The sequence below is a fragment of the Calliphora vicina genome, chromosome 1, assembly GCF_958450345.1.
Source record: "Calliphora vicina chromosome 1, idCalVici1.1, whole genome shotgun sequence".
Lineage (NCBI taxonomy): Eukaryota > Metazoa > Arthropoda > Insecta > Diptera > Calliphoridae > Calliphora > Calliphora vicina.
This window is the reverse complement of record NC_088780.1, coordinates 92,213,733-92,285,821: the sequence shown is the minus strand read 5'-3', so window position 1 is coordinate 92,285,821 and position 72,089 is coordinate 92,213,733.

The window sequence follows — 72,089 nt, the reverse complement described above, 5'->3', positions numbered from 1 at the left end:
AAAATTCATGCACAACTAAATCCCAAATTTTATACTTTCCAAATTTTTTTTAACGAAATTTCAAAAAATTAAAAGGTTCTAATAAATACTAAATGAGGATTAAACATGAACATTTTAATGTTTGTACATGATGTGGGTTAGCAAGGGTGCCGATTTGAAATTGGCGGACTTCGAAGAAATTAAAATGTTGGTCACAAATTTGTTAAATTCATTTCTTAAAAATCAATTTCGTAGTCTATTTTCCAATATTTATTTTTAGGTGTTTTCTTTTGGTTGCTAATCTACGACTTTGTAATTTTAAATTTCTAGCCAATTGTTAACCGTTTTATGTCTCTGTTCAATAGTAATAGCAATTTTAATTAAATAAGTATTTCTGTAAAGGAAACGAAAATATCAAGTTTTAAGTGGACACGTTTATTTCCTTAAATTGTAAAACAATATTTGATTTTAGTTCTATAAAATTTCTATCCATATCATTGTTATATGGATCAAGTACTTATGTCCGATTATATATACAGTTGCAGTTTATTATAGGGTATAAAAACTATATTAAAAGGTTTCTCAAAAAAAAAAAAAAAGGGCGAAAGAGCATAAGAAAAAAAAAACCATTCTGTGGTAAAGTAAACATTTCCGTTAGTACCCATAAATTGCATACATGTAACACTCACTCACTCACCCAATCACTGGTTCACTCACTAACTGCTCGCAGTTGTTAAGTGGAGGTTTTTAACAAGCAGCCAAGTGTTCCCCATACATGACGAGTACGAGAGCAAGTACCTACATAGAAAAGAATCGACATTCTGAACATATTCATTTATTCTATAAAATTACATTGTGAAAAAGGTAAAAATGCACGTGTTGTGCAATTTTAATACCACCAAGTAAAAAGAATCACACTCACACACATCAAAAAGACTGAACAAAAAAAAAAAAGGATGAGAACAGCACAAAAATCCGGGTGCAACACTAAAGGAATAAAAGAAAACAAAAATAGATGAAATGGTAATGAAAAAAATTGAATCAAATGTAATTTAAGAGCTGCCATCATACAGTAACAATCAAAGTTATATTGCACCATATTGCCAAATGACTCAGTGACTGAATGACTGACTGACACACACAGCCAAACATACACACACTAAAATGAATGAAAGACTGTGAGAGCACAGCTCTTGTCAGTATTACACCGTTTGTGTATGATTGCAATACATACTACATTGACATGTGTTGGGTGTGCACGAACAAAGTGTAACAATTTCCGTTTCCGTTGATGCTGATTAAGTGATTCGTTTGTTGTGATGTATGAACGTTATAATAAATATACAAAAAATAAAACACAAATAAAATGAAACGAAATAAAATAAAATGAAACAAAATGAAACGAAAGTAATATAAAGTAAAACCGTGTAATATTTGATTGGAATGCTATTGAATGAACTCTCATTGTCAGTGATTATTTACCATGTTGTCTGAATATTTTATAACATTTATTCGTTTTTTTTTTTGTTTCAATAATTTTTATTGCAACATATTTTATAGATTACACTCCAACACACACACTTATTTTCGTAAATAAAAGTAAACATTAAAACTAATTTTGTTGTTATTTTGTGGGGTAGAACAATACAAAGTGGGATGAAAGTTTTACTTTGTTCAATATGCCATTTATAGCGATTCAATTGGGATATAAAGAAGGTTTTTTTGTATATGTATTTTAAAAAAATTTAAATATGTATATATTTTGTTAAATGAATGCAAAAATTCAAGCGAAAATTGTTTTCTTAATTGTTGTACAATATAATAGATCACCGATTGTTATGTAGTTGCATAAAAACATTTATCTGGTTCTTCGGATTTGGTAAGTTTTCGTCAAGGTAAATTGCAATTCCGTAGTCCATCCCTCTAATTAAGTGATACACGGACATATATAGCTACATTATTAGAATTTTGCAAGAAACCAGGTGTTAAATTTTTTACCAGTATCTATATCTATGTGCATTAGGTTCGATTATATTATTTTTTTGATATATCGTAGTTAGAGTTTTTCACGGGAATTCCCGGGATGGCAAATTGTGAGATAATTCCCGGGAATAATTTTCCTTAGTTTCATGTGATGTTTTTATACCCTACAACCTAACACCCACCTTAAAGTATACCGATCGACTTAGAATCACTTTCTGAGTCGATTAAACAATGTCCGCCCGTCCATGTAAACCTTGGGCGCAAAGTACAGGTCGCAATTTTGGAGATATTTCGATCAATTTGGTATATACAATTATTTTGGCCTAAGGACAAAACGTATTGAAACTTGCTGAAATCGGCCCATTATTTCACCTAGCCCCCATACAAATGTCCTCCCGAAATTGGACTTTATCGGTCATAAATGTTTAATTTATATATGTATCGATATAAATTTCGATATACACGAAAGTCATGTCACCAAATTTTGTTACGATCGGTCCATAATTAGTCATAACTCCCATATAGAGCCGCTTCCGACAATCACTTTAACGAGCATTAATCTCTTAAAAATGTTGGTATACACACAAAATTCAACATAAATAACTACGTAGACCTAAATCACACGACTTAATTTCAAGGTGATCCGTGCATAATTGGTCATAGCTCCCATATAAGGCCCACTTCCGAAAATCACTCTCGAATATAAATTATTGATATTTAAAAATAAAAATGTTTTTGCTGTAGGATATTATATGGTCGGGCTTGACCGACCATACTTTCTCAATTGTTTGAACTTGACTTTCTCTAAAAGAAGCTTAAAGTTCCAAAACAAATGCAGAAGACACATACAACAAAAAAGTTTTAACCCAAATAGACCAATGACATGTTCATTATTCAAGTTATTCCAAAAACTGCCATAGAATTCTATACAGAGCGAATGTTGAATTATTTTAGTATTTTGCTTTTTCATTGATTTGGTGGAATTGAATTTTGTTTAATATTATTGGGTTCTCTTCAAGTTTTAATTAAAATCGTTAGTTATTTTTTGATTTAATAAGCAACACATTGCCAATTCAAATTTAAAAAGAATAAAATATTTATTTTTTTGCGAATTAACATGAATCTAACGAAGCACAGTGGGGCAGAATCAATTTTTTCAATTTAAAAATTAAAAAATAGTAGATTTTTTCTGTTTTTGGGCGAAAAGGTGACATAACTATTTTTTATTAAAAAACAAGTAAGGAAGTATGGTCGGTCAAGCCCGACCATATAATACCCTACACTAAGTAAAAGAGCAAAAACATTTTACTTTTAAAATTTCAATAATTTATATTTTTGAGTGATTTTCGGAAGTGGGCCTTATATGGGGGCTATGACCAATTATGGACCGATCACCATGAAATTAGGTCGTGTGATTTATGTCTATATTGAAGTTTACTATGTTGAATTTTGTGTGTATACCAACATTTTTAAGCGATTTATGCACGTTAAAGCGATTTTCGGAAGCGGGTCTATCTATATGGGAGCTATGACTAATTATGGACCGATCGTAACAAAATTTGGTGACATGAATTTTGTGTATATAAAACATATTTGGAGCGGAATTTGTGGAGATACATATATAAATTAAACATTTATGACCGACAAAGTCCAATTTCGGGAGGACATTTGTATGGGGGCTAGGTGAAATAATGGACCGATTTCAGCCAGTTTCAATAGCCTTGGTCCTTGAGTCGAAAAAATAATATGTACCAAATTTCATCGAAATATCTTCAAAATTGCGACCTGTACTCTGCGCACAAGGTTTACATGGACAGCCAGCCAGCCGACCAGACGGACGGACGGACATCGTTTAATCGACTCAGAAAGTGATTCTAAGTCGATCGGTATACTTTAAGGTGGGTGTTAGACTAATATTTTTGGACGTTACAAACATCTGCACAAACGCATTTTACCCTCCCCACTATGGTGGTGTAGGGTATAAAAACTTTCTTTAAGAACATATAACAATTTTATATTTTTCTGTAAGGTATCTTTACGAAAAATACTTTGGTATGAAAAACATGCACTATTTTTCGAATATGTCACCATATGCCCTTCGGAATTTGACCTATTGTTTATAAAAATTTCAAATTTGGGCCACATGTTCCTAATCCCCAAAGGAATCAAAAAACGGAAACTAGCTGTGGAAACCATGATGTGTTTTCTATTTATCCCCAAAGTATTTTCCCAGCTCTGAATGACATGTGGGCACTATGGGCAAAATTTTAAAAAATACCATTTTAGAGATTTTCGGTGCAATTTTTAGGAATTGCAAGATTCCCTTTGACTTTGTTAATTATAACGACAAATTTAAAAAACATTGAAAATTTTATTGAGTTTTGTTAATAAATAAAGATTGTATTACATATTAATTGAGTTTCCAAAACTAAATGTGTATCAAAATTTTAATATGATTGCAAATATTAGGAACATTTACTCCAAAATTTTTGTTTAAATAACTTCATTTTTGGTAGTTAAAAAAAAAAATTTCAAGTCAGGCTTATTGTTTATTCTATAAAGGAAATCTATCGCCGCCTTAATATTTCATCTACAAGAACATTTATCGCTTATGAAAAGAAAGGCTCCTCAAGCTATCCCTTAATAGGAAATCTAGTTATGGCTTTAGCATTCCCTTCAAAAAGAAATCTATTTTCATTTAAAAGAAGTGTAAATAAACAAATACAATTCTTAAAGAACTCATACCTAAAATGTTTGATTTATTTTTCAATTTAATTACAACACTTTAAATATTTACATATATAAATATTTATACATGTAACTAAAGAAACAGACATGTGTTACATACTCACATATTATACAAATGATATAAATACAAATCGAACATTTCCATACGCCATGAAATTAGTGGCTGTTCATCTTTTGCAAACAGGAACAGGAAATTAATTCAATTCAAAAAATCAAATTCAAAATGTCACTTATTTCTTAACTTCTGGGAGAACTTTCTTCAATTCTAAAAAGTGAAAAGCAGAAAAGTCAAGACAAGACAAGAGATAAAAAGTGGGAGAACCATGTGTTGTAAATACTGAAACCTAAATGTTAAAAAGAAAATTAATTTCATAATTGTTGAAGCGAAAAATTAATTCAAATATCGTTTGCTGATTTTGTATTTCGTTTAATTTCCATTTCTTAAATAGGCTGTTTAACAAACAAATCTAAATGAGATTGAGTGGGTGTGTGTAATTGTATGTATGTATGTTTGAATTCAAATACAACAATATTTAAATGTTGTAAGCTTTTTTGAACATTTGCGTGTGTGTGTATGGATGTCTATTAGGGTGGCCTTTAATAAAGAAAAGTTTGATTTTTTCCAGTCTCACATCGCAGTTTGGTGAATATTGGTAAGTGAGTAAATGAGCAAAAAGTTTTTTAAAATTTCAATAACTTATATTCGTGAGTGATTTTCGGTTGTGGGCCTTATATGGGTGCAATGAACAATTATGGACCAATCACCATGAAATTAGGTCGTGTGTTTTACGTCTATATGAAAGTTATTTATTTTATAGGAGCTATGACTAATTATGGACCGATCATAATAAAATTTGTTCACATGAATTCCGTATATATAAAACATATTTCATGCAAAATTTATGTAGATACCTATATAAATTAAACATTTATGACCGATAAAGTCCAATTTCGGGAGGAAATTTTAATGCAGGCTAGGTGAAATAATGTACCGATTTCAGTCAGTTTCAATAGGATTCGTCGTTGTGCCGATCAAATGATATGTACAAAACTTTATCGAAATATTTTCAAAATTGCGAACTGTACTTTGCGCACAAGGTTTATATGGACAGACAGACGGACATCGTTTAATCGAGTCAGAATCGATCGGTAAACTTCGAGGTGGGTGTTAGACCAATATTTTTGGGCGTTACAAACACCTGCACTAACCCAATATATTGCGATACCTCCAACGTTAAATTTTTAAGAGCTTTCAAATCCAAACAATTAATTTTTGTACATGCGGGAATATGAAAAATAAAAACTAATTTTTCTTAAAATTGTGACGTATACACGCTGAAAAAAAATATAGTTGGGCATGGTTACTGTAACCGGTACCGTGAAATAACTCCCAAAGAAATAGCTCCCATCAAAAATGAAATAATTCCCAAACTTGAAAAATTAAATAACTACCACATTGTAAAATGAAATTACTCCCAATAATCGGCGGTTTCATAAATTTAAAAATATTAATCCCAAAAAAAGCGAAATAATTCCCAATAGAAATGAAATAATTCCCAATCCGAAGCAAATTTATTTATGTAATCTAACTCTCAATGAAATAAAGAACTACAAAAGTGAAATTATTCTTCGCTTGCCAAACATTTTTTGCATTTGCATGGCTTAGCCAAAGTTTTCCTCCTCTGGGGTGTATAAAAACTGGCTTCGCTCAGAAAATTTGTTTTGCATTGCCGGCCTTTGGCCGGACGCCAAGGTTTTCACCTCTGGGGTGTATCAAAAACTGGCTTCGCTCGGAAAATTTGTTTTGAATTGCCGGCCTATGGCCGTGCGCTAATGTTTTCTTCTCTGGGGTGTATCAAAATCAAAAAAATTTTCTGACCGAAGCTAGTTTTTGATACACCCCAGATGAGAAAACTTTAGCGCCCATCCAAAGGACGGCAATGCAAAACTAATTTTCTGAGCGAAGCCAGTTTTTGATATTTTGCTTCTGCAATGTAGAACCCATCAAAAATTAAATAACTCCCAATACAGTGAAATAACTCCTAATTCTCAAAATAAAATGAAATAAATCCCAACAAAAATTTCTTTGGGAGTTGTTTGGAAAAAATATAGGGACTTTTTTGGGAAAAAACGTAAAAAATATGGAAATTTTTTCATGTTCCAACTTTGGAAGCATGTAACTATTTATAGGGATGAGAAAACTGTTGGCATGTTATTTTTATTGTTTTCGAAATTTTATAGCAAATACAGATAATATTTAAAAAAAAATTCGAACCTTCGTAGGCCCGCCATATCTAAAAAACCAAAAAAATATCGAGCAGAATTAAAAACAAATAAATAAATAAACCTAAATATCTCTTGAACTAAAAGAGATAATTTACATATATTTACATATATTTTGTAGATCTCCTTATGGACTATTTACGTTTTAAATTTCAGCCCCTTCGGATCATACTTGGATTTTTGTAGATATTTTTAAAAAATATGAGACCCGATATGGCGTGTAATATTGCTAATTAAGCGTAAAGGGCTTTATTTACAACTTTTGTGTCTTTGGTGACCAACAATGAAATTTTACGGCTAAAAATTTCGTGCAACATTTTAATCCTTAAATGTCCTTTTGGAAAGGACTTTTTTCGATTTTCTCAAAAAAGGGGTCAAATTGACCCCTAAATAGAGGAGACAGGGTGTTAAGATCTTCCAGAAAAATGATCCCCATTAAATTCCACAATATAACTCTGACAATAAGAATTCTCCCAGATATTATCTTACATTTTTTTCAGTTAGTATAATTATCAAAAAATTACCCACTGTAAAAAAAAATTTAGACCAGCTGGACTATAAGTTTATTCCACCAAAATGATCTACTCAACATGCCCTTTCAGAAATATAGGGTCGCAAGTCTGTTCCAAAAATGCTGTTGACAGTGTTATTAACAAATTGAAATGTTTGCAAAAAAATAACAAAAAATTAAAGGCTATTTCAAAGACATTTCACGTGATACCAATATTTCATATGTTTCATTTGAAAGACCAAATCACAATAAACCCTCAAAAGGGACCTTTTTACACGGTACCGTGAAATAACTCCCAAATGAAATAACTCCCCACGAAAAGATGAAATAACACCCAACAAATTTTTCATACAACTTAGGACTTATTTCATTATGAAACAACTCCTAACGCATAGGGAGTTATTTCATAATTTTTTGTTGGGAGTTATTTCATAGGGATTTCTTTCATTGGGGGTTATTTCATTCGGGAGCTATTTCACGGTACCCTTTTTACACCATTAACAACCGTAGTAGAAAGGGCATATTGAGTTAGTGCTGATGTTGAAACATTTTGTGACAATCGGTTTGATTTTTGTTGGGAACATCCGCAACTTTCTTTTGTGTCCACCCTAATATAAATATGTACATATGTAGAAATTTGTTCATAGAACTATAAATATGTGTTAGTGACAAGTAAGCCTACTTTGAAGTTTACACTTGAATACAGTTTTCACGTGAATTTGAATAATACAAAGTCGAATATAAATTAACTTAATATAATAATATGTACTAAATCTTAAATAGCAAATAAGTATTCGCTTAGAAAATAGTATAAAATAGTGATAAATATGTACATAATTACAGTAGAATTAATGCACAATTTTATACATTATAACTAAAATAAATCAATTGAACCAATAGCGTAGAAACCCGCTCATTAAGTTTGACTTCTTACTCGATAGAACTGAGTTAAAAACTCCCGCCTTTAAAATCAAAAAAAATTTACTTTAAACTTCAAAATTCATAAACTTATTACAACTTTTGTATCATTATTTTGCCATTGAGACAAAGTTAGTTTCAAATATTTTCTTCACAAAAATAATTTGCATAGTACCGACTGAGTTTGTACTTGATTGGTATGCATGATGAAATAATTCCGCATTTTCTTGTGCTTTCGCAACAATAATGCCCATTTCAACACGCGACTGATATTAATTCCTTGTAAAAAATTAACAATTTTATTATGCAAAGAATAAGAATACAAAACATACAAAAAAAAAACGAAATAAAGAATGTGTTCTTTTACGTTGTACTTTGTAAATTTTTAATACATTTGAGTACATTTTCAAATAAACATGTAAACTAAGTACGACTGAGTACATTTACGAAAAACCAACCGGTGGCATGGCTCCTACAATAACAACATGAAGTTCACAGAATTGTTGTAACATAAAATAAAAAAGAAAATGCTACCTTAGTGTCACATCCAAAAGCACTTTTTAGCGGAGAGTTGTTACTCCTCTTTTTTCTTACCAGTTTTTGCATTTAAAATACCACATTTTGAATTATTTTTGGTGGAATGAAATAAAAAGAAGTAAAAACAACAAAAACAACAACGAAATTCTATCAAAATGTAAAGTTCTTGTTAGTTTTAGTGTAGAGAGTCCTTTGCACAGGATGTTGTGTTTAATATGGAAGGCATTAAACAAACATGCTACATGTATGGAATAGTAATCATCCAAATGGTAACAATTTCTTCGTTTTGTGTTTGTTCAGAGCGAATTCTATCTCCAATATGATGAATATTTAAATTCAGCCAAATATAATGTAAGAACAAGAAGCTGAAACAAATTTCTTGGCGATAAACTGAAACAATCAAGATCTTCTGTTTAAATTATTTTAACAAACGTGAGACAAGGTATGAAATGTTAAACGAAAGACAAATTTAAGTTCAAGTTTTATTAAAGTTTGAATGGTTCTATTTATATACACAGAGAAAAGTAAAAATAAGTTTCAATTACGAAATTTCAAATAACACTGGTCAAAAGCAAAAAAAAAGCCTTAGTACAATTTTTTTAAACAAAATTTAAGTAAAATTGTAACTTTTGTTAAAAGTTTCTCCACATAATTAATTACAACTCCAAAAGCGTTAGTCCGATATCATAAAAGTAAACTTAGAAAAGCTGAAATTTACATAACATTTAATCCGTTTATATCAAAAAAAATCAGCGAAATCGGTACAAGGGAACCAAAGTTATGAATCAAAATGTGGGACAACCTCAAAAAAAAATTGATAATACCATAAAATTTTGCACTCATTGCTTTTATGACAAAAGGAGTAACTGTGGTGAAAATTATAAGAATCGGTCCATGATTTCTCTTAGCCTACAGAATAGCAGTATCCATAGAAAATACAGCAAAAATAAGTTTCGTGGTAAAAAAAATTACATTAATATATTCTAAAAAAAATGGATCGGTCTATATTTTACCATAGCCCCCATATAAAGTACACTTCCAAAAATCTCTTAAATAGGCATAAATATCTTATAAATGTCGCTATCTCCATGTATACCAAAATCGCAGTACCAAATTCTATAAAGATCGGCCCATAATTTTTTATAGCTCCCATGTAAGGACCATTTCCGAAAAACACATTAATCGGCATAAATATCTAAAAAAATTCAATATTAAACCAAAATTTTACACAGATCCGTAATTTAAATATGAAAATCATACTATAGGATTTTGTGAATATCGGTCCATATTTGACCATTGCTCCCATATAAGGTCCACTTCTGAAAATCAGTTAAGTACTCATAAATCTCTTACAAATATCTTTGGCATTCTAAAATTCAACACTAATAATACTCATATACATAGAAATCACTGTACCGAATTTTATGAAGATTGGCCCATAATTGGTCACAGCTCTCATATAAGGTCCACTACCGAAAATCTCTAAAATCCTCATCAATTTCTTAAAAATAGAGTTGTCAATTTGAAATTAGCAACAAAATTTTAATAAAAACTGCTGTACCAAATTTTATGATGATCGGCCCATAATTGGTCATAGGAAAACACATTAACCTACACAATTATAAAAAAAACTACTGTACTGAACCAAAATTTTACAACCATCAGCATTTTTTTAAATATCGGTCCATAATTCGCCATAGCTCCCAAATAAGGTCCACTCCAATACTAAGAAATTACAATATTATATGGCAATAGACCCATAATAGGTCATAGCTCCCATATATTGAACCAAAATAATACACAGATCAGTAATTTGTATACAAAAATCAATTTTTAATTTTGTGTATGTCGGTCCATAATTGGCCACAACACCCATATAAATTCCACTTGCGATAATAACAATACAAAATACTCATAAAACTATTGTAAAGATGAAATTCAATTAAAATACGTAGAAATCACTTGAACTTTGTCTAAATATATTTGTATGCACTTTTTATACCCTCCACCACCATAAGTGGTGAACTCCACTCAGTTGAACAAGAGTTATGAACCAAAATGTGAGACAACCTAAAAAAAACTAGATAATTTTAACATGGTTTTCGTTATTTGTGCAAATATATTGCAGATAATACCATAAAATATTACACACGTTATATTTAAGTTAAAGGGACTAACTCTGGCGAAAACTATAATAATCGGTCCATTATTTCTCCTAGCCCCCAAACAAATTTCTTCCCGAAATATGGTTATATGGTCTGTAAATGCCTACAAAATTGCAGTATCCACACAAAATTCAGGAAAAATACGTTTCGTGCTTAAAAAAAATACAACCGTTTTACACCGATCAGTAATTTGTATCCAAGAATCGTACTATAAGCTTTTTTAATTATTGGTCCATAATTCGGCATAGCTCCCATATAAGGTACATTCTTATTAATAGCGTTGTTTATATGAAATTCTACAAAAATAGCCCTCAAATACCTAGGACCATAATAGGTCATAGCATCCATATATTAAACCAAAATAGTACACAGATCAGTAATTTGTATTCAAAAATCATAATACTGAATTTTGTGAATAGTGGTCCATAATTGGCCACAGCTCTCATATAAATACATAAAAAGCACGTTAAAATATTTTATGATAATCGAATCATAATAGGTTATAGCTCCCACATAAGTCACACAACCAAATATTTTGAAATTTGACTAATTATATTTGTATACCCTTTTTATACTCTGTTTCTTCACTTGAGGTTAAAAGGGAAAAATGTTGATCCGAACGTATTACTAATTATTAAGTATATAAACAGTTAAATTTCATACGTTCTAATAGGAATTTCAGTTATAAATTGCTGAATTAGATACAATTTTTTGTACATTTGAAATAAAATATATTCTGCGTAAACTAGTCTTTCTAACAATTGTTATATTATTTCAGTTGTTATACCATCATATTTAGGTGGAGGGTATTTAAGATTCGGCACGGTCGAATATAGTACTCTTACTTGTTTATACTCTGTTTATTCTCTCGAGGTTAATAAGGAAAATTGTTGAGCCAAATACGCAACGTTAACCAATTATTAAGTATATAAATTGTTAAATTTCATACTTTATAATAGGAAAAAATTACAAACTCTGTTGAAAATGGTAAGAATCTGAATTTATTTCAATTATAAATTACTGAATTAGATACAATTTTTCTACATTTGAAATAAAATATCTTCTGCCTAAACTAGTTTTTCTATTGTCATATTATTTTAATTGTTATATCATCATATTTAGGTGGAGGGTGTTTAAGATTCGACACGGCCGAATATAGTATTCTTACTTGTTTTCATTTAGAATTTTTCTTATTATAAATATTTAAGATGTCTGGTCAAAAGAGTTTTATGTCAAATTTCTTATGAAAACTACAAAGTTTACTAAAGATTCGTAAGATTTGTTTAACCTAACAGCAGGCTTAAGAAAAATTCGTTTAAGCTAATAAATATTACAACATTTTAGTAATAACTAAAGATTCAACATAATAAAGTTTCACATTATTAAAAATTACACTGCCTAATTTTAAAGAATAACAAATAGCCTGTTTATAGAACAAAACCTAGCAAGCCGAACGAATGTTTTACATGTGTTTTGTTATTGTAACAAAGACAAAACAAACGTAAAATGTTCTCTCAGCTTAATCGATCTTGTTCTTCAAGCTGGCAGTAAATTAAATCATGATCAATCGTTTTTGTAGCTATTTTTAATTTTGCCCTTTTTGGTTGTTGTAAAAATTTGGGAAAATGTGTTAATACTAGATGGTTAAATTTTTAAATTTCATTTGTCATCCCCGGGTAAAATTTTTTGCGACAAAGGCGTATCGCGGTTTGTGTTCATTCCAAGAAAATTTTCCGAAGAAACCATAGCTCAAAAATGAATTTCGAGAATCGAGGAAACGAAAATTTGATTTCCTCTAGGCAAATGTGTATGTCGGGGTCCTTTGGGTCGAGGAATCCATTTTATTTTTGAGTGCCACCAGGGGGTGCTTTCGTTAATTTTTTTATTGTGAAAAATTACTAATATTTGACCTTCTCATAATGGCTCGACATAATTTTTTGAGCTATGACTTCTTCGGCAAAGTTTCTTGACATGGCCCATAGAACAAGAATCGCGATGCGCCTTTGTACACATTTTCGGCATCTTACAATTCGACCCATCCTTTGGAATATATTCAAATCATACCTTGGCCATCTTGGTACAGCAGCTTAGGCTCACAGATCACTAAATGTCACATGAACATTTAAAAACTGTACTGTTTAAATGTACTTCATTGTACAGCTCAAACAGTGCAGTCGACGTAAATTTCGATTAAAAATAAACTTACCTCTATTATATTGTTATTATGAAACATTTCGCCTTCGTTGCCATGTTATTATTTATTTTTGTTCAATTTCCGCTGCATGTTTCATTTCCAGAGCACAGTATGATGCATCGGTAGATGAACAGAGTATTTAAAGTAATAGAGAAATTATATTCATGCCATGGTTTAAATAGAAGAGAAAGAAAAATTAAATTCACCTGCAGCCTGAAGTGATGTACTGGTTTTTGCTATCAACTGCTAAAACATTCAACATATACACACACTCACATCTACATGTATACATACATATATAAATATTTTAATACAAGCACAAGAAAAAATACACATCCATAAATATGTTCGTGTTGTAAATGTTTGGGAACAAGCTGATCTAAATGCAAACTGAATGAATTCCAATGCAGCCCCGTGAAGATTCTTAGTGAAAGAGTTTCGTTTTTTTCCCATCGAGCAAAATACAAGAGATTTTGAAATAAATAGAACCCCATAAAAGAAAAATTAAAAAAGAAGATGCAGAAAAAATGTATAACATACATACATATTTACAAATTTCATGATATTGTGCAATATTCTTGAATGATTACATACACCTGTATATTAATGTACAAACATACATATGGGGGATTTCATTTCAAGTGAACCAACTTTTGAAATCGATGTCTTTCGATCGCGACACAATTTTTCAACAAGATCAGTCAAGAACTCTCAGAGTTAGAGGGGGTCAAAATTTGACATTTTAGGCAAACATGTGTTTGTTCTCATTCATGTAACTTATTACCTATCGTTCTTAACTAAATGTCTTTGAAATAATTATGATAGCAATTTCTTCCATCTTTCGAAAAAAAATCAAATTTTTTTGACATTAATTTAAATCAATTATAATGTGACAAATTCAATTTATAAGAAAAATTAGAGGAAATATCCCAGTAAAATTTTTTTGGATTTTTGGAAGCTAAAACAGGTCGTAAGCGCTGTTGATACGCTTACTAAGAAGCCTTACGAAGAAAGCAACAAATAAGCCAATACTATCGAAAGCATTTTTGTATTAATGTAAGCTAAAACAAATAAAAAGCTTACTGTTATCCGTTATAGAGAAGCAGGTTGTAAGTGAAATATTTAAATAATTAATGGACTTACTTATGTCGCTTACAAGAAAGCAGGTTGTATTGCAGAGTAATGCTTCCAAGTGGGATATCGCCATATAAATATCATGTTCTGTAAGCAGGTCTGTAAGGGGTAATATAGCTTCTCTTCCTTACAAACCTACTTAAATGAAGCTCCAATTTTTGCTGGGATAGTAAAGCTAATTCATCAAACTTTGTCGCGTAACGTCAAATGGTAAATTTTATCCTTAGTGCAACAAACAGACGCTTTGTGAATGTTTAATACCACAAATATACGATTTACTAAATTTAGTAATCATTTCTATAACCCTGATCAAAACATGGAGGGAGTAGTTATAAAAAATATTTGATCCATTAGGACCACTAACTGTAGAAAAAGTTCTACTTAAAAACATGAATTAAGTATTTCCAAATTTAGTGTCTCTCTGAAGTGTGGGACTGTCAGGTTATGACCATGGAAATGCCCATATATGATTATATGTATGTATGTATATCGTGAATCACCATTTTATATAAAAACGGATTATTGCATTACACTCAGGAAAAAAGTGCAACTTAAAAACAAGAACGCGTCATATTAATTCAATAATGTTCATTATAATTGATTAAAATATTAAAATTATTTTGAAATACAATAAATCAATAGATTTCAACTTTAAATTAATATTGTTCATTACTAGACTTTTGTTAATGTTTCGTTATTGATTCAATATGGTTTTTTTTATCGATTTTAAGTTGTTTTTTCTCTGGGTGCAGTTTTATTAAATATTTTACTTGTATTTATGTTCGTACATACAAACACACCTTAATAATATGTGTGCGTTTTAATGTACTCATACCTTCAAGTAAATATAAATACAGTGGAAGTCAAAAATTCTCTATAAATTGGAATAAAAAAAATTTTTAAAATTACTAAACCGTTGGTGAAAATAGGAAAATGTTAATATAAAAATTAACATGCTTTAATTATCTTTTTAAGATAAATTTGGACATATATTTAGTCAATTCACAAGGTCTCTTATCAGTCATATTGTCATAATGTCCTAACATATCTCGTCTCGGCGGCTCGGCTTAACCGACTCTTAGGCATTCGGCGCAGGTCTCTTCTGGCTGGTTACGATAATACAATAAACATAGCATACATAGTAGTATTATTTTAGGTTTAGCTTAAAAAGCAATAAAAACCACTGTGAAATATTAGGACATTATGAGACCTTGTGAATTGACCAATTATATTTATTTTGAAAAGCAATACAAACCACTGCACAGTGGTTCCTCCCATAGGCCAAAAATAAATAAAACTATCACAAAATATTTAGACAAAATGCAAAAAAAATTTCTCTGAAATATCCAATCTTTTTAATGGCAAACCGGTTTTTACTGGAAATCTAACGGGACTTTTTAAAAATAAAATTGAAAGCATGAGCAAATATTCATTTGCAAAGCGCAGCTGAACGCTGGAAAAATAATTCAAAGCAAAAGTGCACTTCAATTCGGTCTTGCAATTGCTGTAGTCTACAAAATTAAATGATTTTCAATGGATTTTGAAGTTAAAGGTATTTATTTTATATTTAGAAAATAATAAAAACTAACTTGTGTTGTAATTCTTGTAAACTTAATGTTTTAGTTAACCTATATGTTTGTTACTTTTTTGTAAAACTTCATTATGTTTACTTAAAGTTTTAGTTGTGTTCCCCCAAGATTCCCCCATAGGTTTCTTTTTCATTGTATTAATCTGATTCTTAAGATAATAAAAGTGCTGAAGTTAGTTGCGGAAATTTGCGGATGGGCGTGTAATCTGTAATATACTAACCCGCCCCACAGAGGGATGGCTTCATACATTTTTTTGTAAAAATTGTAAGGATTGGTTGTAGAGCGCTGACATTTGGCACAGATAATTATATGGACCAAACTAAGAAACAAATAAAATTTTATCAAAATCAACCACGCCCAACGCCCACTGCCCATACAATCCAAATAGATTTGTTCGCATAAAATTTTTCCTATTCAAGTAAAAGTCTAGAAATTTGGTACATATATTTTCTGAAACAAAAGAAGAACGTATGCTAAGTTTTATTAAAACCGGCCATGCCAAATGCAATACATTTTTGAGCAAAAATTATAGAGCATTGAAATTTGGCACCGATAATTATATGGACTAAATTAAACAAAAAAATTAAATTTTATCAAAAAAGTCCACGCCCACTGCCCATACAATCCAAATTGATTTTTTCGCATAAAATTGTTTATATCCAAGCAAAAGTCTAGAAATTTGGTACATACATTTACACGAAACCCATACATAGATAAGAATTTTTTGGATATTTCGTTTATTATTCGACAAGAAATGTTAAGTTTTCATCCTGTTCCGAAAACTATTCATTTTTTAATCGAAACAAGACACTCCCACCTTTCATTTTATTAAAAAAAGAGCTTGGGGGAAAGTGGGGCTACATTTTTTTCTCCATGGAAAATCAAAAAAACAATAATAATTAGAGTCTTATAGATTTGGGCATATCTTCTTAACGGTTTATGGTTTCCCCATAATTTTTTTTTATTGATCTTGAAATGTTATATTTTTCAAATATGTTAAAGGTAAATGGTATTATTAGGAAAATTATACCACTGAATTGCGTGAAAATATAAGTAAATTTTTGCTTAACACCCTTGCATGGACTTTTTTCAATTTTCTAAAAATAAAATAAATTTTTTCTTAACTATAAGTGTACATTTCATCTATAAACATTTCTCTACAAAATTGCATCATTTGATTGTTGAAATTAAGTGTTTGAAAAAGCTTCTAATTTACACTGGCTAATCCACCATCAATCGAAATTGAGCCTTAACTGCAAAGTCAACCTGTATAAGACGGTCTTAAAACCAATTTGGACATACGGAATCCAATTATGGGGAACAGCAAGTAATACCAATATAGATCTCATACAGAGGGCACAATCCAAAATTCTTAGAACCATGACGGGAGCTCCATGGTACATAAGAAATGAAAACATCCACAGAGACTTGGTACATTTGGTCAAGGACGAATTTAGAAAAACTCGTGAAGCTTATTTGTCAAAATTGCATCATCATCAGAACCCGCTCGCAAGGCTACTTACATTAACACAAGACGGATCAAGGCTACGTAGAGCTGATTTACCACTCATCTAATATACCAAATATGATTCTCCTCTGAGAGAACAATAATTGTTTATTTATAAGATTTAATTACTTATTGTAAGGCCTAGACATTAAAGGCAGGAACAATATTATAATAAATGTATTAAAAAAAAAAGTGTTTGAAAAATTGACACCAAAATCCCTCTGTGCACCGTCTTTTTTTTGCATCGGTATATAAAAATCTGATCCATGGAGCTGAGGTAAGTAAGCATGTAGTAGTGTCAATAGGTGAATTATCGGAGGAAGCAGCGGAAGCGAAAAATAAGCATATAAAACAGTTTAGATTGCAACATACCCGAAAAATTTCGTACAATGCTACAAATGCAGAACTTTTAAATAGCCTTTTTTAAGTTCAGATCCATTTATTTCTGGAGGACAAACTTACCAACAAAGAAAACAAGTAGTTTAAGTCAAGGAGTTTTAAATTTGATTAATATTTGATATATTAATGTCTTATTTTACCTTACTGCCTTATATTACTTAGTAATACCTCATATTGCATTATATAACTTTGTATAACTTTTTAATTTTCTTTTTTTTCAGTGTATAATTCAAATGAATTAAAATGGAATAAGAATTTACTTAAATTGTTTAAAACAAACGAATTTTCATACTGAAATATTTTATTTAAAAAATTCATAAAACAAATCTAAAAGCCAATTAACCCTTGAAAAATCAAAAGGCTACTGTGGTTACAGTTGTTAATATTTTTTCTTAAAAATTTGCAAACTTTAAGTTCTTCGGGCATGCTATGAGGTGACAAATTTTGAAGACCCTAGCTTTTTTAGTTTTGGAGATATTGATTATTGACCGCTTGTTCATATAAGGGAAACCACTGTGCACTGTGAAATATTAGGACAATATGACATTATAAGATACGTTCTGAATTGACCAATTATATTAATTTTAGAAAATAATATTCTAATTTTAAGAGCAACTTTTATTTGGGGCATAATATCCATAATTAACACATTTCTGGAGTGTATAGTGTTTATCTGGAGTGTATAGTGTTTATATTCAATTTCCATTTTTGGCGATGTGATACGATTATAAACTTATATAAAAGTTATTAAATAGTTTTTAAGACAGTATTCTAAGAAGGAAATTCATCTGAATTTGTCGACTGACCTTATAACAACACATATCTAAATTCTGAATTAATGATCACTTGTGGTTGCATAGACATATGTATTACACTGGGTTACTTTTATTTTTAGAAAAAAAGTCTTGTTATTTTGTTTTCAGTAGGTTTCGCGAACATATTTGGGTAAGCTGATGCTTGATTTTTATATATCAATGCGATTATTTATTCACACGACTACGAATTTATCTGCAAACACGAAAAAATAGTAAATATTTTTATGATTTTTTAATTTTAAAAATATTTACATTTATATTTTTAACTATATTCGTCGTTAAAATTTATTACCGAGAGATATCGTTAATTTTCGTTACTTAACGACATCGGTAGGAAAGTATAAAAAGTTACAGAATTGCGGTACAGTAGTTTAAAAATTGTAACAACTCTTTATTTAAATTAGCACTACAATTTAAATAAGCACTCTCTTTTAATACACACACTTATATTACACAATTTATAATGTACAAGTTGACTTTTAATTCGGTTGATGTTAACTCCCAGCTGTAACCTGCAGCTACTATTTATATGCAGTGCCATCTTCTAGTGGTTTCATGAATTATCTTCACGGAAGCAACTCGAATGTTCTATTTCCACAATTAGTGTTGATATACTTGTAAACAATAACAGCGTGTTATAAACATTGTATATAAGTACAGTAGTTTGTATATTTATTTACCAAACTCCATATAAATTCGTTAATTTAAGTGCATTGTTCATACCTGCACATTTAAGATAAGTGCATAATACTTTTGGAAGCTATAACTGGTTTTCATGAAAAAAATTTCATTTAGCTGCCTAATACAAAATTAAATCAAAACAAAATAAGGAAAATACGATTTAGAAAAAATTAGAAGTTTGAAACTTCTTAATAATTTGAAACGTTGCTAAAATAACAAATTTGTCGTTATGTTTAGACGGAAAAATCACAAAGCTTTATGCAAATTATTTGCCGTTAGCTGTTTTTTGGGCAGTAAACTTAAATGCACTTACCAGCATCAATGAGTACGTAAGTGTATTAAGGTTAACTGCATTTTTATCTTACCTGCACAAAATATCGCGCAAAGTTGGTTGTGCAGGTAACTCAAAATTACTGTAGAAGTATCCAGCAAAGGTCCGACCAATAAATTTTGATAGAGGAGACAAGTATCGGTGTTTTGAAAGTTTACATCTAAATTTCATTTGAGGGGGGGTTAAAGTTTCCCAACTCTGGCACATTCTTATTGTTAATCGGCATAAGAAACTATGTGATCCTTACATTTTAGGTATAAAATGTGTTCAGCAAATTTATGTAAAATGTTACGGAGAACATTTTTGTAGAATAAAATTACCTATTATAATCTTAATAAATTCCAATGTGATGATCAACAAATTTTGAAATTTGTGTAACAAAATTTTTAAAAAATTTTAAATTGAGATTTGAAACTGCCGTTAAAAAAATTAAATTTTTTTGGATTTACCTTCGAATAGGTTAACGGTATCCTACGAAGACAAAAAGTCATACACAAATAAATATGGATATATTTTAAGTAAAAATTACATTTTATTTTAATATTACTAAATTTATTTTTCAAGTGGCCTGAGACACATTAATGGTCTGGCTAATTTGTAATAATTTCAACATTTTTTAACCAAATTTTGTTATTTATATCTCATTTCAATATCAATAACGTACACAGGGCAATTTTTTACTATGCCATTTTTATTGTATTATTGCAACTTTTTCTAACCAATATTTACCACTTTTAGACATTACTGTACTGAATTATTCTCGTGTATCTACTTCAATGTTACAAAACTGTCAGAACCTTAAGGTTTAATTCAAGTTGCATTGTGCACGTGGTATGCGGGAGTTTTCATTCAAAATGTTGTGCTATAGAAAACCTTGATGATGCTGCTGATGATATTTTTTTTTTCTATTTTTATTTTTTTACAACAGCTTTGAGTTTTACACAATTTTCACTATCTAGTCTAGTGTTGTACAGCGTATATTATTTAATTGAAAATCGTATTTAACTCCCATTGTGGAGCATGTATGCAGCATAGAAGCTCAGAAGTACACTCTGCTGTATATGAGAAAATCATACAAAAATAATAAAGTATTTAACTACTTGTTATACTTAAGTCTAATATACATATCGAGACCTTAGCGCCAAATTATCGTATGCGACATTTTCAATTTTTAAAATTTTATGAACCGACTGATGTTTTAGCGTTCTCAGAATATCAAAATTGTTAATATCTTCAAAAATATAGGGGGTAAGATTTTATCGTAAGTCAATGTTTATATTGACTTACAGTACGACACACAGTGGTATAGAAAGAAAAGAGGGAAATAAATCTGTAACTTCTAAATGCTTAGATTGGTTTGAATGAAATTTCACATGCGAAGAGACGATATACTGACGAGTTTAAATTTTGAATATGGACCTCAGGGGCACACCAGGGGCTCGGCCAGTTGTCTCCAAATTAGCACACTTCAGGTACATATGTTAAATTTTTAAAACGATCCTATTTCTTCAATTGTGTGCCGATTTTATAAAATTTCTCCGCATCGAGCACTACAAAAAACCTCTTATAACTATATAAAATTATATTTTAAAATTTTTTTCCACTCTACTCCAGTAGAGTGGAATATATTTTAAATATTTCCTGATTTTCTCCACTTTTCATTTGATGAACTAAGAAATTTACGTGTCCAATAAAAAAAATAATTGTTTTAAAATACTGGCCTAGTTTAAAGTTATGTATATGCATTTGAATTTAAAAAATCGATTTTCGCTACTTTTTTCTTTTTAAGTTATCAAAAAATACTTAATTTATACTTTTTGAAACACTAACTTAACATCAAATATTTCAAATGAAAAACCATTTGAAAACGTTTGAAACCGAGAGGACTAGGTCCATCCAAAAATCGAATATTTTTTACGTAAAATTAAAATTTAGGGCAAAAATTCTAAAATCGCATAGTCTATATCAAAATACGGTAACCCATTTTAGATGGCAAAACATGTTCTTAATTATAATGTAAAGGGTTCCGATAACCCCGCCACTGGTATTATAGCCAAAAAACTAAAAAAATCTCATTTTTGATATTTTTAAAAACTTTTTTATGAATTGCGGGATTCACGATAAAAAATTTAAAAATTGTTTTTTTTAAATTTTTTAAAATAAAAAAAAGCTTAGTTTTCAACACGAATTTGTCGTTATATTTTTTCGTTGAAATAGTCCTTGTGTTTTCATTTTTAGTTTGTTTTGTTAAAAAGTTGACAAATTAAATAATTTTGTTGGTATATTTTTTATAGCTTTTAGATTTGAGATTATTTAAGCTGTTTTTATAATTATCCGTAGGAGACATTGAATGACTGATGCGAAAAAAAATTTCCATTTGTTGTTTCTAATAGCTCAGATAGTGTTCTTCAAATCTTCCGCTGTCCATTTTCATACTTCACATTTCTTTGGCATATTATTTGCTTGAAATTCTTTAGCTATACCACATTAGCCGACCACGAGGTTTATTGAAATTATTATAAAATTAAACATATACACTAAATATACTATATTGTTACATATGTTCTTCAATAGCAAAATATTCCCATTTGACTTTAAAATTAAATTAATAAAGTTTAAAACACCTGTACCGCAATTCTGTAACTTTTTATACTTTCCTACCGATGTCGTTAAGTAACGAAAACTATCGGTTGCTTTAACGAATTTAATATTCACTATTTGAAGTTAACGATATCTCTCGGTAATAAATTTTAACGACGAATATAGTTAAAAATATAAATGTCAATATTTTTAAAATTAAAAAATCATAAAAATATTTACTATTTTTTCGTGTTTGCAGATAAATTTGTAGTCGTGTGAATAAATAATCGCATTTATATACAAAAATCATGCATCAGCTCACCCAAATATGTTCGCGAAACCTACTGAAAACAAAAGAACAAGAGTTTTTTTTCTAAAAATAAAAGTAACCCAGTGTAATACATATGTCTATAGTCTGACAGTCGACAAATTCAGATGAATTTCCTTCTTAGAATACTGTCTTAAAAACGATTTTATAACTTTTATATAAGTTTATAATCGTATCACATCGCCAAAAATGGAAATTGAATATAGGGATAAACACTATACACTCCAGAAATGTGTTAATTATGGATATTATGCCCCAAATAAAAGTTGCTCTTAAAATTCGAATATTATTTTCTAAAATTAATATAATTGGTCAATTCACAACGTATCTTATCATGTCATATTGTCCTAATATTTCACAGTGGTTTGTATTGCCAGCAGAGACCTGTGCCGAATGCCTAAGAGTCGGTTAAGCCGAGCCGTCGAGACGAGATATGTTAGGACATTATGACAATATGACTGATAAGAGACCTTGTGAATTGACCAAATATATGTCCAAATTTATCTTAAAAAGATAATTAAAGCATGTTAATTTTTATATTAAAAACCCAAATCAGTCCGTATCTAACAAATACAAAAGGTTGACCAACCGTACTTTCAAAAAACAACTTATTTCGAATATTTATGTTACAAAACTAACTCCTAAACAATTATCGTTATGGCTTAACTAGAACATTTTATTTGTCGTTAACCTACCGACAAATTTCGTTATCTACCGACTATTTTTAACGAAAATAATCGGTAAAATTTAATTCGGAATATCTCTTAACGATAAATATTGTTAACTAACGAATTTTGATTACTTAACGACAAAATTTTGTCGTTAAAAAGTTACAGAATTGCAGTACTGATTGTAGAAAAAAATTAATTATTAACAGATCACAAAAAAAAGTCTACCATAAGATAATGCTGATTTTTTACAACTGACTATTTCCATGACCTGCAGAAATGAAGTACACTCACCCAATGCAAATTTTCTGAGATCATAAAACTCTTAAGCTTGGTACCGCTACTCCAGTGCTCTTAGTTTTAGAGAAAAGCAGCTATACCACATTACCCGCCTATACCACATTACCCGAACTTACTCTAAGGGATGCATTGACTACTTGTTTAACTGCTGGGACGTACCTTATTCGAAACTCACTAAGTATATGTCACACATATGTGTGTGTATGAGCAAGTGAGAAAATATACGAAATCGTTTAATTAACCTTTCAATTTGTGGCCAATTTCATTGAAGAGTATTGGAAATTTATAAAATTCAATAAAGATTAATTCGTGTGCTCTTTTTAGTTTTCTATAAGGTGATAGAAAATTGATTCTTTTTATATGCGGAACAGGTGATGGTTATATGAAATTGCCGTTAAAAATTATAATATAATATATACGAAATTTTTTCTATAGAAATCAATGTCGGTTAATGTTTATAAATTGTGTTTGAAGAAAACTAAATCGAGATTATTCAATTTTATGGAAAAAACTTTAAACAAAGTTTACGAATAAGTCCTGCTATGTGTTACGCGCTGGGTACAAACTTGAATAATAAAAATTGCTGCACAAATTCAAAAATTCAATTGCAATCCTAAATAAAATATGATTGAGTAAGAGGCATGTTTATAGGTTTCCCAGCTAGCTATATTAATGGTAAAGTTGGTTCTCAACCCATATATTTCATAACGCGTAAGCATATAACATACCGTACATGCCTAAAGTTACCAATAGTATGCAAAATAATTTAAAACTAAAATCTGTATGGTAATTACAAAACGAACTATGGCTAGATGTAGCGCCATGTAGGGTACATTTGTTCCCACCCACTGACTTTATGTCAGACGCCTTGACAAGAAAATACCCATAGTTTTCTGTACCTGTCCCTATAATTGACACTTCGACACTTACTACTGTTTATAAGTTTTATAGGCTATCATTCCCCCTTTTTAAATAAATTAGAATTTCATTATTATTTTAATATATATAATCAACAAGAAAATTTATTTGTGGCATTTCAAAATGTTTAAATAAATCGTAATTAATTTTATAAATGTTTATAAAAAAAAATATGATCGCAAAATAATCTATCTTAATTATAATATAATGTAAAAGAATTTTAATTTCTTTACTTACAAATTGTTGGTAAAAATGTACTTTTGGTGTATGTGATGTATATGTTCATATTGTTACGTCGTTTACAGCATCAATTGGTGGGCCCAGCAATCATTGCATGACGATGTAGTGCTTGTTGGTTGAAAAAAAATGTTAAATTACATTTAACAAAAATATACAATTACAATTTTGAAAGTTTTAAATTAATTCGATTCTTTGACATTTAATTTTTATAAATTTCAAACGTTAACAACATGAATAATAATTATTACAAATTTTAAATTCTTTTATAATTTTTTTGTTTTTTGATAAATTCAATTTTTGCCAAAACATAGTTAATTCAAATTATTATATTTTATATTCAAATTATTTTAACTTCATATTGATTTCAAATCACTTTAAATTTATAAATATATGATTTTAAATTAGCAGAGAAAAATTTAGAATTTAACGACTATTTGCAAGTTCTTTTTTGTTTTTGATTTTGAAAAGATGATATAAAAAAAATTAGTTATTTACATTCAGTATATTATTTTTGTTTGTTTTATAATTCAATTTTTTTTGAATTCATTTTGTATTAAGATTTTCTTAAATTTTTGTTATAATCTTTCTTATATTTCTTCGTAGTTAGATTGGTAATAATTCGGTTTCAATTTTAAATTATTCTTTCTTCTTTTAGGTTTAATTCATTGTATAAAATTATTTTTATATTTCGACTTTTATTTAATTTTTAAATTTTTTTTTGTTTTTTTTTTTTTTTTCTTCAGTGAATTTAATTAATATGATTTTTCTTTAATTTCCTGATTTGAACATTTATATTTTAATACTGACTAAATTTTGCGATTTTAATTACTATATATATAATTAATTTTTGATTTTGATTTAAGATTTTATGTATTTCATTCTGTTAGATTTTGTATTTTCAGTTTTATGTATTTCTCATATAGTTTTAGATGTGATATAAAATTATTTTCTTTTAAACGTTTTTTGTTAAATTAAAACGAATCAAAAATATGGGATAGAAATGAATTTTATAACTTACATATTTGTTTAATATGCGGTTCCCATAAATGACAAAATTAAAATTTCATTTACAAATTATATTTTTGTTTGTTTTATTTAATATTTTCTGTATTTTCTATGGATATCTAATAATTACTTTAAATTTATGGACAAGTTAGAAATTGAAGATTCTTATATATTTAGAATTAGAGTTGTTAAAAATTTATATTGGAAAATAGAGTTGTTAAAATTTATAGTTATTAATGTTAAGTTTAATTTGTATTTTTGATTTTAAAATAGAATAATTTTGTTAACAAATTCGTTTAGGATATCTTTTGTTTAAATTTATAATTTTTTTCAAACTAATACTTTAACAAAGTATTATTTATTGAGTATAACAATAATTAGGGGGTTGTTTTTAGACAAATTAATTTAATGAAAAATTAGTGAAGTATTAGTTATTTACTGGTTATATAATTAGGTTTGTCGTTAAAGATTGCAAAAACTACTGCGAAACACGTGATTTAACATGTAATATGGTCACCTTCTTCCAGACTTTTCTGTACCAGAGGCTTTTCCAAGTAAATGCCTGGTCAGAAAATCTTATAATTGAAGTGACGCAATTTGACCATAGAAAAATTAATAGAAATCTGATGGAATTGTATAGTGTTTTAGTTGCTTCTTTATGAAATTTTCCTAAAACGTGGATCGGAATTTCCACGTGTTGAAAGTCTGGTTGGACAATTATTATATCCTAATAAAACAAAAATAGTTTGTTATAGGTAATTATAATATAATTAATTTCTGCAAATTTTGTTACCTCTTTGATAAGGAATATTCCATATGAATAAAAATGTTGAAGTACACTTATTAAATCACTATTTAATTCAAACTTCTTAATTTTGTTAAACTTTCTTCACACACAAAATCACGTTGTTTTCAGATATTAATACTTTTGCGCTAATGATGTTTTCGTAACTAGTTAAACTTTGTCAATGACTTTACTTTTCAAAAACCAAATTCTAGAAGCATTTATTTTCAAAAAAGTCCCGTTGCAAAATGCAACAAAACTGCCTTTGATTGAATAGAGATAGGCTAACCTTGAAACATAAATTGATTTATACAGTAACCAAAGCGAAATAAATCTATATGACTCTGTTTTAATGTCAAAAAAAAAAACAAGAGAACAACACTTCTACTTCAATATGAAAAAAAGGTGTGTATCAATGCGACCAAAAGAATAAAACACACAAAAATATTTATTTGTATGCCCATATAAGGAAGTAGAAAACAAAGAACAAATTAAAGAGAGTGTAACATTAACAGAGTGTAACCTTTACACTCTTTAACATACTTTACACTTTGAACTCATCAATAATGATCATTTGAGTAAAGAGAATACCAATAATGACATGTACACATATTAATGTGAGTACTTATGTATGTTAGAAAATAAAACCTTGAACTTGAAATTTAAGAATATGGGATGGAATCCTCAACAACAGTTTATGAATAACTAAAAACGAAAACAAATAATTTATACAAATGCTGTAATGAAATGAACCTAAAGCAAAAATCGTAACAAACCTGCTTCGAACAGTAATTTTATTAAAATTGAAGTTCGAACAGGAAATAGATTTTTTTTTCTTATTCAAATATATCCAAATTTTAATAAGAATATTGAAGAAATGGATTTTAATTTACTGGTAAAACAGGGGTTCTCAATATGTGGGGTAAAAAACATTTTTTTTTATTAGAGTTGTATTTTGATTAATGGAATGGCAAAATATCTTTCAGTTACTGTTTTGAGTATAATTCAGGTTATATCAAGAAATGTACAATTAAGTGTTCTATTTGACTTAAAACATGTAAATCTTTTTCATCATGTGAGTTCTATTTGAAAAACTAAACCATAAATGAATTTATATGAAAAAGTTTAGACTTCAAATGCTTATTACAAATACATGATATTTTGAATATAAATAGTAATTTTCAAATTTGTTGACATAAAATAAGTTGAAATTTTCCAGTAGGATTTTGGTATGACATATTTTTTTTTTTTTTTATTTTCGTATATATATTTTCGTGTATAATGTACAAAACATACAAGCCGTTACATAAAATATTTTGGAACAAACACATACAAAACTTATTTGTGAACTCATTTTTATGTTGTATTACTGCGGTTTGTTTATATACACAAACATGTAGATAGGAAACTATTTAAAATAAAAATGTTACAATTTTTATTATTCAAAACATCAAAAGGTGTGGCACGACCCACAAAAGCCGGGCAAAATTCAAGACTTCAGATCTGTGGCATGGTATTTTCCAATATATTTTCCATTTTGGTCCTCAATATCGTATAAGTTGTTGCCAATTTTTTCCTTTATTCTACATTTAATATATTTTGGCATACATTTTTTGTTTATACGTTTAGACATGTTGCTCATCACATGATTTTTTCTAAACACGATTTGACCTTTGTGAAATTTGATTGTCCTGCTTCGAAGATTATATGTTTTAGCGGCTTTAACATGGGCTATAGTCAAGTTTTCACGAATTTTCTCTCTTACTTTTGCCAGTTTGTCAACATTGTTGAAAACATTTACATCTTCCCCAGGTAAGCACCCAAGTCTATCGAGAATTTTATATGTCGAACCATGCTGAACCATGTTTTGTCCGAATGTTGCGTAATAAGGAGAACATTTTATAGCTGTGTGAAAATCGCTTCTTAGTATTGACAAAATTTGAGGGATATACTTATCCCATTCCCTGTGATCTTTATGCCCTTGTAAAAAGCATCTTATTTTCGTGATAATCTCACGGTTGGCGCGTTCAGAAGCATTTGATTGGGGTGCATAAAATCCGGTGGTAATGTGGGATATTTCATATAAATTGTAAAAATCTTTAATTTCTTTAGAAAGAAACTGCTTAGCGTTATCGCTATGTATAAACCTAGGGACTCCAAAGGTTGGAAAAAGTTCAGATTCAAAAAACAAAATCACGTTTGATGTAGTGGCTGCCTTCATTGGTTTCAGGAAAACAAATTTCGTCAAGTGGTCTAAACATATAAATATTATCGAATTTCCTGCCTTAGTAAATGGGTAAGGACCCAAAAAATCGCAATATATCCTCTCAAATGGTCTATTAGTAATCATTTGGTTACCCATTTGAGGTCTCGAAATTTGGTTTGAGGACTTAACGCATTTGCAAACATCACATTTCTCTATGTAAACCTTTACGTCATTAACCATTGTCGGCCAGAAGAATTTTTGGCGAATTCTCGACAATGTTTTCATAAAACCTCCATGACATGAAATCCTAGAATCGTGAGCAGATTTAATAACTGACATTACTAAGGTCTTTGGTATCCATAAGCGCCAAGGACTATCTTCTTCATTTTCGGCACCAAGTTTAAAATTTATGCGCTTTAGAATTAAATTTCCCGATAGGGACAAATCAGGCAATGACTCTGCGTTTTCAGAGATGGACTTTCTGAGCTGTTGGTATTCCTTCTCTTCGAATTCAGGTGATGATAAGTCAATATCAAATGATGTGTTTTCTAGAGATATGTCATCAACATTCATCCTTGAGAGGCAATCAGGAACAACATTCAAAGATCCCTTTCTGTGTTCAATTCCAAAAGTATATCGCTGTAATTTCAGGCTCCAGCGTGCTAGGCGTCCACTCAAATCTTTCTGTGACATAAGCCACTTTAAGGAAGAGTGGTCGGTAATAATACGAAAACTTAAGCCCTCAATATACGGTCTAAATCGATTAACACTCACAATAGCTGCCAAGCATTCTAATTCGGTCACGGTATAATTTTTTTGAGATTTGTTAAGTTTTTGCGATACATAAGCTATTGGGTGTTCTTTCCCTTGTTCGTCGTATTGAAATAATACACCGCCTACACCAATTTTGGAAGCATCACACTGAATTATGAATTCCTTTTTAAAATCTGGCTGCGCTAACACAGGTGCAGATGAAAGAGCTGTTTTCAGTTTCTCAAAGGATGCTTTAGCTTCATCTGTTAATAGAAATTTTCCGTTTGACTTTTTCAAACAGTCGGTTAAAGGTCCCGCCAAATCTGAGAAGTTCCAGATAAAGGAGCGATACCAATTTGCCATACCAACAAATCTACGTATTTGTTTCGGAGTCTTCGGTACAGGAAAATTTCGAATAGATTCAACTTTTATAGGATCAACTTTTAAACATCCCTTGCCCACTATATAACCTAGATATCGTATTTCCTTTTGACAAAATTTGCTCTTGCTTACATTGATAGTTAATTTGGCTGACTTAAGACAAGAAGCCACTTGGTTCAAAAGGTTTATATGCGATTCAAAGTCGGGACTACATACCAATAAATCATCTAAATATATAAATACATTCTCGCGTAATCGGGAGGGGATAACCATGTCCATGAGACGACTCATGGTCTGGGGCCCATTACATAACCCAAACGGCATGTATTTATAATGATATAATGGTTTACCGGGTATAACAAAGGCGGTCTTTTCCTTCGACGAATCAGTCAACTTTATTTGTAAAAAAGCGTCTTTTAAATCTATTCCACTAATGTAGAATGTATCTTTAAGTCTATTTAACAGTCCATTAATATGAGGTAGCGGGTATGAATCTTTTTTTGTTACCTCGTTTAGTTTCCTCGAGTCGATGCAAAGACGCACTTTCCCTGGCTTCCTAACAAGTACCGCTGGAGAGCACCACGGAGAATTTGATTCTTCGATAACTCCCAGTTTTAACAATCTGTCAATCTCTTGAAAAGCCTCTTCCTGTCTTGGAGGAGATAGAGGATAGTGTTTGCATTTAATAGGGACTGCATCACCCGTGTCAATATTATGCTGTAACAAATCTGTACTACCGAGACCCAATTTTTCGAAAGATGGAAATTTCAAAATAGTTTTTTCTAAAATCAGTTTTTGCTCAGGGCTTAGTTCGTGAAAATTTTGGTCCACACTTGAATCGGATGTGATTTCCGAAATACGACCTAACTTGGCTGGAATTATATCCGGAGCCAGTACGAAATCACGCCAAAAGTTGGTACCAAAATATGCGTGTTGACTGAGAGATGGAACTAAATAAAATGTAATGTTCTTGGTAACGCCTTTAAAAACTATTGGTAAATTGCAAAAACCAATAACATTTTGTCTTGACCCGTTTGCAGTGCGAACTGTGGAGCTAATTGGGGTATAATAAATTCCATTCTTCTCCAGAAAAGTTAAGCAGTCTTTACCTAACGCACAGACATTGGCTCCCGAATCAAGCAATCCTAATAAGGTATCGCCCATTACCTTTACTTTTGCGAATGGTCTGTCATCGGAGCCACTAATTATAGTCGATTCTAGAAGTTTACGAAAATATTTGCGTTTTTTAAAGCGTATTCTACATTTTAGAATATTAAAAGTTGGTTTTACAGTCATTTTCCGCTTGTTTAGTACTTGATTATTTTTGTCATTCACGATTGGGCAATGGTTGTAAGTTTGAATAGAATTATATGGAGAATTCAAATTCTCATTAGAAATATTGTTTAAAATTGTCTCAACATTGTGCGAATAGTCAAAATCAGGGGTTTGTGTTGAATTATCTTTTGTATTTGTTTTAGATTTGCTATCAAAAATTTCTTCATTAATATTATAAATTACTTCAAACTCGGGGTTTGAGGGAGTGGACGAGTGTCCCCGGTAGCCAGATCGCCCACTTTTCGATTTCCCTGGAAGCCATGTTTGTTCGGACACTTTGGTGTCAAAGTACCCTTCTGACCGCATTTAAAACAAAACGGTTTCTTGATTTCATCCGAGCAGTATATGTAAGAATGACCATATTCTAAACAGTTCCAGCATTGAATACCAGAGTAATCGAATTTGACTCTTCGATTAGGAAATTGTAGGGCCTCAACTTGTGGGTCTGTATCTTCAGTGTCACAAACTTCTTGAGATGTTGTATCGATTTCACTAATATTTCGAGAGGGTACTATGTGAGGGGCCTGAAACTTAGTATCTCGCAAAACTTTTTCTGCTTTCCTCGCAATGTCTCGAAAATCATTAATATCTCTTGGTTCTGAGTTGAACAACAAAAATCTTAAGTTTGGGTTCAAATTTCTTTTCATAATATCTATAAGAGTTATATCTGGTAGTGGATTCTGGAGCCTTAGATTCATGGTCACAACAGAAGTATGGAAATCATCATAAGTTTCCTTGTACAATTGCTTTCGCAACGAAATTTTCAAAATAACTTCGTGATCTGACTCCAAATGTCCAAACTCTTTAATTAAGGCATTTCGTAGAAACGAATAAGAGATATTTCGATTCTGTCTCGTAAAGAGCCAATACCACTGCTCTGCGCGACCGTCCAATAGAATATGAAAATTTGATAATAAATGTTCATCAGAACATTTAGAGCGTGTACAAAGTGTCTCAATCTTAAAAAGAAAATCTGTGACAGATCCTGAGCCGTCGAAAGAAATCTTCCATTTTTCTAATTTAATATTCGGATTTTCATATGTTCTACTTTGATCAGATAAACGATTCGAATTTGTGCTATGTGTAGTAAAGTTTGGTAACATTTCTGGTGGTCTATTTGAGGGAATAGTTGGTGCACTACCAATTTGTGAGATACTTTCTCTTATCGAGGTTAATTCCCTTCGAAATTCCTCTTGAGTAGTCCTCATCGTTTGTTCCATTAATGCTATCAAGGAATCGAACGATGTCGCTGTATTGGGATTTGTATAATTTGCGTTTGGCACCAATGGTGCATTATTGCTCGAAGTAGAAGCATGTATAAATGGGTCTACGTTTGGGTTTAGGGATGAACGGCGAGGAGCTTCCTCAGAGCCTACAACCAATTGGGGTTGTGAAGCCGAATTGTCGTTATCCATTAGAAATATGTCTTGGAAAATATTAGTTGAAGGTAAACTCGTTGAGCTAGGGGTTCTAACAATCTGTGGTGGTACTACTATCTTATTAGCAGGTGAGTGAACGACTTTAGGTTTTGGACTCCTAGTACTACTCTGAAGGTCAATTGAGATGTTATTACGTGAAGCTGATGAGCCTCTTCCTCTACTAAATGAATTACTGTTAGAGCCTCTAGATGAATTTCTGGTGTTCATTACGAAATTTTCAAAATCAAAAGCTTAGGTATAAAATTATTTCTAAAATCAAATAGCAAGTATTTGATTAGAAATTTTATTAAAGGAGAAACAAATGTTTTGTTTAAATGATTGTTTAACGAAACAATAATACTCAAAAAAAAATGTATATAAATCAGTGTTAAAATTTATAAAAAACATGTATGTATATTTAAGTGTTCAAAAGAAAAAGGATCATATAATTTTGGGGGAATGAAAAACCATAGACAAAATATAAAAGTAGTAATTGTAAATAGTGTCAAAAAATTTATAAATTACTCCTACCAATAAATTAGCTGAACTATGTCAAAAGATATTAACTGCAACATAAAAACCTTTTTTAAAACAAAATTTGATTGATATGGACTCGAATAATATCTTTAACATAAAACTTTGTTTTTGTTCCAATGCAACTAAGACCGATAAACAAACTCAGTAATAGGACTCTTGGAATACAACAAAGTCTTACTGAATTGAAATTTGCAATCACATGAGTCTCCTAAATCGCAATTAGATTCCGGGAGTGTAAAATCCTGTAGAACTCTAAGACTTAAATAGAAAACTATGACTTATTTACAAAATTTAACTCAATAAGCTAATTTAAATATTTAGATTTATAAAAAGACAAAATTGTTTTGTAATGCTAGCAAAATAAAAAGGTGTTAATTAAGTTTTAAAAATGGCCTTGCTTTGGCCTTTTCGTTGGGCGCCATATATGTTACGCGCTGGGTACAAACTTGAATAATAAAAATTGCTGCACAAATTCAAAAATTCAATTGCAATCCTAAATAAAATATGATTGAGTAAGAGGCATGTTTATAGGTTTCCCAGCTAGCTATATTAATGGTAAAGTTGGTTCTCAACCCATATATTTCATAACGCGTAAGCATATAACATACCGTACATGCCTAAAGTTACCAATAGTATGCAAAATAATTTAAAACTAAAATCTGTATGGTAATTACAAAACGAACTATGGCTAGATGTAGCGCCATGTAGGGTACATTTGTTCCCACCCACTGACTTTATGTCAGACGCCTTGACAAGAAAATACCCATAGTTTTCTGTACCTGTCCCTATAATTGACACTTCGACACTTACTACTGTTTATAAGTTTTATAGGCTATCATTCCCCCTTTTTAAATAAATTAGAATTTCATTATTATTTTAATATATATAATCAACAAGAAAATTTATTTGTGGCATTTCAAAATGTTTAAATAAATCGTAATTAATTTTATAAATGTTTATAAAAAAAAATATGATCGCAAAATAATCTATCTTAATTATAATATAATGTAAAAGAATTTTAATTTCTTTACTTACAAATTGTTGGTAAAAATGTACTTTTGGTGTATGTGATGTATATGTTCATATTGTTACGTCGTTTACAGCATCAATTGGTGGGCCCAGCAATCATTGCATGACGATGTAGTGCTTGTTGGTTGAAAAAAAATGTTAAATTACATTTAACAAAAATATACAATTACAATTTTGAAAGTTTTAAATTAATTCGATTCTTTGACATTTAATTTTTATAAATTTCAAACGTTAACAACATGAATAATAATTATTACAAATTTTAAATTCTTTTATAATTTTTTTGTTTTTTGATAAATTCAATTTTTGCCAAAACATAGTTAATTCAAATTATTATATTTTATATTCAAATTATTTTAACTTCATATTGATTTCAAATCACTTTAAATTTATAAATATATGATTTTAAATTAGCAGAGAAAAATTTAGAATTTAACGACTATTTGCAAGTTCTTTTTTGTTTTTGATTTTGAAAAGATGATATAAAAAAAATTAGTTATTTACATTCAGTATATTATTTTTGTTTGTTTTATAATTCAATTTTTTTTGAATTCATTTTGTATTAAGATTTTCTTAAATTTTTGTTATAATCTTTCTTATATTTCTTCGTAGTTAGATTGGTAATAATTCGGTTTCAATTTTAAATTATTCTTTCTTCTTTTAGGTTTAATTCATTGTATAAAATTATTTTTATATTTCGACTTTTATTTAATTTTTAAATTTTTTTTTGTTTTTTTTTTTTTTTCTTCAGTGAATTTAATTAATATGATTTTTCTTTAATTTCCTGATTTGAACATTTATATTTTAATACTGACTAAATTTTGCGATTTTAATTACTATATATATAACTAATTTTTGATTTTGATTTAAGATTTTATGTATTTCATTCTGTTAGATTTTGTATTTTCAGTTTTATGTATTTCTCATATAGTTTTAGATGTGATATAAAATTATTTTCTTTTAAACGTTTTTTGTTAAATTAAAACGAATCAAAAATATGGGATAGAAATGAATTTTATAACTTACATATTTGTTTAATATGCGGTTCCCATAAATGACAAAATTAAAATTTCATTTACAAATTATATTTTTGTTTGTTTTATTTAATATTTTCTGTATTTTCTATGGATATCTAATAATTACTTTAAATTTATGGACAAGTTAGAAATTGAAGATTCTTATATATTTAGAATTAGAGTTGTTAAAAATTTATATTGGAAAATAGAGTTGTTAAAATTTATAGTTATTAATGTTAAGTTTAATTTGTATTTTTGATTTTAAAATAGAATAATTTTGTTAACAAATTCGTTTAGGATATCTTTTGTTTAAATTTATAATTTTTTTCAAACTAATACTTTAACAAAGTATTATTTATTGAGTATAACAATAATTAGGGGGTTGTTTTTAGACAAATTAATTTAATGAAAAATTAGTGAAGTATTAGTTATTTACTGGTTATATAATTAGGTTTGTCGTTAAAGATTGCAAAAACTACTGCGAAACACGTGATTTAACATGTAATATGGTCACCTTCTTCCAGACTTTTCTGTACCAGAGGCTTTTCCAAGTAAATGCCTGGTCAGAAAATCTTATAATTGAAGTGACGCAATTTGACCATAGAAAAATTAATAGAAATCTGATGGAATTGTATAGTGTTTTAGTTGCTTCTTTATGAAATTTTCCTAAAACGTGGATCGGAATTTCCACGTGTTGAAAGTCTGGTTGGACAATTATTATATCCTAATAAAACAAAAATAGTTTGTTATAGGTAATTATAATATAATTAATTTCTGCAAATTTTGTTACCTCTTTGATAAGGAATATTCCATATGAATAAAAATGTTGAAGTACACTTATTAAATCACTATTTAATTCAAACTTCTTAATTTTGTTAAACTTTCTTCACACACAAAATCACGTTGTTTTCAGATATTAATACTTTTGCGCTAATGATGTTTTCGTAACTAGTTAAACTTTGTCAATGACTTTACTTTTCAAAAACCAAATTCTAGAAGCATTTATTTTCAAAAAAGTCCCGTTGCAAAATGCAACAAAACTGCCTTTGATTGAATAGAGATAGGCTAACCTTGAAACATAAATTGATTTATACAGTAACCAAAGCGAAATAAATCTATATGACTCTGTTTTAATGTCAAAAAAAAAAACAAGAGAACAACACTTCTACTTCAATATGAAAAAAAGGTGTGTATCAATGCGACCAAAAGAATAAAACACACAAAAATATTTATTTGTATGCCCATATAAGGAAGTAGAAAACAAAGAACAAATTAAAGAGAGTGTAACATTAACAGAGTGTAACCTTTACACTCTTTAACATACTTTACACTTTGAACTCATCAATAATGATCATTTGAGTAAAGAGAATACCAATAATGACATGTACACATATTAATGTGAGTACTTATGTATGTTAGAAAATAAAACCTTGAACTTGAACTTGAAATTTAAGAATATGGGATGGAATCCTCAACAACAGTTTATGAATAACTAAAAACGAAAACAAATAATTTATACAAATGCTGTAATGAAATGAACCTAAAGCAAAAATCGTAACATATGGTCTATAAATGCCTACAGCAGTGTCCATACAAAAATCAGCAGAAATAAGTTTCGTGCTAAAAGAAATCACAAGACTAAATTTTTCGTTGGTCGGCCCATATTGACCACAGCCCCCATATATTTCCGAAAATCACTTAAACACTATTGAGTTGAAATTCGACAAAAATAATCCAATTATATACAAAAGTCATTGCGCCGAAGACATACTTTAGAAATCATACTACAGGATTTTGTAAAAATCGGTTCATATTTGAGCATTCGACACAAATAATACTCATATACATAGAAATCACTGAACCGAATTTATGAAGACTTGCACATAATTGTTCATTGCTCCTATATAAGAATCATTTCCGAAAAATTTATTTACTTTAATAAATATCTAAAACATATCGATATCAAAATAAAACAAGTAAGAGTACTATATTCGGCCGTGCCGAATCTTAAATACCCTCCACCTAAATATGATGGTATAAAAACTGAAATAATATAACAATTGTTAGAAAGACTAGTTTACGCAGAAGATATTTTATTTCAAATGTACAAAAAAATTTATATAATTCAGCAATTTATAACTGAAATTCCTATTAGAACGTATGAAATTTAACAATTTATATACCTAATAATTAGTTAATACGTTTGGATCAACATTTTTCCCTTTTAACCTCAAGTGAAGAAACAGAGTATAAAAAAGGGAATACAAATATATTTAGACAAATTTCAAAATATTTGGTTGTGGGACTTATGTGGGAGCTATGACCTATTATGATTCGATTGTCATACAATATTTTTACGTGATTTTTATGTATTTATATGAGAGCTGTGGCCAATTATGGACCAAAATTCATTATTATGATTTTTGAATACAAATTTCTGATCTGTATACTATTATGGTCCTAAGTATTTAAGGGCTATTTTTGTAGAATTTCATATAAACAACGCTATTAATATGAGTGGACCTTATATGGGAGCTATGCCGAATTATGGACCAATATTTAAAAAATCTTGTAGTACGATTCTTGGATACAAATTACTGATCGGTGTAAAATTTTGGTTCAGTATAGATTTTTATGGATATTTGTGCAGGTTAATGTGTTTTCCTGAAGTGGTTCTTATATGGAGGTTATGACCAATTATGGGCCTATCATCATAAAATTTGGTACATCGATTTTTGTATATATTGAATAAATCTGTTTTGAATTTCAACCTGATAACTATATTTGTAAGAAATTTATGAGGATTTTTGTGATTCTCGGGAGTGGACCTTATATGGGAGCTATGGTTAAATATGGACCGATATTCACAAAATCCAGAAGTATGATTACTGGATACAAATTACTGATCTGTGCGTAATTTCATTTTGATATCGATATGATTTTAATGTTTTTTAAAGTTAATATCTTTTTTCGAAAATGGGCCTTATAGGGGAGCTATGATTAATTATCGGCCAATCTGCATAAAATTTCGTACACTGATATCTATGTATATGGGTATAATTCTTGTCTAATTTTAGCATGATAAAGGTATTTATAAGAGATTAATGAGTACTTAACTGATTTTTGGAAGTGGACCTTATATGGGAGCTATGGTCAAATATGGACCGATATTCACAAAATCTAGTAGTATGCTTTCTAAATATAAACTACGGATGTGTGTGAAATTTTGTTTTGATATTAATATTTTTTAGATATTTATGTAGGTTATTGTGTTTTTCGGAAGTGGTCCTTATATGGGAGCTATAACCAATTATCGGCCGCTCTTCATAGAATTAGGTACAGTGATTATGGTATATATGGGGATTATGTATGTCGAATTTCAACTTGATAGCGACATTTATAAGACATTTATGCTTATTTAAGAGATTTTCGGAAGTGTACTTTATATGGGGGCTATGGTCAAATATGGGCCGATCCACGAACAATTTTGTAATATAAATTGTTTTACCACGAAATTTATTTCTGCTGAATTTTTTATGGATATTCCTATTCTGTAGGCATTTATAGACCATAGAACCATATTTCGGGAAGATATTTGTATGGGGGCATCATAGACCGATTCTTACAATTTTCACCAGAGTTACTCCTTTTATCATAAAAGTAAAGAGTGCAAAATTTTATGATATTAGCTGTAATATATTTACAAAAATGTCCAAAAATAAGTGAACATTTTTTTTGAGGTTGTCCCACATTTTAATTCATAACTTTGGTTTCACTGTACCGATTTCGTTGATTTTCAATACCAAACTGCTTAGGACAATAATACAAATTTTTCTTGCAACTCTACTAAGTTTGTTTGCGTATTTTGGACGTGAGCGTGTTTTACACAGACGGGCAGACAGACGGACATGGCTCAATCGACTTAGAATTTCATAAGGATCAATAAGATATATACTTTGTTGGCTCTCAGATGAATATTTCTCAATGTTACACACGGAATGACAAACTTATATATACCCTCATTCACCACTTATGGTGGTGGAGGGTATAATTATGGACAGAATAGTAATTTGTATCCAGTAATCACTACTGGATTTTGAATATCGGTCCATATTTGACCATCGCTCGCATATAAGTCCCACTCCCGAAAATCACTAAAATCCTGTAGTAAATGTTTTAAGATTTTAGGATTTAAAATAATTAAATTTTAAATTCTCTTTTGTGTGGGTCAGTATGATCGGTGCTTGGAAGCTTGAATAGGCTTAGCTCGCCGGATTGGGGAGGGTTCTTGACCATACGTGACCTTAAAATCCTACATAAACAAAAAGAAAACAAATTCTTCCAAGACTGAAAATCTACTGAAATATAAAAGAAAACTTACAAACTGGGCTATTGCTATTAATAAATTGGGATATGTTTAAGAAATATAAAAGAGTGACAGATGATGTTGTCACTTGGAACACTTAAAAACGGAAAAACCCCACCCTCGTACACATTAGATACATTTGTGTTCATATTTTGTTAGTATCTTCCCTAAAAGTTAGTTTAATACCTAAAACATCTTACGTAAAATCAGTTTCATTAGTAGCATTCCCCAAAATAATATCTTCTACTCAAAATTATTCATTATAACACTTCAAAATTATTTATTGTTTTATAATAAAATCTGTTAACATTTTTTGAAAATTACGAACTTAAACATACATATGCTTAATAATATATTTTAAAATGAACTTTTGGTTTTCTTAACTTTGCAAATGATACTTTTTCTTTTTAATAAAAATTTATTAAATTCATAAATATATATAGTGAATCGAATGCATGTTAAATAATGAAATGTATATTATTACTCACTGTTTGACGTATCTTCAGATTGCAGAATTACTACTTTTTTTTTTACCCTTATTTGTTACTCTTCCAACATATTGTTTGCAGTAGGCGATGGTTTGAGCTCAAAACATCCATGGAACTGTAACTTTTAAAAATTTATATGAATAAAGTGCAAAATAAAATTAGATAAGAAATAATATACATAAATTGTCTAACATGCTGTAACTTATAATTTAATTTTTACATTAAAATATAGTTATAACATTAGAAAAAATTAAAACAAAAATACAAAAATAAATAAAAAATTCAAAAATAAAGTTCAATTTATATACTTAACATTAGTCTGTTAAATAAATTTTAAGCTTTACATTTAAACATACTTCTCATATATTCAATCGAATGTTAAGAGTATAGCTTGAACTTTATTCTTTACAGTTGTATACAGATATAATTAAGAGAAACTTAACTCAATAATTAAAATCAATCTTACATATATATATACATATATTCAAATCTTACTCTTATTACTTTACTTCTTCTTCTTTGTCTTATCTATACTTATCAAATTGTTGCTTATTGGAGACTTCACATTATTGTTGTTTTTATGTAAAAATTATTTTGTTAATTTTGTTGATTTGTCTTACATCTTGGGTTGCAGCAGTGGGCAACTATTTAGCAATTAATTAGTGATGGTCCGGGTATGTTTGAAGGTACAATAAAAATCGATATTCTTTCTTCAGATTTTGATTAAGTTTTTATATCACGATTTTAATGCTTATATTGATGTTGACTTAGATGTTGTGGTTGGACTGGGCTTCATATTTTGGCATGATGATTTGGTATTTGAAACAAGCGAAATAATGGACTTTGGACTTGGACATGTGGTGTTTGTTGTGTTAATTGATGAAAGTCATAACTAGTTAATTAAAGCTGCCGTATTTCATGAAATCTTATGGAATTCAACAATCCATATGTTAAAACTACAATCGAGTTTTTAATTCAAACATCAAAATGTGTTTCGTACACCAAAAGAATTTATATCGTCCACCAAAAATGTGTATTTAGTACACTGCAAATTAATGTAATTCATACATCAAAATTATGTATTTCATGCACCATGTACATTAAAATTAAGCATATCTCGTACACTAAAATAACGAATATCTCGTACACTAAAATAACGAATATCTCGTACACTAAAATAAGGAATATCTCGTACACTAAAACCCTGAGGAATAATTATTATATTAATGAAATAATTATTTCAGTAAATTCGCAAAAACCTACCAATTAAAATTGGGCTTTATAATTAATTAAAATGTTTAATTAAATTCACGATGTTTATCGATTAATTGCTTTCACTTTTTCAATTACTAAATGAAGACTTAGTATTATATATATTAGAGTATATAATTTTCTATTCCGCAAAATAAACTTTGTGCTTATAAAATTATATTAGAAAAGAGTTTTAGCGGAAGACGAAGTTCAGCACAACAACTCGGGTCTAATTAGATATGCAATTTAGGTAATTACTTGATAATCACGTCAGTTATCGTTATTTACCAATGTTGCTAACTCCAGTTAAAGATGTGATCAATTTATGTCATAACATAACATGATGGTGTGGTACATTTATATTTATGTATAAATTAGGGTAATTTATGATTTAAGAGCATAAACTAAATTTATGTTGTTATTCTCTTACTAAATAAATATATTTTTACAACTAAACAATAAAATTAACTAACATAATGTTAGTATAAATAACTTTGCTCAGAATATTTTTTTATTTGTTGGTAAATTTAAGTGTTGCCATTTTAGATAATTAAGTTTAGTATTTATTTATTTATTAAGTTAGTATAATTAATACGTTTATAATAAGTTTTTATATATTTTATATTAAGTAATTTAGGTCAAAATATTCTGAACAATTATTAACTAAAATAGAAGTATACTTAAAATACAGTAATTATATTAATTAGTTTTAAGTATATAATAAATTCATTATTTGGGCCTATTTAGTTTTAAAGTAATTAACGAAATTAATGTTGATGTGTATTATGATATTGAGGTATATTAGAAGGAAAACCTTAGACAATTATAAAATTAATAATAAAATGTATAAGAAAATTCTGACATATCTACAATAGCGAATATAACAATATAAAAATATTTTGCTAAAACTTTTGGTTTATTAAATTTCAACAATTCATCTTTAAAAATTAAAACTTTCAACAAAATCTGTTACAAAACCTTCTTTGTAGAATTAGTTTATCTAGTTCGAAAATAAGGAAAAAACTGATTTTGAATTAGATTTTCGTGGGGCACGACCACACCCTGAGTATACTATTAGCCGGGCAATTATTTATGTATGGTGTTCCCTATAATGGCTTCAGATCTTTCGCATGATACATGCCAATGTATTTGCCCGCAGGTGTCTCGAGTTCATAACAAGATGATCCAACCTTTTTTCTAATTTTACACTTAATGTAAGGTGGAAGAAGTTTAGCATTAATTCCTTTCTTCATGTCTGATTGTTTGAAACTTTTTCTCAACACTTCCTGTCCTGGTTTATAACAAATGTCCCTACTTCTTAAATTGTACCTTCTCGTAGCGTTTTCGTGAGCAATAACTAAATTTTCTTTCACCTTCTCATGTAGGTTAGACATTCTACAGTCATTGGGAATAATATTACCTTGAGGTTCGTCTAAACAATTTATTTTCTGTAAAAGGGGATATGCAGATGCATGTGTAATCATGTTGTACCCAAAGGTACAAAAATATGGTGAACATTTAATGGCATCGTGGTAATCGCTCCTTAAGATATTAGCAATTTTAGAAACGTGCATGTCCCACCTGTCTTGTTTTTCTTTTATTAAAATGCGAAGTTTTACAAGAAATTCGCGGTTTGTTCTCTCAGACACATTGGCTTGTGGGGAGTATAATGCTGTCTTAATATGGTAAATACCGTAAACCTTTAGAAAATCGTTCATTTGTGACGAAACGAATTGTTTTCCGTTATCCGAGTGGATATATTGTGGGACTCCAAACTGGTGAAAAATATTTTCTTCCAGATATTTTATTATGGCGGAACTTGTTGCCTTTTTAAGCGGTTTTAAGAATATATATTTGGTAAAATGGTCTATTGCAACGAAAACGGTCGAATTGCCCATTTTTGTTCGGGGATATGGACCTAATAAGTCCATATATATCCTCTGAAATGGACGCTCAGAAATAACTTGTCGACCCATAGCTGGCCTAAGTGTTTGGTTTGTGGGTTTGACAAGTTTACAAACTTCACAATTAGAGACATAAAGTTTAATATCGCGTGACATTTTTGGCCAAAAGTATTTTTCTCTTATTCTGTTCAACGTTTTTGCAAAGCCTCCGTGACACGAGTTTAATACATGATTCATTTCAATCGCCTGTTGACAAAGTTCCTGGGGTAGCCACAATCTCCATAGAGATAATTCTTCAACAAACTCTCCTTTACGAAACTTGACTCTATGATAAATAAAATCTTCAGAAACTATTGTGTCTGGGAAATTGTTAGGATTTTTCAATATTTCTGTTTTTAATGCTGTATACTCTTCTGATTTGAAAAATGGAGAAGTAATATCAATTTCGGGTGGTAAAATTGGTAGAGAAATTTCATCTACATCTAGTCGTGACAATGCGTCAGGTACTACGTTAGCTGATCCCTTTCTATACTCTATTTGAAAATCAAAACTCTGCAGTTTTATACTCCACCGTCCAAGTCGTCCTGATAAATCCTTTTGGGACATTAACCATCGGAGACTAGAGTGGTCTGTAACTATTTTGAAGGGGAGACCTTCTATGTAGGGCCGAAATCTTTTAAGGCATACAATCGCTGCGAGACACTCCAGCTCCGTGACAGTATAGTTCTTTTGGTTTCTATTTAGCTTCTGGGAAACATATGCCACTGGGTGTTCCCTGCCCTCTTCGTCAGTCTGTGTCAGTACGCCACCTACACCTACACGCGATGCATCGCACTGAATAGTAAAAGGTCGTTTAAAGTCAGGCTGCACAAGTACTGGAGCAGATGTCAATGCTTCTTTTAACTTGGCAAATGCAGTCTCTGCCTCAGATGTCAATGAAAATTTTTCTCTCTTTTTCAAACAATCGGTAAGTGGGGCTGCTAGATCAGAAAAGTTGGGGATAAACTGGCGATACCACCCGGTCATACCTATGTATCTTCTTATCTGCCTAGGACTTTTTGGTAGTGGGAAATCTATGATTGCTGCAACTTTACTTTTATCGGTTTTTAAACATCCCTGTCCTACTATGTATCCAAGGTATTTAATCTCCTTCTGGCAAAAACGACTTTTCTCGACGTTGATTGTCAAATTCGCACTTTTTAAACATGTTGCAACTTCATGCAGCATATCAATGTGGGTCTTAAAGTCTTTTGTGCAAATTAGTAGGTCATCTAGATAGATGAAGACGTTTTCACGGAGTCGACTGGGAATAGTCTTGTCCATTAGACGACTCATCCTTTGTGCGGCGTTGCAAAGCCCGAAAGGCATTACTGTGAAATGATACAGTGGCCGGCCAGGTACTGCAAATGCCGTTTTTTCTTTGGAAGACTCATCTAAAGGTATCTGCCAAAAGGCGTCTTTTAAATCGATACCTGTAATATAGTGAGTATCCTGTAAACGACTTAAGAGTCCATTGATATGAGGCAATGGATATGCGTCCTTTTTCGTTAACGTATTTAGTTTACGTAAGTCGAGGCAAAGTCGAATTTTCCCGGGTTTCCTAACCAACACTATTGGGCTGCAATATGGACTGTTGCTCTCTTCGATTACTCCTAAACTTAACATACGATCGAGCTCACTATATGCTTCGGCTTGTCGAGGAGGAGACAGTGGGTAATGTTTTATCTTAAAGGGTACGGAATCGCCTGTATCTATGCTATGTAATTCTAGTGAAGTGCGGCCTAAGCCAAGCTTGCTGCAAGAAGGAAATTCTTCTATAACACTTTTTAATTGTAAAAGTTGTAAGTCCGTCAGATTATGAATATTACTGTTAACATCATTACCGAATGTTTCACTGTCCAATGAAATATCCGATACAAAAAGTTGAGGGGCAATATTAAAAATTTTCCAAAAATTGATGCCTAAATATACAGACTGTTTCAAGCCAGGTGATAAGTAAAATAGTATATTTTTTGAATCGTTATTGTAAGTAGTTTTTATTTCTAGGAAACTAATGACATTTTGTTTGCCACCATCGGCAGTTTTCAATGTGGTGCAAATTGGAGTATAGTTCAATTGAAGTTTGGCTAAAAGGTCTAAACAATCTTTCCCTAACACACTGATTGAGGCTCCAGAATCAAGAAGTCCAAATAATTCAACAGTACCAAAATAAACTTTTGCGTATGGCCTGTTATCTTTTATTTCATTTAAAATTGTGGACTCTACTATTCTCACAAATTCTTTTCTCCTCTTATATCTTTCCCTACATTTAATTATTTTCTTCGGTACTAAATTATCTTTAAATATCCTTGCCTTAGCTTGTTTATACTTTAACATTCTGTGGTGAAAAGAATCATCAATTTGTGTACTGTTAACTAATACTTCATCTTTACATTTATCTGTAGTCAAAACCGTAAATAACTCTATATCATTAGCCTGTTTAGATCCAGGGTTGTCAACTTGTGTTTCTATATCAATACTAGAGGGATTTTTGTATGGAAACGAGGGACCCTCTTCTACTCGTTCGGTTTCTTGTTTTTTGAATGATTTTTACACTGAGGAGTAGTGATATTTTTCTCCCCACATCTAAAGCAAAATAGGTTACGTTTTTCTGATGGACAGTCGTAAAACGAATGTCCGATTTGGTCACAGTTCCAACATTTAAAGTGTCGTGTGTCCACCTCTTTACGTTCCTTGCTATAATTTCCTTGATATCTAAACGCAGCTATTTCTTCATTTTCTTCATCAGCTAATTCATCTATATTCTCACTGGATTCTATTTCCGAAATCTGTCTGTTCTGAAATCTAAGCTGTTGTTTTCTAATGACGTATTTTTCAGCCTTTCTTGCACAATCCCTTAAATGATCCAGACTAAATAGATCTGTCGCAAATAAAAGTGAACCAAGGGTGTCTTTAACATTATTCTTTATTAAGTCTATCATTTTGTTCTCACTCATTGGTTGAGAAAGACGTAAGTTCATAGAAATCATCTCCGAAAAATAGTCATCAAATGATTCTTTTGGCATTTGACGTCGCTCTATCATCCTTACAAGTTTATCGCAGTCGTTTTCTATTTTACCATATTGTTTAGTTATAGCAATTTTAATGTCATCATATCTAGAGTTTGGATTCTGTTTCAGAAATGACCAGAACCAAGAATCGGCTTTGCCTTTTAAAAGAATCTGAAAGTTTGAACTAATATAGTTGTCAGAACAACCGTATCTGGTCTTGAGTGTATCGACTTTGAACAGAAAATCACTTACATCATCAGAGCCATCATACGTGATGTTCCATTTGTCCATCCTAATCGAATCATTTGAGAAATTACTTCTGCTTGAGTTAGAATTAATGCTTTGATTGTGGAACGAAATGTTGTTCGCATCATTTCTATTATTGCCAGAATTACTAGGATTTATTGGGGGTTGGTTATACTGAACAGAATTCCTGTTAAAGCCTTCTAATAAGGACTGCCGTAAATTAGATATTTCTCCCATAAAAGCGTTATGGTTTAGTGTTAGAACACGTTCCAATGTAGAAGTTAAAACATTTAAATCGTTACCATTACTTGATGGAACTTGTTGAGAACCACTTGGTAAGCTATTAGTATCATTTTCATTACCCATATTGACTGATGGTTCGACTGTTTGTAAAGAAGACTGTAAATTGCTCTCCCTAACTTGTGTAACTAATGGGCTTTTAGCTATTTGATGTCTTGACGTAAAAGGACTATCAGAACTATCATCTATAGGTCCTGACAAATTTATATGTCGAGTTCTAGCTCTAGTTAGAATTGGACTCTCACTAACTCGTGGCCTAGGTACAAAAGGATTTTCCGAATTTTCATCAAATGTATAATCTATTTGGCTATCACTTATTGGTTCCTCACTAATTTTTGGTCTGCCTTTTCTTTTTGACATAACTTACAAACAAAACTTAAAAAAAAATATAAATATATGTCTAATTACAAAATGTTTCCATATAATTTTGGGGTAATGCTTACTAAACTTCAAATACGAAGATAGATAAAAACTAATATTTTATAAACAAAACTATCCCACCTCCACATATTTAAAAATTAATTTTTCATGATCATATTAATGTGTCGCAAATGTTGTTCTCTATTTGAACAGAATATAACATGACTTACACAAAATATTAATCAACTATTGAAACTAAAGTGATGAAAACAATTTTATCTAATGAAAGTAGCTAGACAAGATTTAAAAAAAAACTAAATTTTGAATGACTTACTTTCATATTAAGATAAATAAAGGTGTAACTAAATGACTTTTCACTGCAACATGGGTAAAATTACCACATATGACTAGTAAAAAGGTAAAATTTATATATATAAAAAGGAGAAGTAGACTGCAATTTACCTGATCAAATTAAAATAAAATCATAATCAGATAAAGACAAATCTGCTAAAATTGAAAAAAATCGAATACGACATTACTGCCGAACTCGTTGGGCGCCATTTCTATTTATGTAGTAAATGTTTTAAGATTTTAGGATTTAAAATAATTAAATTTTAAATTCTCTTTTGTGTGGGTCAGTATGATCGGTGCTTGGAAGCTTGAATAGGCTTAGCTCGCCGGATTGGGGAGGGTTCTTGACCATACGTGACCTTAAAATCCTACATAAACAAAAAGAAAACAAATTCTTCCAAGACTGAAAATCTACTGAAATATAAAAGAAAACTTACAAACTGGGCTATTGCTATTAATAAATTGGGATATGTTTAAGAAATATAAAAGAGTGACAGATGATGTTGTCACTTGGAACACTTAAAAACGGAAAAACCCCACCCTCGTACACATTAGATACATTTGTGTTCATATTTTGTTAGTATCTTCCCTAAAAGTTAGTTTAATACCTAAAACATCTTACGTAAAATCAGTTTCATTAGTAGCATTCCCCAAAATAATATCTTCTACTCAAAATTATTCATTATAACACTTCAAAATTATTTATTGTTTTATAATAAAATCTGTTAACATTTTTTGAAAATTACGAACTTAAACATACATATGCTTAATAATATATTTTAAAATGAACTTTTGGTTTTCTTAACTTTGCAAATGATACTTTTTCTTTTTAATAAAAATTTATTAAATTCATAAATATATATAGTGAATCGAATGCATGTTAAATAATGAAATGTATATTATTACTCACTGTTTGACGTATCTTCAGATTGCAGAATTACTACTTTTTTTTTTACCCTTATTTGTTACTCTTCCAACATATTGTTTGCAGTAGGCGATGGTTTGAGCTCAAAACATCCATGGAACTGTAACTTTTAAAAATTTATATGAATAAAGTGCAAAATAAAATTAGATAAGAAATAATATACATAAATTGTCTAACATGCTGTAACTTATAATTTAATTTTTACATTAAAATATAGTTATAACATTAGAAAAAATTAAAACAAAAATACAAAAATAAATAAAAAATGCAAAAATAAAGTTCAATTTATATACTTAACATTAGTCTGTTAAATAAATTTTAAGCTTTACATTTAAACATACTTCTCATATATTCAATCGAATGTTAAGAGTATAGCTTGAACTTTATTCTTTACAGTTGTATACAGATATAATTAAGAGAAACTTAACTCAATAATTAAAATCAATCTTACATATATATATACATATATTCAAATCTTACTCTTATTACTTTACTTCTTCTTCTTTGTCTTATCTATACTTATCAAATTGTTGCTTATTGGAGACTTCACATTATTGTTGTTTTTATGTAAAAATTATTTTGTTAATTTTGTTGATTTGTCTTACATCTTGGGTTGCAGCAGTGGGCAACTATTTAGCAATTAATTAGTGATGGTCCGGGTATGTTTGAAGGTACAATAAAAATCGATATTCTTTCTTCAGATTTTGATTAAGTTTTTATATCACGATTTTAATGCTTATATTGATGTTGACTTAGATGTTGTGGTTGGACTGGGCTTCATATTTTGGCATGATGATTTGGTATTTGAAACAAGCGAAATAATGGACTTTGGACTTGGACATGTGGTGTTTGTTGTGTTAATTGATGAAAGTCATAACTAGTTAATTAAAGCTGCCGTATTTCATGAAATCTTATGGAATTCAACAATCCATATGTTAAAACTACAATCGAGTTTTTAATTCAAACATCAAAATGTGTTTCGTACACCAAAAGAATTTATATCGTCCACCAAAAATGTGTATTTAGTACACTGCAAATTAATGTAATTCATACATCAAAATTATGTATTTCATGCACCATGTACATTAAAATTAAGCATATCTCGTACACTAAAATAACGAATATCTCGTACACTAAAATAACGAATATCTCGTACACTAAAATAAGGAATATCTCGTACACTAAAACCCTGAGGAATAATTATTATATTAATGAAATAATTATTTCAGTAAATTCGCAAAAACCTACCAATTAAAATTGGGCTTTATAATTAATTAAAATGTTTAATTAAATTCACGATGTTTATCGATTAATTGCTTTCACTTTTTCAATTACTAAATGAAGACTTAGTATTATATATATTAGAGTATATAATTTTCTATTCCGCAAAATAAACTTTGTGCTTATAAAATTATATTAGAAAAGAGTTTTAGCGGAAGACGAAGTTCAGCACAACAACTCGGGTCTAATTAGATATGCAATTTAGGTAATTACTTGATAATCACGTCAGTTATCGTTATTTACCAATGTTGCTAACTCCAGTTAAAGATGTGATCAATTTATGTCATAACATAACATGATGGTGTGGTACATTTATATTTATGTATAAATTAGGGTAATTTATGATTTAAGAGCATAAACTAAATTTATGTTGTTATTCTCTTACTAAATAAATATATTTTTACAACTAAACAATAAAATTAACTAACATAATGTTAGTATAAATAACTTTGCTCAGAATATTTTTTTATTTGTTGGTAAATTTAAGTGTTGCCATTTTAGATAATTAAGTTTAGTATTTATTTATTTATTAAGTTAGTATAATTAATACGTTTATAATAAGTTTTTATATATTTTATATTAAGTAATTTAGGTCAAAATATTCTGAACAATTATTAACTAAAATAGAAGTATACTTAAAATACAGTAATTATATTAATTAGTTTTAAGTATATAATAAATTCATTATTTGGGCCTATTTAGTTTTAAAGTAATTAACGAAATTAATGTTGATGTGTATTATGATATTGAGGTATATTAGAAGGAAAACCTTAGACAATTATAAAATTAATAATAAAATGTATAAGAAAATTCTGACATATCTACAATAGCGAATATAACAATATAAAAATATTTTGCTAAAACTTTTGGTTTATTAAATTTCAACAATTCATCTTTAAAAATTAAAACTTTCAACAAAATCTGTTACAATCCTGATAAATTTCTTACAAATATAGTTATCAAGTTAAAATTCGAAACAAAAAATTTCAAAATATATTAAAATTGCTGTACCAAATTTTATGTACAGCAAACACATTAACCTAAACAAATATCAAAAGCAAAAATGTACTGAACCAAAATCAGTAAATTGTATCGAAGAATCATACTACAAGATTTTTAAAATATCGGTCCATAATTCGCCATAGCTCCCATAAAAGTTCCGCTAGAAATCTCGTTCCACTTGCGACAATAACTATTGAAATTCAATTAATATTAAAATTTTGTGATATAACTCATAACCATATACTTTTTGTGGCCAACTCTCTAACATTTATTTTTAAGATTTAATGAAACCTACCAATTGTAGTTAGTAAAATTTTAAACTGATATCTACACTAAATTTCAATTTCAGCGATTTTGCAAATATTTTAATCAAACATTACATTTTAACGCTTTAAAATTTAATTTGTGCAAAAATTAGCTAAATGATTAATTTCTAATACAGAATAATTTTTAGATCCCACATCATTTGATTAGATTGTAATGCGTATGATCGATCAAATACTGGTTTATAAATATCAATCATACGCACAAGAATAGTAGTTTTTTTCAGATGATTTTTTCATTCAGCATTAGGTTGCATCAAACATTATGATTTTTAGTCGGTTTAAAATATTCTTAATGAATATGAACATAAAAATTTAATTATATAATAATAATTTTTTTTTTGCTGAATTGTAATATGCAGAATGTTATTACTTTCTATAACTTGTATAACTTTTTAATGTAATGATTCAACTAAAAAAAATTTAAACACTCTCACAACTTTTATAAACCGTTTTTAACTCCCTCTTAAATGTAAAATTTTAAATTTTACGCAAACATTTTTATCGTTGCTGCTTCTTTTTTGCTTTTATTCTTTTCAAATGATGTTTAAGACCACTCTCAATTAGCTTAATTGCAGCAATCGCCACTCTGACAGCAGCAACAAAAAAGTGTTTGAAATAAAAACAAAACGGTAGAACTTTTTTTTTAAATAATTCTGAACTGAAACAAACCTAAACTGAATTGAACTTAATTTGAAATTTTTATAACAGTATACTTAAAATTAAATACTTACTTTAGATAACTTTAAAAATAAAGATTATCTGTTGCGTTAAATGGGTTTTGTTTTTATTTTCTACATATAAACACAATATTGCGGTACTAGGTCGTAATAAAAGTTAGTGGAAGTGCAAATAAAGGAATATAAAATATTTAATGCAAAAAAAGTTCCTGTAACTTAAATAAAAAGTGAAGTAAAATAGTAGTATCCAATTATTTAGTTCCTCATGTAGTTCAGAATTACAAAAATACAAATATGGGTCTTTTTATACCCTACACCACCATAGTGGGGAGGGTATTATGCGTTTGTGCAGATGTTTGTAACGCCCAAAAATATTAGTCTAACACCCACCTTAGAGTATACCGATCGACTTAGAATCACTTTCTGAGTCGATTAAACGATGTCCGTCCGTCTGGTTGGCTGGCTGTCCATGTAAACCTTGTGCGCAGAGTACAGGTCGCACTTTTAAAGATATTTCGATAAAATTTGGTACATATTATTTTTTAGGCCCAAGGACCAAGTCTATTGAAACTCGCTGAAACCGGTCCATTATTTCACCTAGCCCCCATACAAATGTTCTTCCGAAATTGGACTTTATCGGTCATACATGTATCTCCACAAATTGCGCTCCAAATAAGTTTTATATATACAAAATTCATGTCACCAAATTTTGTTACGATCCGTCCATAATTAGTCATAGCTCCCATATAGACCCGCTTTCGAAAATCCCTTTAACGTGCATAAATCGCTTAAAAATGTTGGTATACTCACAAAATTCAACATAGTAAACTTTCATGTAGACATAAATCACACGACCTAATTTCATGGTGATCGGTCCATAATTGGTCATAGCCCCCATATAAGGCCCACTTCCCAAAATCACTCAAAAATATAAATTATTTAAATTTAAAAAAAAAATGTTTTTGCTCTTTTACTTAGTGTAGGGTATTATATGGTCGGGCTTGACCGACCATACTTTCTTACTTGTTTTTATCTTTTTTTTTATCTATTAAACCGACTTGATTATTATTATTCCTTAAGTGCTTATGATTTTCACAAAATTTAAAAAAAATTTTGTGGCAAGGTCCAAGGTCCATATCTTTATTAGTTATAGTTTTTTTCCAACTTAAAGATATTTATACCATATCACTTCTACTCGATGGGGTATACATTCGGCTACATTAAACATATAAACATATAGGGCGGCTCTCATTTAACCGTTGTGTGAAATATAGGACGAAGTATCCCAAAATTAAAAACAATTGTTTTTAACCCTTTCAGACATTAAATAGAATTAGTTGAGATACAAAATTGAAAATATCAGTGTAAGCTAATTTGAGGCTGCTAATTAAGAATATGAAGTCAAATTACAGGTAAATCATCACATATGTATGCCTGCCAGGTGAGGTCAAATACATTGGGCGAATTTTCTTAGAGGACATGTATCTCATAAATAAATTTTAAGAAATGAATGTAATTAATTGCAATTAATACACAAATATCTAAACTAATACTCACTTAATACTTACTCATTTTTTTAAAGTTTAAAATAATGTAATTATTATTTTAAAAAAGCACCGAATATTACTATGTCTAAAACATACTTATAGAACGCTGACGTACTTATGAAAATAACTTAATTTAACAAAAACCAATGAAAAATTAGATGTTTAAATCACATATATATACAATCTAGTAAACACTCTTTTGATCACGCTATTAACTGTAAAAATCTATCCAATTGCGTCAACGCTACATGACTTTAAAAGGAAAAATCCAAATGTCCAATATATTGGACAAAATGTCTGAAAGGGTTAATTTTGGGATAATTCGTTGGAATACAAATCTTTCGTTTAAAACAGTCATGCCCAAGCCCTATACTCTTGGTGCTCTTTTGTTTTTTGTAAATGCTCTTAGCTATAGGCTGTGAGTTTTGTATACTCACTAGAGCACTCAGCACTAGCAATACAAAATACACAAACAAATTTGTCTTATTATTTTTTTTGTCGTTCTTCAAAGCAAAACATTGACGACTGCGATCATCAATGTAGATTTTGTTTATCGTATGATATTTTAAAAATGTGTGTTTTGAAAGTGAGTTTTTTTTTCTTTTTTCTTTGTATGAATTTGGTTTTAACAACAAAAAATGTTGAATAAAAAGTAGTTTTTCTTTAAATGTATTGGTGTTTACTCTTCCATAAGGAACTTGTGGGAACTTTAAAATAAAAAAAATTATCAGTACACTGAAAAAAAATGCCTGGAAGAATTATGTGAAAATGGAAAAATCAAAACTTTTATGCAAAAAAGGCTTTTATGCAAAAATTACTCGATCTAGCTTGATGATAGAATGTTTTGTTCGGACATAAATTGAAAAAATCTAAAAAAAACTGCAAAAATTAAAAATTCTTAGTTTTTTTGACATTTCGCTATAAATAGCTCAGAAACTAAGCATTGTATTGTAGTGCGCAAAGTTTGAGCAAAACCCTTCATCCGTTTTTGTGCCATTTAAAGCCAGCTTGATGTAGCAACGTGAATAGAACATATCAATTGAAAAAGCTTTAAAAGGCTCTAAGGGTCATTGACCTTAAGTATCTCGTTCTAGTATTTATCCACCAAATCTCTGTTCCTAATAACCTAATGCATCACCGTAATGTCAGCAAATTAAAGCACGCAAGAAATTGTTAAACTTTTGCTAACCTACGAGAAAAACGTTAGCCTTCTCGAGACTAAAACATTGATATATAATACATTAAGATCCGACTGAAAATTAAAAAAAATATAACGAAAAATTTTAAAAATAAAATTTTTTTTAGTAACTGCCTTGCAGAAATACTCTATATTCGACTAATAATCGTTATACTGCAAGAAGTTACAATTCTAAAAACAAATCTTTGTCTAACATGGTAATACAATTTTTACGTATTTGTAAATGCGTCAATCATGCACTGCCTGACTTCAAATTAGCCACATTCACTGACAATGATATAAAACTTTGGACAGATTCCCTTTATTGTGTAATTCCTCAAGACCACTTTATTAAGCAAATATTTGGCAACGTTGATAGAGCTTGATGTTTAACACAATCTGTGATAAATAATTTAGAAATAGTAAATAAATTTACTAAAGAATTATTTACTCAATTTAAAACCAGAATTAATGAACGACATAAAAAAGTTCTTAATACGTTTATATTGTATTTGAACACAGGATCAGCTCAAATTATTTAAAGCATAGCCACAAAACAGGAAGCTAAAGGGTCTGCTGTCAATTGTTTTGTAGATTGTTCGGGAGTTAATCTGATCAGAATATTTCTGTTGAAAATTTAATGATGGACTTTGTTTTCGAATGTTTTTTAACATTATCAATAATTGGATTGTTAACTTTAACTTTAACATTATTTTTAGTTTTTCTTTAACAATAAAATATTAAAAAACCGACATCAAAACTTCATTCTTTACTGTTTTAAAAAAAATTTAATTATTCGATTAATTCGATTAATTTTAAACGTGTGATTATTCGAACAAATTAAAATCTCTTACTCGAATTATTTGTTTTATTCGAACAAGAGAAAAATCGAATAATTCGAATACCATACTCTATATTAAGGGGTGTACGGTGATTATTTTTTTTTGAGGCACGGTCTAGTGTATTAGGGGATTTCATGTGAAGTGTACAAATTTTTAAAACCGATGTCTTCCGATTGGAATGAAAATGCACCACGATTAGTCCTATTGGATATAAGTTTAGACGCAATTTTTCAACAGGATCGGTCAAGAATTCTCGGAGTTAGAGACGGTAAAAATTTTACATTTTGGCAAAATAGGTGTTTTTTCTCATTCATGTTACATATTACCTATTGCTCTTAGTTTGATTGCTTTTTTTAAAAAAAAGTTTTTGATTTTGCAAAAAAAAAGTCAAATATTTTTTATTTTTAATTTTTTTCGAAAGATTGAAGAAATAGCTATTTAAATTATTTGCGACAAATTTATAAAATTCAATAACGTTGAATAAAGTTGTTCGATATTAATAAACTTAATTATAAAGAAAAACAGATTATTTGTTTTTTTGTCAGAATTTCGTCACAGATACCTCTATTGAAAGGTTTTGAAATTATCAATTTTATCTGTTTCACCAATTGTTGCAGAAAAATGTCATTACCACCATAATGACATTTTTCTTATAAATTTTAAAAAAGTACCTCTTATTTAGATTTTTTCGATGTAATTACATTCAGAAATAATGTAGACCCAATCCTGGATAAAGTTGCGGAACATTTTCAAGCCAAATTTGTTTGTCTTAAGGATCAAAAACGTGATTTTTGGGGGTAATATAAAAATAGCGGTATCTTTTCAAAAAATTAAGAAATAAAATGTGGTAGAACAAACATTGTTTCTGATATCCCAGAGATTAAATTTCTACAATAATAAAGTTCGAGATATTGCTAAATATAGTACCCTCTGAATGGAACATAAAGAAAAAAATATTATCCAGATACTCTTAATTTTGCAAAATCTATTCCAAATGACATGGAATTGCCCATATATAAAATTGAATGAATTAGCATACATTTTTAAAATACATTTTCATTGAGGCACATCATCCATAGTGTTATTTAAAATATAGTGGTTTCCTGCGTGAATTGATTTTGTTGTCCCATGCAAATATTGAAATGCAAAAATTTTTCACTTTTGTTCCATCAATTTTTATTAGCAAAAATGGTCTCAGATAACTATAAAATACTGTGGAAAAGTTGTGTCAGCCATCTCTGTAAATACGCATATCGCGATTAAAATTTTTGAATGCATGTAATATTGAAGATTAAATATTTTGATTTTAATTCTCAAACTAACGTAAGTAGGAGTAATTTATTATAATAGAGTTGTCAAAAATTTGCTCACTTAAAGTAGCTTAAAATATACAATTAAACAATTTGCGGCATCCTCACCAAAGTAATTCACCCCAATGGATTTTACATGCTGAAGTACTACTTTTTGTTTATAAAAACCGCACTAATGTGCTCAAAAAAACGGTGCCTCAAAATATTTTTATTTATTTGTCTACCATGATCTGAATATCTCATCTATTTACAATCGTTTTTATTTTAGTTGTATAAATCACAACAAATATAAAAACTAAAGTCTTTAAAATAAAATCAATACTTGGGCGTTTAATAGTTGTTGTTCTTACCGCTGCAATAATCCTTAAGCCAGTTAAAACGAACAACAAAATGACAACAATTACCAAAGAAAACAAATTGAAAGCACAAACTCAAATTGAAACAAAACGAAAGAATATGTTAATGGTCAAATTGAATAGAAGAATATACAAAATATAAAATAAAATACTAAAAAACAAAAAAAAAAACGTTAAACAATTTAAATAAATAATGCAACTTCTAGAGACAGATACAAACAGCAAGGAGGGTCAAATAAAGAAACAAAAGCAGACGGAAAAATAACAACAATGATGACTTTTTAACAATTTTTTCTTAGCAACTTTAACAAACAAAAAAAAAATCCACTAAAACTGAATGGCAAGTACTTGTGCTCGTATTTCTAATGGCACATAGAATACGACTTCAAACATACATTCAAATTCAACTAAGATACTAATGTAACTCCCATTTGAAGTACAAGGATGCAACTAAGAATTCTCAACAATCAATGGATGATCAGAGCCGTATAAAAAAATCAACTAAACTCACTGAAATCATGAAATAAATAGAAAAAAATGTTGGGGAAATGTGAGTACACAAGAATACTTGTTGGAACAATTTATATTGTATACAAGTATTAAGTACTAATGTTTTTATACCCACCAGCAAAAAGATGGGGTAATATTGAGTTTGTCATTCAGTTTGTAACATATCGGTTGTAGAAGCAAAAGGTATATATATTATGGACCTTCATAAGATTCTAAGTCGTCTGTCTGTTAAAGCCAGAATGGGGCCTAGACGGAAGGTCTTAGGGAAATGAAATTGTTCTCAAATATTCTTTGTTGATCAGAAAAGTTTTTTTTTTAAATGCTCCAATTCGATCAAAAATCAGAGTTATGCACAGTGGAAAATTTTGGTCATTTTCGGATCAAATATCTGTAACATTTGACTGGATGACGATTTTTATAAGATTTTTTTTGTGGAATAGGTGAGACCTTGAGCTTTAATAGGTATTTTTAATCATAAAAATCGAATTATTAAAAATAAAGTTATGAACGGTTACAACTACAAAATAATTAATTTTTTTTTTTTTGAGTTTTTGTATAAAAGACTCACATATTTTTAAACCGATTTCAAAATGATAAACAATTATGGAGAGGCATCGAATTAATCTTTCATAAATGTCTGCATATTTCATGAAATTTTTATACAAATTTTCGCATTTTTTAATTTTTTCGTTATTTTTCAAATTTAACAATAGTTATTTTAATTTTTTTCTATGAAACCCTATTTTTTTGCACAGTGTCTTAAGACAATTTTATGTAGAAAAAAACGAGACATCACTTGCAAAAAGCGGTTTATATTTGCAAAATCGAAACTGTTCGAAAAAGTGTTCCAAAAGAAAATCACACCATTTTTAAATGAGAAAAATATAATCCCAGTTCATCAATTTGGTTTCCGGGAACGCCACGGAACAATCGAACAAGTTAATCGTATATCCGGAGAGACAAGAAAATCCTTTGAATTAAAGAAATATTGTTCAGAAATATTTTTGGATGTCGCTCAAGCCTTCGACAAAGTATGGCGAAACGTTCATAATTATGTCTTTACAATTGAAAGAACATTTTTTATTTAGCAATTAATTTTTATTAGACGCCAACCCAAAGTAACACGAAGTCTGGTTATGTTTTAACTAATAGTTATACTGACAGTTTTCATACAAAAATATTTTTAACCGACAGTATAACTATTAGTTAAGGCATAACTAGACTTCATGTTAATGGGTGTAAAAAGCATTAAATACTTGCATGAGTACATTATATAAGAAGAAGTAACTATAAAGTATGTACTAGGGTATTCATTCGACTAATGATCGTTCGATTAATCGAATAATTTCTTACGAATAATTATTCGAACAATTTAAAAATGGCCATTTTCTAATAACGAATAATTCGAACAATTTTATGTAGAATAATCGAATAAAACGAATAAATGTTCATATATATTTAAATTTAAATAAGTAATAACGACTCACAAAAATTGTATTGTTTCTGAAATTCGACAAATAACTAAAGACTAAGGTACTTTGAATCACTGTAGATGAGTGTTCCGATAGCTCCTTCTATAAATATATAAATAATACTGCAAGAAGTTACAATTCTAGAAACAAATCTTTAAAAATTTTTGACTTAGGACTTGAACCAATGAAAATAAAAGGTACGGAATAAAATATTTGTTATTTAGCTGGCGAAATATTAGAAGAATCTAAATTAATAATCAAAATTTTAACTTAGATTAAAGTGGAGTTGAATGTGATTTTGAAACGGTCGTGGAAATTGATATTGAGGACGACATATAATGACTACATTGAAATAGATGAAGGCCGTGCTCTTAAAATATATATATATAAGTAATGTTATTAACCGCGTACTTAAGTGTTGCAAAATATTTAATAAATCGAATGATAAACACAAATATTGCAAACTAACGTTTTGTTGCAAGAAAATCATGGAGTTCGTCTTATACATGATTTTGAACATCGTTGAACATCTTCGTCTAACATGGTAATAAACTTTTTGCGTATTTGTAAATGCGTCAATCATGCACTGCCTGACTTCAAATTAGCCACGATCACTGACAATGACATCAAACTTTGGATAGATTCCCTTTATTGTGTAATTCCCCAAGACCACTTTATTAAGCAAATATTCGGCAACGTTGATAGAGCTTGATGTATAATACAATTTGTTATAAATAATTTTGAAATAGTGAATAATTAATTTACTAAAGAATTAGTTACTCAATTTAAAACCCGAATAAATGAACGACATAAAAAAGTTCTTAATACTTTTATATTGTATTTTAATTTTTTAAAGCATAGCTCCAAAACGGAAACTAGTCAATTGTTTTGTAGATTGTTCGGGAGTTAATCTAATCAGAATATTTCTGTTGAAAATTTAATGATGGACTTTGTTTTCGAAAGTTTTTTTAACATTATCAATACTTAAATTGTTAACTTTAACGTTATTTTTTGTTTTTCTTTAACAATAAAATATTTAAAAAACGACATCAAAACTTCATTCGTTACTTTTTTAAAAAAATTTAAATTATTCGAATAATTCGATTAATTTTAAGCGTGTGATCGAATTATTCGAACAAGCTAAAATCTCTTATTCGAATTATTCGTTTTATTCGAACAAAAGAAAAATCGAATAATTCGAATACCCTAGTATGTACATTAGGCTGGGTCGATTTTTTTCAAGAAAAATCGTATAGCAGAAACGCATTCTACAGAAACCATAAAAACCATAGGTCTAAAATCAAATCCTATCTTGCGTATTTCGTCTTTTATTCAATGATATTTCAGTATTTATTTTTTTTTTTGAATGCGCAAGATAGGATTTTATTTTAGACTTTAGAATTTTCCGTAGATTACGTTTCTGCTATACGATTTTTTACTTTTTGATCGTACATACAAATCGACCCAGCCTAATGTACATACTGGTAAAAGCAGTACCTTATCTTTTAGCATTTTAGGAATCAAAATATTTTAATTTTGTTCGAGTTCCTCATCTGAGATAAAATCTATTTCATTTGAAGAGGATTTAAATTGAGTTATATTAGACAACTTACAAAATAAGGTGAAGAATTGAGAGCCCCACTCAAGGAAAACCAAAAATACCGTTTTCCTTTATTAACTATATTCTAGCAGGAGTTGAGCTTAACTACTTTACTGAACATCACTTTGAGATATTTGGGCATGTAGAATGTCAAAATGAATGAAAAATGTATACAAAAATTACAATTTCTCCTATTTATTTATGAAAAACGGAGTTTGGAAAATCCCGAAAACCCCAGGAATAAAAATTAAAAAATTCCGGGCTCCGGGATTTAGGGATTTTTTAAAACCATGGGATTTTCGGGAACGGGATTCCCCGTTTGGCATCTCTAATGAAAACCCATATATAACATCTAGTATACTAGATGGCTACTTAAGATGTGTGGAAACATGGTTAAACAAATGGAGAATACGTGTAAATGAGTTAAAAAGCAAACATGTTACGTTCACACTGAGGAGGGGATGCTGTCCACCTGTCACACTTAACAATGTTAATATACCTCAGTCCTATTATGTTACACACCTTGGTATTCACTTAGATAGAAGACTTACTTGGTGCTGTCATATAGAAACCAAGAGACATGAAGTTAAAAGCATCTAGCCTTCACTGGTTAATAAGTGACCAATCAAAGTTAAGCCTGGACTATAAATTCACCCTGTATAAAATCATTTTAAAACCAATTTGGCCTTATGGAATCCAATTGTGGGGAACGGCCAGTAATTCCAGTATTGAGCTTATACAGATGGCTCAGTCGAAAATTCTTAGGACCATGACGGGTGCACCATGGTACATAAGAAATGAAAACATCTACAAGGACTTGGAGGTGCCACTAGTCAAGCATGAGTTTAAGAAAGTCCGCGATAAATATATACTGAAACTGCAATCTCATCCAAATCCGCTTGCTCGGCTTCTCGCACAGAGCCAAACCAGATCAAGGATTTGTAGAGGAGATCTACCACCCCGCTAAGATGAGGTCCATGCATCAAGCAATGCTCTCTTTAGAGAGTAATTAGTTTTAATTTTAGTTATAAGATTTAATCACTTATTGTTAGGCCTAATGATATAGGCAGATTCAATAAATAAATAAAAAGTTAAAAAAAAAAATATTTGCAAAAGTTATTAAACTTTTTCGAAAAAAGTTCGAAAAAATTTAAGTTGTAAATTAAAAATTGTACAAAAAATTTGTTTATACTTAACTTTTTGTTTTTTTTTTATATGAGCTGAGGGAGAAAGTATTACAAAAAGTGTTAATGAAAAACTTCTACAATTTTTATCCGGTTAAAAAACTTAAAACACTGTTTTGTTAAGAACTAAATTTACTTTATAGGTATAAAATTGCAAAATAAGCTATGAAAAGCAACTAAAATCAAAAAAAGTTTATATTTTTTTTTTTTTTAAATTTCTGAGTTGCTTATCATTTTTGCATACCATTTGTTTATAGGCACCAAAAGGCAGCTAATTTTAATATATCTTTTAGATAATAGGTTGAACTTTAATTCTATGTTAAAACTAGATCGGCGGCAAACGGCGCAAATAGTTAAAATCCTAGTCAAAGTTGCGTTGGTAAGCCAAAAAACATTATATATTTAAAATGAATAAATTTCAAATCTGCTAACAATATATGCAAAACTCATTACAAAGATAGATTCTGGACAATATACACCTTGCAAAAAGGTGTAACAGTTCTAAAAAAAATAATTATAGATATTAAAAATACGCTCTTGAATATGGTATAATTTTAACTCCCCAAATCTTTAAAGTCGAAAGTAGTGTGTTCTGTTGCAATTTTCGAATACTTCTGTTGACATAATAACTATTATTTCTGCCATCTTAGCTTTTCTATACAGCTTGATTTATGGTTCATTTCGATCATTTGTAAAAATCAATTATGAGATGCATACACCTTATATAATCCACTGTGTTATGGAGTAAAATCTGATATTTTTCTAAAATGTTTTGATATTTACTTTAAATAAATACATATAAAACACCTTTATTCATATAAAAGTCAGCGAAAATAGGTTTTATGAAAACAGACAACACAAAATTATCAATTGGAGATAACTTCCACTTCCCCATATATCTTCCACTTCCTAAAATCATGAAAGTCTCTTTAAAATGTTGGTGTCCACCAGATAAATGATTTTATACAAAACGCACAACAATCGGTGCATGTATTATATTGGTGGAGGGTATATAATATTCGGCAAATCCGAATATAACACTCTTGCTTATTTATTCTTTATTTCATTCCTGGTAGTGGCACATACAACAAACATTTTCATTTCACTTTTCTCAGCCATTCTGCTGATGATTTCTATTATATTTTTATTTTTTATATTTTTCTTGTAGTTTGTGATTGTTTTTTTTTTCATTTATAATCTGATGCCATTTACTTATGCTGTTTTATTCACATCATGCTTTCTATTTATTTATATACAATACAGTTGTGAACACTTAAATAGTGATGTCAGACAAATCTATGATTATGAATTTTGGGGGGTGGTCGATTTAAAAATCGCCCAAGTGACAAGAAAAATCATACTCTAGGGATCAAAATAAGAAACTTTGCCCAAGGAACCATACTTCTAAAATGAATTTTGATGTTCCTTATTTGGACCCAAAGGTCAAATTTTGAAAAATCCAACTTTGACCCATTTAAAGTGCCACAATTGAGTATAAATGTATGACCGACCCCCACTAACTTTGGATGGCCGACACACCCATGCTATTAGTTCACTCCCTGGAACACCGCTGGGGGTCGCCATACCAAAATTTAAAAAAAATCACCATTTTTGGCACTTAACATTATGTACATTTCATGATGTATTGTGTATAAATTTTGTTTATAGAGCGTATGATAAATATAAATGTGATGTAGGTAATAAATAATATTAATCATACGTCTATGAAAATCAGCTTAGCTTTATTTTTATACCCTACACCACAATAGTGGGGAGGGTATTATGCGTTTGTGCAGATGTTTGTAACGACCAAAAATATTAGTCTAACACCCATCTTAAAGTATACCGATCGACTTAGAATCACGTTCTGAGTCGATTAAACGATGTCCGTCCGTCCGTCTGGTTGGCTGGCTGGCTGTCCATGTAAACCTTGTGCGCAAAGTACAGGTCGCAATTTTGAAGATATTTCGATCAAATTTGGTAGACATTATTTGTTTGGCCCAAGGACCAAGCCTATTGAAACTGGCTGAAATCGGTCCATTATACCTAGCCCCCATACAAATGTCCTTCCGAAATTTGACTTTATCGGTCATAAATGTTTAATTTATAAATGTATCTCCACAAATTGCGCTCCAAATAAGTTTTATATATACAAAATTCATGTCACCAAATTTTGTTACGATCGGTCCATAATTAGTCATGAGCGAAATGATTAACACGAATAGTTTTAGCGTGCTTAAGTAGTGGAGTATTCAACAAGTAGAAAATGGCGTACGTGCCAAACTCTCCAAATAAGGAACATCAGAATTCATTTATGAGGATGGTTCCTTGGGCAAAGTTTTTTATTTTGATCCCTACAATACGATTTTCCTTGTCACTTGGGCGATTTTTTTGAGTCCCTACAAATCGACTCGCCCTAATGAATATGTATAACTTCTGTTGAGGTCTTTAAGCTCAACACCTGTGACGACTGGTGAACAATTAGGCTCACTATCTGATTCTATCAGATAACACAAATGTGACTCGGCAAACTTTTCATCATGCAACACAATCATATCTGGAACGCTCTATCATTTAGAACCGCAGAACAATTGTCTGATTATATACAATTTATATGCTCATTAAAGAGTGTGTAAGAAAAAACTTATACACACTTTCCAGCCAAAACTTATCCTCAGTCCAACAAATTGTAGTTCGGTCAAAATGAACAGCGAAACAAATAAACGATATAAGGAAGACTTGAACATTTAAAGTATACCTTCATCAGAAGTTAATCTATCGAATTCTGTGGAGATCAGCCCAGAACTGATTGCAGAATCTATATACATATATGTATATAGATTCTGCAATCAGTATATATATATATATATCTAAAATCCTTTAAGTGCTCATAAAGTCGGGATGATGGGTCCATAATTGAACATAAGTCCTTAAATTTTACACTAAAATAGATAGCTGTTCCATGGGTTTTAAGCTTATATTCTCTAATTTATAATCCACTGCTATTTATCAGACTCTAATTTTTTCTGTGTTTTTATTGTATTATTTGCATTTATTTTAAACAATAATAACACTGCGTTATTTGTTTGTTTGTATGTATTAGGGTAACATATTATTCGAATAACAGAATAGGTTTTTCTTTTCTTCAAGTCATACGTAATGTCGTATTGTCTAAAGTCAGCATTAATAACATCATTTATATAAACTTTAAGTTCATACTGTCCATTTGTTTCAACGTAACAATTTCATCCTCAACATTACTTTCGTCAATCTTTTCAATATCACAATTATAGTCACTTTCAATAGCACTTTCTTCTGAACTAACATTTGATTAGTGTTATTTTATTTTTATTTTATTTTATTTTTAAATCGCCAATGAAATTACAATCTCTTACAGGCTAGCATAATTCTTAAATCTTAATTAAAATGTATTTACTATAGTATAATTTAAAAATACAAAGTTTAAATGTCATCAGTTTAATAAATGAATACTCCGTTTGATGACGTTAGGATCAGTCGAATAGTCAATAAGATGATAGAATTTATTGAATTGAGCACTAACTCTACGCATTGGATCAAAGTTTGCATAATTTGAACGGAAATATTGGATCTTAAGTGGGATATAATTCCTTGTTGGTCGATTTGGAACTATGAATTCGATTTTACGAAGTAGGAATTCCGAATTAGTTGTTCCATTCAGTAAATTAACCATGAATGAGATATTCATATATATTCTTCTACTTTTTAGAGTAGGGAGTTTTATGAGTGCTAATCGACTTTCATATGATGGTAAATTAATGTTTCAATTCCATGGGAGTTTGCGAAGGCAAAATAAAAGAAATTGTTTTTGGACGGATTCAATTTTCCTTATATAGGTATCGTACTGCGGATCCCAGACAACACTAGCATATTCTAAAATTGGTCTCACAAGTGACGTAAACAATTGCTTTGTGACATAAGGATCATCAAACTCTTTTCCCCAGCGTTTGATGAAACCTAATACCCCTTTGGCTTTGTTAATAGTTTGTGAAATGTGAGAGTTAAAACATAATTTATTATCAAGTAATACGCCAAGATCAAGGAATATCTCAACTTTATCAAGTTGATGATCATTGATCGAGTATCTACAGATTACTGGACTTCGTCTGTAGAATGTCATTTGTTTACATGTTTTCAAATTCAGATCCATTAAATTCTTATTACACCATTGGTTGAAATTATCCAGATGACTACCTTGAGGAACATGTGTTTAAACATAATTGCGATTCTGCTAATACTTCGCCACCATATTTTTGCATTAAGGCCTCTTCGTCATATGTGGACGCTACAATGTATATCCATTTCAAAATCATTCGGTCTTCTTTTTACAAAATATCTAAAATTTAATTTTAGAATTAGAAGGAGCTATCATATCTCGCTCCCTTTAACTTAAGAAATTCGTTCTATTTCAGAAACAATATAATGCGATTCTGATAATATTGTACAGCATTTGATAGACCTCTGTAATTTAAAAATGGCATAAAAAATAAGTAAAAAATGAATCAATTATTTTTATTCGTTTTATTCGATTATTCAGCATAAAATTATTACAATTATTCGTTATATATAAATGGAAATTTTAAATTGTTAGAGCAATTAATTCTAAGAAATTGTTCTATTATTCGAACTATCATTATTCGAATGATCGTTCGAATAATGATGAATGTACCCACTATAATATTTTTTGCCGAATTCGGTACGACAATGCACCAAACTTTGTATGAGTTCCCCAGACCAGAAGCTCTTTGTCTGGGGAAAAATTTAGAAATGTCTGTATTTACAGCATTATTTCAGCACATATCGATGGATATAATCGAATCATTTGTTTGCGAGTACATCACAATGAACCTGTAATGAAGTAATTCTGTAAAATTCGGAAAATGTCCAAGTTAAGCCTGAAATGAAAATTTCAGACTAGTCTGTAAAGTGTCGAAGGAAATTTAGAAAAGTCGATTAATTTTCTGTTATATTTTCAGAAAATTCTGACACATCTGAATTAATGTTTACTGGGTTCCCGTTTGTTTGCCTGTTCGTTTGTATGAGCTTTTATTTCATCTCACATTTAACATCAACAACCGTACTTCCTCATATTGTTGTTCCTGGATTTGTTTGGATGTGTTTGTTTGAATGTTTATCTGTATTTATTTAACTCGCTGTGTCTGTCAAACACTTTCTCCCTCTTTCTTCTTGTCTATAGTTGTTTGTTTTATAAAAATGTTTGTTATCTTTTTTTTTGTATTTTTACACTTTTTATATCTTTTAGCTGCTACTGTTGTTTCCTGTTCCGTAGTGTACTTATGATTATATATGTATGTTTGTATGTTTTTGTGCATAGTGGGGCAGAATTAAAATATTTTGAAAATAAATCTAAATAAAAAATATTCAATTAAAGTTTTTTTCGAAAAATTAAAAGTTAATCAATTCAAATCAAATTTCGCTCCCAATAAGTTTTTTCTATACGGATGGCATGTCACGTAATTTTATAATGATCGGTAGATAATTAGTCATAGCTCCCATAAAAGTCCCACTTCCGAAAATCATTTTAACGAGCATAAATCTCTTAAAAATATTTGTATTCCCATAAAATTCAACAGAAATAAGTTTTATGCAAGTAATGTCACGCAATCGCATATTTTTGCTAATATCTTCAACTTCTTAGGGTCAATTGTTACAATATCTTTTCTGAGTGGTACTTAATTACTTCCAGAATATAAAAAACTTTTTTTACAAATTTAACTTTTTCATTATTTTTTTAACATTTTGTCGTACAAATGTCACGTCAAATCATAACGGAAATCCCCATATCACAATGAAATTATTGAAGTAAAGGAGGAACCAAAAAACAAACAAAATTTTCGTATTTTTATTAATTTCGCCCATAAAGTCCACATTAGGTTCGGGGCCCTGGAATCCCAACTTTATGATTTTGAAGGGCCTGGGAAACCTCTATTCGCATATTTTAGAAGTTTTATATTTTAAAGTTATCATTGTTGAGATACCTTTCTATTTAAATTTAAAAGCTTTGTAAGTTTCCTACGAACATAGAAATCTAAGTTTAATGACAGTTTTTCGGCCAAAACAATACGAAAATTCGACCTTTTCTCAAGGTCAAGGTTCTGTGGGCATTGTTAAATAAAAGCTTTCAGTTGATTTGATCGTAAGTTGGCAAGGCTGTATTCGAATATTCAGTTAAAGAACATTGTAGAAAGTACACCACAGATGGCGTATGATCTAGAATATTCGAACTTTGTCAGTTAAAGAGCTTTCTAGATGGTAATGCAGTGTTATAAATAGTGGCAGAGGTTGCAGTCGTGAGTGAGTTTATCAGAGACGCTTTTCGAATAAACATCATCTAAGTGCCTTAAAGTGTGTTGTGTTTTTCAAGTAAATTCGTGTACATTATAAATTGTGTCTGCAATTCTGAGAATTTATAAACGTGTATAAAAAACATTGAGTGGCTATTTAATTCTGTTGTTGTAAATTTTAAAGAAATAAAGAGTTGTTACAATTTTCAAACTACTAAACGGCTTTTATTTGCAATCAAAAGTATTCGGTTTATTTAAAGGAAATAAACCAGCGTTTTGAAAAGGTTAAAACGTAAAAATATTATTTATTGTGTGTTAAAATTTTTAATGAATTCGACCACGTGTATGAACGATATTATGAAAAAAACGGGGCTAAATTTTAAGCTATTTTTTGATACAAATATATTTTTACTGCAATTTTATTTTTATTACCCTTTTAAATACTTTGAATTTAATATAAATTTTATGTTTTCCAAATAAAAAGTGAAGAGATTATTTTCAAACGCCTTTTTTTATTGAAATCAATTTGATACATTGCTACTAGGGTTTGGGGTTTCCCGGATAATTTAATTTCCCGGGAAACGGGAATGAAAAATTTCATGTTTTCTAGAAAAATAAGTAAAAACGAAAATTATTTTATAAAATTGTGTCAATTTATTAAAAAAAAAAGAAAAACAATACATTACAATTCAATTATACCCACATAAAACCAAAAAAAGTTTGTTAAAATATTTGAAGATCACTTGTTACTATAAAATAAAATATTAGCGGTATTCATGATATAGTTGAGTAAAAGAGCAATTAAGTGTCACAAAATTTTATAAATTGTGAACGTATCTTTATAATTCGATGTCGATTAATCTGTCAATGGGATTTTTAATGCACTTTTTAGATTCTTTCTTTTGATTTTTCTGTTATATTTTTATAAAATAAAATTAAATTCATTTCAAAACAAAAATATGAAATTCGAAATTACCTCATATTGTTTAAAAAGAGTAAAGCAGTAAAAAAGTAGTTCTAATGTATTTTGTTTTCTGCTAAACTGCTCTATTGCTACTTTGCTATAGAAAGTACACTACTTTGTGAATACCGCTATTAAATCATAAAAATAATGTTATATGTCCGTCATAGAACTATTTTTTTAAAAAATTTATTTGTTAAAATTACTAATGCATTCAATAAGTCATTCGACGAGAAAACTCTTTCGGTTTAAACATGTGTTGGCTTTATCGTTATTAAAACATTACAAAGACAATCAAAATGTATTCTCCGATTGCTACTTGCTTCAAATAAATCTAATTCCCGCTTAAAACTTTCAGCATTTGATTTTAAATGTTTAGGGCTTTCCTTTTCAATAATGATGGAATATTCTAATTGGTTTTTAAAATTTAGCTCCATTTGTATTTCGGAAACCTCATCATCAACGCTTGAACAGATGGGGGAACATTGTGGTCAAATAGACGTTCATACATTTGCTGACCATAAATTTTTAACATTGTGTTTTTATATTATAATTTATCTTATAATGTTGAAGTTTTTAGGTTTATTTTAATTGAATGAACCGTTTTTTGAGAAATCGTAGAAATTTTAGATAAGTGCTGTTCATAAAGTGTGTTCATTATAGCATCACCTATCAGAAAAATTATTTCATTTCGGCTTAATGCTTCTACTGTATCCTTAATGGTGTTTAAAATCTCTACTAATATTTGGAACAAGCCATTCATCAAGCAGAGATGTCATATTTAAATATATTAAAGTATTTTTAATTAATTTTAAATCTCCCGTTATTCCCGGGAAAAAAATTTAAATTTCCCGGGAATTCCCGACAATAATTTTACGGGCGGAAATTCCCGGACCCCAAACCCTAATTGCTACTAGTCTCGATTGAGAATTATTGCGACTAACGGAGGGTTATACAATCACGGTCTTTATGAATATATTAAAATCTTTGAATGCTTTGAGACCTGCTCAGGGGGTGGACCCTCTTTGGTGTCCGTCGTTAAAAACGAATAAGCCCAATTATGGCATTTTTTTGGAAAGTCCACATTTGGTGTGGGGCTGGTAAAAGAATAATATGAATGATTTAGAATATATCACAGTATCTGAAACTGCCCATTTTGGAAATCCATCTTTGGCATTTTGACACACTAAACCTTAACTAAATAAATAAAAAAAGCTTTAAATTCGGAAAAGTCTTGAGAAGCTCCTATTAGAACATTTTAGACGTTCTCTATTTAAGAGCTATCCTTTTAAAAAAATGTAAAAGCTCCATAAGTTCCCTAAGAAAATTTGTTTGTAGAGAGTAATAGCAGTAATTACGAAAATTCATTCAGATTCAAAATCGATTATTTTGGGCCTCGTAAAAAATATTGTGTTGAAACTTGTTTATATGATTTTCATATACATTTTGAAATTTGAATTTTAAAATATTTAAAACTCAATAACTAAAAGTGATAAATTGTACAAACCACAATTTTTTATAGGCATAATCAAGGGCTTTTAAGAATAAATCTTTAATTTTCAACAAACCACAAACCATTTGCAAGTATTTAAATAGTTTCCATGTCTGAGGTGTCCCACTTTGGGAACCCACAATGGCGCTGGTGAGGTGTATTTGCTGTTAATCTTAATAAACTCGAATACTCCTGTTCTGCGCCAATGTGTAATTGCATGCCAATTGAATCAAATGTTTAGAAATGTCAGATTAATTTTCAAAATATTTTGATTCTGCCCCACTGTGGTATGTATGTGTGTTAGTATGTATTGCGTTCAATTCAAGGACATTCATTCGTTTCATGTTAATGGTTGTAATGGCTGGCTGTTATTGCTATGGATAAATTATTCTTTTTTAAGTATTTTTTAAGTTATTTTTTCTTATATTTTTTTGTATACATTTCGCTCTAAATGTTCCTGCTGCTGGTAAGTAAGCAAATGCATAAGAAATAAATCGAAAAGCAAATGAATAGGAAAAAACGCTCCTTGGCTGGTGGGTCTTGTTGTTTGTTTGCTTGCTTGCTTGTATGATTTTGTTATTTTTACATTTCGTTACCTAAAATTTGTTTTTATCTATTACCCATGGGGAAGAAAATAAAAGCTTTTAGTCTAATTATCAAAATCTTCTTAATTTTAAAGATCAACAAAAACTTTACGGTGTAATCTTTTTTATTTAAGATTTACACAAATCATAGCCTTCACCTTTGCATATCTCAGTTTTTAATGGCCACTTAAATGCTTCCATAAAATATGCAAACATTTTCGAAAGATTCCTGTGTACCTTTTTATACAATGTTTGAAAAACATTTAGGGTAATGCGAAATTGAAGTGGTAAATTTTAATCGGTATTAATTGAAAGTTTACAAATGTATCTATTTAATAAAAGTACTTTTTTATATAATACATTTTCATATATCTAACAGGGCTGCGAGAACAATTGTAACAAAACAGAAGAAGATGTGGTATGATGATATACAGCAGTTTTAGTAGAAAAATCTCTTGGTCCAAGAAACGTTAATGTGATGCCCGCTGCTTCACTTATTTACTTGCATGCTTCCCCTTTTGCAAGGGAAATAAGTTAGTATAAGTCCATACTTTTAAAAATTAATTTTGAGAAATTTATACTCGAACTTTCCCCTTTAAGAATATCAATTACGACATCGTGTTCAGCCCTTTAGAATTAAAATTCCAAGCTGCATAAAACATTATATTTACATTTCGACACATAAGTTAGCTTTTACTAGTACGCAGCAAGATCTTTAATTACAAAATAAGCTGATAAATAATGGGAACTTGACGAAATTACCACATATTTTTCTACTACAACTACTTATTTTAGTTAGCGTTGTCCCAAAAGTAATCCATTATAAATAATTTGTCCTGTAATAAAGTATTTTATAAGCGATTTATATATATAGAAAAAAAATTATTTGGCTGAGACACGATTCGAACCCG